Raw genomic sequence first — 70,459 nt, 5'->3', positions numbered from 1 at the left:
CATCCTCAGGTCTTGCTGCTAACTAAATCAGGGCTCGCACTGGAATTTCTGGAACACAGGAGCACTTAATTAGATTATTACAATGTTAGAGAGGAATTAATTCATTAGGCATTGCCGACATTGGTATGGCATTGCTGGCATGAATGGGGCATCGGGGCAAGAGTAGGGCATCGCTGCCAGGAGTAGGGCAGCAGCGACAAGAGTAGAGAGCAAAGCTGGTAATAGTAGGACATTGCTGGTGAGAGCAGGCCAGTATTGCAATGAATACAGCGTTACTGGCATCAGTGGCATCACTGGCAAGCATAGTATGGCAGTGCTGGCAAAGGAAATGGCATTACTGGTAAGCATAGTATCATAAGTATGGCAGTGCTGGTAAGAATATGGCATTACTGGCATGCATAGTGATAGTATGGCATTGCTGACAAGAAGATGGCATGACTAACATTCACAGTATCTTATTGCTGGCAGAAGAAGGGCATGCTGGCACTGGAGATTAGGATGCACTGAGGTTGCATGCTGTACCGGATGAAATTTACCGGTTCATCGTTTCCGGGACAAGGGCGGTATGCCGTCAGACGGCCGAACACATGAACCCTGCTGCCTCATGACCGTTGCCTGCACTACACACGACACTTGCTACGCCTGCAGCAGACGACACTTTCTACACCTGCAGCAGACGACACTTGCTACAACTGTAGCAGACGACATTTGCTGTAACTGCAGCAGACGACACTGGCTGCACCTGCAGCAGGTAACACTTACTACACAGTTCTGCAGTAGGCGGTACGTGCTACACATGCAGAAGACACTTGCTACACCTGCTGCAAGGGACACTTGCTAAACTAGCAACAGACACTCGCTGAGCCTGCAGCAGACGACACTTGCTGCCGCTGCTAGACAGACAACACTTGCTGCAACTGTTCAGCAGACGACACTTGCCGCGGCTGCTCAACATACGACACGTTCTGTAGGTGCACGCGCCGCCAAGTGTGCAATTTTGTACGTCCTGTTTAGAAGGAATGTTTCGCTTCCTGTCAAAGATATCGAGATGCTGCGCACGTACAATACCACGAAAAAATGTCATTGTTCCCGATAATCAATCTCGAGACACGTGAACTTATGTAACTCTTTGAGTACCACAGAAACTGTGAGCACTACCGTAGAAGTATTGATGAACTTACGATCTCTTAAATACATGATGCTGATGGTATGTAAGACGTCGACTGTAAAGGGGTGGCGTTTAATTCTTGCATCAACGCATATTTGATGTTCAAGTAATCAATTAATCATATCACTCGGCATGCATATTATGTTTCCAAAGCTGAAACCGAATTTCTAGCATTGCTTTGCCCCTTAATTTTTCCTGAGTTCGAAGTTCATTTGCAATGTCATACAATAAAATGGTAAATTGTTATACAGGCTGAACAGAAGCAAATTCTGACAATTATCCACTATAACATTGTATTTATCAGAAAAGCTAGCACTTTAAAAAACCAAATCTGCCTTGGCGCTCCCTCGCCACGGTATGCGGGTGGCGAGGTCACATGCTGACATGCACACTATTTTAGATTATCCATCACTGAACTAAAATGTACTTTTTCGTGACTTCCCGCAAAATAAAAATAAATAATGAAGATTTACAACACCGGTCAAGTGCTCATCCAAAAAAACCTGAAAGGACCAACTCGTTTTTCATAGTATCTCGTGTCATTTGACGACAGAAATCACAAGATTAGGCTTTTTAACACGCACCGCCAACCACTTCGTAACTCTAGCAATGCCGTAGCGCTACACACCTCACTCATGTCGTCGCACCCAAACGATGGTGCATACATAACTATGAGTCTATGAAATACGCATACCAATCACTATTCCCATGGTTTATTTCGATGATAACATAACATCACGTGGCACAAAATTATTATGCCCTGCACTTTTAGCACACCTAGCTAAAGCACAGCATAGAAACACAAAGAACCAGACAAATACGCGCACTCACGAGCGTCACAAACCTCCTACTACATGAGCGAGACGCTCTTTGCGTTGCCGAGTCTGTCAGTCTGCTTCCAGCAAACCAGCAACCACATCGCAACCCGGACAGGTATTTCGCATCAACAAATAATAAATTTTTTAACTTCTAAGCTCGATTGAGTTAGCTTTTAGCAGTCCTCGAACTGAATATGAAGTCTTCCGACTATTCTTCTTCATAAAGACGAAGTTACCAATGAAGTTTTGCAAAAATATTGCAAATACTATGAGATTTTTTGTCGGGATCATCTTCACCAGAGCATAGTATGAACCACAACGCGGTCGAGGAGAACACAGCCAATCACAAGTCGCGAAAATGATGACGTCCCCGCACCTGCTGTGGAAAGCTCTGCGTCACAAAACTTCAACCAATCCTGACGCCGGAACTTGGCTTAGTCGCTCTTACGGTATACTTTGCAGGGACTCCTAGCGCGCTTAGGTTCCAGTGACACTCAGCCGTATGTAAGGTGGGTTGGTGTTGTATTTGCTCTAGTTTCTTATCTGAAAAACGTTATTAAGTGAAGAAGAATGTGGTCTTGAATTTTTTTTTGATAATCGAATTCTCATCAAACATGTGAGTAAGAACGAACGTTTTCCCCATGTAGAAATTCATCTTAATTTTCAGTGGTCTGGAGGAGTTCCAGCCAACAACTTCGTAACGCTGAGGACACATCAGTACTGCCGCTGATGGCAGCTCGCATAATACTTCATACATTCTTCTCCGTATGATTGTATCCTGCAGACGTGACATGCCTTGCATTTATAGCTTCTCGTGCGCGGAACAGACAACCTCTTTTGCTCTGCCTAAATCATTAATTTCAAGAAATGACTTACGGAAACTTGTAAAATTAGTGAAAACCATTTTCAAAAATTTTATTATTATTCCAATCAAATAATATTCACTATTGTTAGCGCATTTTCTCATTTATGGAAAAAATGCACTATTGTGCTCGCCGTGTCCGTCTGTCTGTCCGTCCGTCCGTGACCTCGAGTTTTCGTCGACGAGAAAATGCGCTCTCTGTCACTCACTGCAGTGAGTACTGAGATATATTTTTTTCATTTCTGATAATCAGATTAGACCTGCGCGAGTGAAAATTTTAATTTGAATGGGCAGTGACCCCGGAACGTAATTGGTGTATCACGTACCTGGCATTTTGGCAGATTGACTAAACTAAATCAAAGATAAGGCTTCTCTACTCGTATGTTAATTTTTTACTGATTCACAACTCTGATGTAATATTAACTAGCACACGAATTTATTTGTGCATGAAAACCACTTATATAAAACCTCCCTTACATGATTGCGCCAAGTAGACCACGTTCTATCCTCAACCGAGCGACGTTATAACAATTATCGCACTATCTCCATTAATAGTTTAAAATTTTTCTGAAGTCGGCAGTGTTTTTTCCTCAACCGAGTGACGACATATGTTCTATAACAATTTTTTCACCTTTCGTATTTCCCCGCAATCGCGCATCCGCATTCCGCAATGTGAAGCAAAGAGACCCCGACGCCAGGCTAGCAGTGATCCTCACGCCCGCCTCTGCGATTCCGAGGAAGTCGTTTTTTCGCGTCCAAAGTGTTGCTGGAGATGCCAATGTTGCGTTGCAGTAGAAGGCAGAGAAAAGTATTCTGAACGGTTTCTTTGAACAATTAAGTTAACTCTTAACATTGATGTAGTAAAGAGCTAGATCTTTGTTGTTTTATACGATTACTTGTGAGGAGGATCTGTGATGTTTGCCAACGCGCTACAATGTTTTAGAAAATCAAATTAAGAAGTGCAGGGCGCTAGGACGATATGCACACTGAACGCGGATAAAAACGTGTCTACCTGAAATTTCGTTGTATAATATATGTAACTGCAATATAAATACATCTGCAGTATTACGCTATATTGGTAAATTAAAGCTTCAGCATTGCGCTAGGTATTCTGATTTTAACACAATATTCCAGTTTCAGCACTGCGTTTGAAATGAATGTAATACAGCAGTTAGCCTTTAACTGCATTTCATAATATTATTTAACGCTGCATTTAGCTTTCGTTCGTGCAATACTGTACAATATTTAGATAGTGGCCCTTTTTATGTCTTGCATCCAACACTTATATTTATCGTCTAAGAGTTATTAATATTTTTCAGTTAAGAAATAAAACTCGGCCAGAACGTTTCGCCGCCATGATGCCGCCCAGCGACTATACCCTCGAGCTCGCCAGCGTCTACCACACCGGCCCTGTCAGTGACAATTCAATAATTAATTGAAATAACAACTTTTCCATTGAATATCATTGTAATGTGAATATGATATATTTATAGCAAATACTTTGTGATGAGAAGTAAAAATATTAATTTGGAGCAAGCAAATTGACAGACAGAATGGTACGTGTGAATAATGATAATTATAAAATAAAAATGAAAAAAATTATAATGATAAAATAATGATAATGATAAAATGTATGTAATTTAATGAATGACATATGATAATGATAATAAACTGTTGTGATGTTGCCGCACGCACTGGTAACTTCTTGATCCTTGGTTCCTTATGTTTTTCCCCTCTATTTAGGCCCAGCAAATATCCTACTCGGTAACCTGCTTACGTGCTTGTGTTGGCAGGTGGAGCCTGGGTCGTGCGTGCAGAAGGTGCTGGGCAACGTGCCCACTGGCGTCATCCTGAAGGAGGTGTCGCTGCAGGTCCACTCTGGGGAGCTCATGGCCATCCTCGGGTCTAAAGGTGACGTGTTCCTAGGGACGTGTTCCTAGTGACGTGTTCCTAGTGACGTGTTCCTAGTGACGTGTTCCTAGTGACGTGTTCCTCGTGACGTGTTCCTAGTGAGGTGTTCCTAATGACGTGTTTTCCCCTGGCTCATTGGTAACCTACACATATAATTATATATATGTCTAATTTTATAAAATATTGTCTGAGTTTTTCTCTTATCTTCAATCAAATCTTTATTAAATAACAAATTCCGCCCTGCAATACCAATATTTAACAAAATATATTTGTACGTGCAATTATTTGAATGCATGGTCTTCGCAATGGTCTTCAATGAAACTTATATGAAGGACAATATTTTACCATACTGCTATTCAACGAAATATATACGTCGAATATTCAAGAAAATATATACGTCGAATATTCAACAAAATATACACGTCTAATATTCAAGAAAATATACACGTCTAATATTCAAGAAAATATGCACGTGCGTCAGGCAGCGGCAAGCGCGCGCTGCTGGAGGTGGTGTCGCGCAGGGCGCAGGGGCCCACGCGTGGCCAGATCCTCCTCAGGAAGCTGCCCATGTCGCTGCGCTTCTTCCAGGTAAACATTGCTCCTATGTTCTGCTCTATATTAATAATATATGTGATTTACTTGTGTATTCTAGCCATTAGGAGTTGTAAATGTATTTGCAATGAAGAAAAAAGTTGAATTGTTAGCTTATCAAATTATTTACGCCATGAAATTTTGCATGAAAATGAGTTTGACTGCAAAATTATGGAGACGAACCTTTGAGAGGTGTTCAGCACGTAAGTTTGTCTCACTCTGCATTTAAACTTGAGGCGTTCGTGTCAATAATTCCAAAATTTCCAGACTGGAAATCGACTGAAATTCCTTCAATTTAGTTCTTGAAAAGCTATCTCTCCAATAACAATACTACTTAGATAAATTCTTCATGGGATTAAAATTTCCTGGTTATGAAATCTTTATTTGCGACAAGAATGATTAGCAAGAAATAAATGTCGTGATGTCGCTGCTGCAGGAGTCGTGCGGGTACGTGAGCCACAGCACGCAGCTGCTCGAAGCCCTCACCGCCCGCCAGACCCTCACCTACGCTGCCAGACTCTCCCTCTCTTCTGACGTGAGATTACAGTTAGAGGGTACAGGCTACTGAGGGTAGGGTAGAGGCTACTGAAGGGAGGGTAGAGGCTACTGAGGGGAGGGTAGAGGCTACTGAGGGAAGGGTACAGGCTACTGAGGGGAGGTTGGAGGCTACTGAAAGGAGAGTAGAGGCTACTGAAGGGAAAGTAGAGGCTACTGAGGGAAGGGTAGAGGCTACTGAGGGGAGAGTAGAGGCTACTGAGGGGAGAGTTGAGGCTACTGAGGGGAGAGTAGAGGCTACTGAGGGGAGAGTAGAGGCTACTGAGGGGAGAGTAGAGGCTACTGAGGGGAGAGTAGAGGCTACTGAGGGGAGAGTAGTATTAAAGATATTGATAGGTAGAGGTGAAGTGAACGCAGTGCTGAGGTATGAGAGTACATGGCACTGAGGGTATTTACGAGATGAGGAGCTGGCACGAGTATATAGAGACTAAAAATTTGGGTACAGGGCGTCAAGGATAGAACAGCTAGTAAGAAAGTGAGAGCCGTTTCTCACTTGCATGAAACAAAGATAATCTGACCTTTAATATGATAAGAGTGTAGATAAGTGACCTAATTAGCAGAGCAGTACATTGTAAAAGATGCTTGACAATTGCATTAAGAGATATAAAGGAGTGGCAATACCTGAGGTTTACAGTTAACTTTACACTGTGTAAATCTTCGAATGCGGTGTTTAATTCATGACTAAGCCTGATTGATAGCTAAACAGGCATCAAGCCACAACCTCAGTCATGAGCCCAAAACCACAGCTACAGGTTGAAATTATTTTGTATCTAGGTCTGCAAAAGTTGAGGATACCATCCGTATGGTAATAAATTCTAGTACAATTTAAATCAGACCAGGTAGCTTAAGAATATGACAATAAATATGTCCAGCGCCCCCGCACCGTAAAGTAATGGACAACGTCGAGACCAAAAGTGACACGCAGTTTTGCAGCGATACTGAAAATTTCTCAGATGAACAAATGCGTCAAAGCTGCAGCAACAGTGGACCATCTCATGAGCACATTCCAGAATAGACAATCCTATATAGGGCGTCCACTATTTTCTCTGTCCCATCTTTATCTACAATAAAAATCACTATCATGATTGGCTTAGGTACACATTGCAGACTAAATGCATATAGCGGCCAATTTCTCATCTGTAATTGGTTTATTTTAAGAAGCCGTCAGTGATTGGCTAACGGAGTTATGAAATTACACCTTTTCTGATAGTACGGCACCTGGTTTGGTGAGCAGATCAGCAGGTCGATGTTGAACAGTCGCGTGGTGCAGGTGCTAGCAGACCTCGCACTCACGCAGGTCACCAACCACTTCGTCCACCAGCTCACTCCCTCCGAGTACCGTCGCCTCGTCATCGCCACGCAGATCATCAAAGATCCGCGTCAGTAATATTGATTATAATATTGATTATAATATTAAATTATAATATTAAATTATAATATTGATTTTTCATGTCCGATTGATATCAAATATATCCTATATTATATCGGTCGATGAACTTGGCTTTGTTAAGACAAATTGGTCCGTTGGCTACTAGGCTGTTCGATTGTGCACAAATAAAGCAGCAGTTACGGCATTCATTGCATTATATCGACCGCAATTATGTTGTATAGCATTACATTTCATTTACGTCTCAACAGTCTGATAAATTATCCTGTTTTACTAATCAACCACAACAAATGACGCTAAACACTCCACTTAATTATAATTATTTAATATGCACTATACTATATAAAGAACAATATCTACAAAATCATATTACTGACGCTCATGAAGTCTGGGCACCATGACTAACCGTGACATGTGTAGTGGTGCTGCTGCTGGACGAGCCCGCGTGGGGGCTGGACCCCCTCAACACGTACCTGCTCATCTCCATCCTGAGCAACCATGCCAAGAAGTACGGCAGGATTGTCGTCATTACCATGGAGAAGCCCAGGTAAAACTTTTAAACTACTTTTAGGTTAAGACAAGGCTACACTTTTCAAATATTTATAGATAAACCCGAGGTTAAACTACTTGTAGGTTAAGGCAAGGCTACACTTTTCAAATATGTATAGATTAACCCGAAGCAAAACCACTTTTAGGTTAAGCCGAGATTTAAAAATACTTCTAGTTTAGCCTAGGTTCAATTACTTCTAGGTTCAGCAGAGATTAAATTGCTTTTAGTTTACTTTGAGGTTAAACTTTCAAACTAACCTGGAACTATGTAAGCTTGTTATTAGCTCTATTAACCACTCACTAGTGGATAAATTTTATCATTGAATTTATAAGAAATGGAGAGAATCATTAACTATTGAATGACGATAAAAAATTACCTATGTTTATAAGCTGCCACAACTGTGTCCCCGTGTACAAGTTGTACTGGCCGCCACAACTGCCTTCGGTTACAATCAGTTATATTCGACCAATTCGGCTATGGAATATTATTTCCATGTATAGGTCATCCTGACTCAGTTTGGCTTGCTAAATGTACATATCATTGCTACATCCGCTCTCTTTTCGAGCTGCCTAACAGTGAGTGTGTTCCTACATGTACAATATGACAAATTAAATTTTCTGAGTGCTGATGGTGTCGTGTCGTGTGCTGATGGTGCCGTGTCGTGTGCAGGTCTGACATCTTCCCGTTCCTGGACCGTGTAACGTACCTGTGTCTGGGCGACGTCGTGTACACGGGCTCGACACGGCTCATGCTCGACTACTTCAGAGGAATAGGCTTCCCGTGTCCCGAGCTGGAGAACCCACTCATGTACTACCGTGAGTGTGCTGCCCCACTCATGTACTACCGTGAGTGTGCTGCCCCACTCATGTACTACCGTGAGTGTGCTGCCCCACTCATGTACTACCGTGAGTGTGCTGCCCCACTCATGTACTACCGTGAGTGTGCTGCCCCACTCATGTACTACCGTGAGTGTGCTGCCCCACTCATGTACTACCGTGAGTGTGCTGCCCCACTCATGTACTACCGTGAGTGTGCTGCCCCACTCATGTACTACCGTGAGTGTGCTGCCCCACTCATGTACTACCGTGAGTGTGCTGCCCCACTCATGTACTACCGTGAGTGTGCTGCCCCACTCATGTACTACCGTGAGTGTGCTGCCCCACTCATGTACTACCGTGAGTGTGCTGCCCCACTCATGTACTACCGTGAGTGTGCTGCCCCACTCATGTACTACCGTGAGTGTGCTGCCCCACTCATGTACTACCGTGAGTGTGCTGCCCCACTCATGTACTACCGTGAGTGTGCTGCCCCACTCATGTACTACCGTGAGTGTGCTGCCCCACTCATGTACTACCGTGAGTGTGCTGCCCCACTCATGTACTACCGTGAGTGTGCTGCCCCACTCATGTACTACCGTGAGTGTGCTGCCCCACTCATGTACTACCGTGAGTGTGCTGCCCCACTCATGTACTACCGTGAGTGTGCTGCCCCACTCATGTACTACCGTGAGTGTGCTGCCCCACTCATGTACTACCGTGAGTGTGCTGCCCCACTCATGTACTACCGTGAGTGTGCTGCCCCACTCATGTACTACCGTGAGTGTGCTGCCCCACTCATGTACTACCGTGAGTGTGCTGCCCCACTCATGTACTACCGTGAGTGTGCTGCCCCACTCATGTACTACCGTGAGTGTGCTGCCCCACTCATGTACTACCGTGAGTGTGCTGCCCCACTCATGTACTACCGTGAGTGTGCTGCCCCACTCATGTACTACCGTGAGTGTGCTGCCCCACTCATGTACTACCGTGAGTGTGCTGCCCCACTCATGTACTACCGTGAGTGTGCTGCCCCACTCATGTACTACCGTGAGTGTGCTGCCCCACTCATGTACTACCGTGAGTGTGCTGCCCCACTCATGTACTGTCCCTCACGCCCCTCCCCCCACAGTCTGCCTGTCCCTCACGCCCCTCCCCCCACAGTCTGCCTGTCCCTCACGCCCCTCCCCCCACAGTCTGCCTGTCCCTCACGTCCCTCCCCCCACAGTCCGCCTGTCCCTCACGCCCCCACAGTTTGCCTGTCCACGGTGGACCGCAGGTCGCGTGATCGCTTCATCGACTCCAACAACCAAATCGCGGCGCTGGTCGAGCGCTTCAAAGTCGAGGGCGGCCCCTTCAGGAAGTACGCGGGGCCCATCGAGGTGCGTGCGGATAATTAATATAATATAAGTAATTAATTATATATATTATTAGAAATATATATAAATAATTAAGTTCTCCACCAATTAGGGGAAAGTCTCGCTTTGTTATTGATTCTGTAGCTTGGCTGTCCCCTCGTGATATAACAGCAAGTTATTCCCATATGGTATAACTGTGCAGAGTTATATTCTTATGGTATAACATTACAGAATTATTCCCTTATGGTATAACAGCACAGAGTTAATCCCTTATGGTATAAGACTATAGAGTTATTTTGCCACGTTAGATTTACGACATAACAACCTACCAACAGAGCGACCCTCAGGACCACAAGGTGCCGCTCTTCTCCTACGGTCAGCCCGGCGTCATCAGCGTGATGCTCACGCTCTTCTGGTGAGTCCTTAGGCTTACCTGAAGAATACATAACACAATATAACATAACATAGTGATGTCGGCGCTGAAGAGTAGGCCTGATGTGGCATGTCGCCGATTCTTGTACTTTTCGTGACTTGTCCTTAGGAGATCTGAATACAGGTCCTGCGACGATAGTTTGAAGTAGCTACTAGACTTCCAACGGGTTCGATATGGTGCTAGGCATTTAAAGTCTGAACATATATTTTTCCATAGCTTTATCTAGTCTGTTCTTGAACGCGTTCATACTCGGATCGTCAACGATGTAATCGGGGAGGCTGTATACCTTAGTCCTACTTAGAAAATATATATTCTTATCCGGATACTTATACCTAGTATGAGCGTCAGCCACACATGCTCTTACTTAATAGCGGTTTCAGCGTTTATTAGGCCGTAGGCCTGTCGCCGATTCGTAACATTGCAGAACATTCACAGCATTATTGCGGTCTCAAACTCGCAATTCACTGCTACAATTCTGCTTTGCTTAACCGCCCGGCCTCCTTGCCGATTCTCACCAGAAACTGGCGCACAGAGCTGGGATCGAACCCGCGCCTCTCTGTGCCAATCTTGGTACTCTGAACTTTAACCGCTGGGCTGCCATGAGCATGTCTCGCGTCACACTCTTACTCTCTCCTACGTGCAGGCGATCCTACTCACTCATGCTACCCAACAACCGCGCAGGAGCGCAGGATTTCTTCTTACGTCTGCTGCTGCTGCCGTCCTACTTCTTCTTGCTCTGGAACTTCTACTTCCCGCTGCAGGTGAAGGCATCTGCCTTCTGCTTTCATATCTTATTAATTAAGATGATTGATATCATCTTATTAATTACGACGATTGAGATCATCTTATTAATTACGACGATTGATATCTTCTCTATTACGATGATCAATATCATTTTATTAATTACGATGATTAAAATCATATAAATTACGATGATCAATATCATATTAATTACGATGATTGAAATCTTACTAATTACTATGATTGATATAATCTTATTTATAACGATGATAATGAAAAGAGAAAAGATATTCGTACGATGATAACCCCATTTATTTTGTATTGACGATTTATTTCCATTAATAATAGGGCCTTGCTTTCCCCTCATGCAACTTGTTACCTGAGTTTACTTAAAATAAAATAAAGTTATCGCGATGTCTTAAGTACCACGGCATAAATTCTGCATATTTTAAATGTCATGACTCCTAAATTGTTCATAATATAATCGCTCATAATATAATGTACACAGAGCACACAGCGCAGCTTCCAGACACGAGGCGGTCTGGTGTTCAACTGCGTCGTGGGCACCGCCTTCCTCGCCGCCGCCGCCACCGCCACCACATGTGAGTCAAGCAAGTGGGTCAGACGTACGATCATGTGGGTCAGACATACGACCATGTGGGTCAGACGTACGATCATATGGGTCAGACGTACGATCATGTGGGTCAGACGTACGATCATGTGGGTCAGACGTACGATCACGTGGGTCAGACGTACGATCACGTGGGTCAGACGTACGATCATGTGGGTCAGACGTACGATCATGTGGGTCAGACGTACGATCATGTGGGTCAGACGTACGATCATGTGGGTCAGACGTACGATCAAGTGGGTCAGACGTACGATCATGTGGGTCAGACGTACGCTCACGTGGGTCAGACGTACGATCACGTGGGTCAGACGTACGGTCACGTGGGTCAGACGTACGATCATGAGGGTCTGACGTACGATCACGTGGGTCAGACATACGATCATGTGGGTCAGACGTACGGGCATGTGGGTCAGACGTACGATCATGTGGGTCAGACGTACGGGCATGTGGGTCAGACGTACGATCATGTGGTTCAAACGTACGATCATGAGGGTCAGACGTACGATCTCGTGGGTCAGACGTACGATCACTTGGGTCAGACGTACGATCACGTGGGTCAGACGTACGATCATCTGTTGGTGATGTATTTAGTATTTACTACTTAGAATTCTTGAATAAATATCGTGGACCTACAGGGCGAAGACTAACAGTTGAGCAAGGCGGATCTGGGCAGGCCGTGCACCGTTAGGACAACATTTTATTCAATTAATAACTGCTGCCAGAAGCCTTTTGCATGGATTCTTCTCCAGCTGATTAATTTCACTGATATACTGCCGGACTTCGACGTTCACTGATTTATGCACCGCACATCTCACTGGCAGACACTAGGGCTCACCTATTCACGTCGCTTAACCGTTATATTTTTTACCGTCATTGATGACCTTCATTATACATTTCACTTCTCTCAAAATACGTATCACTTACAAATATAATACGTAGAAAATACGTATTCACTTCAAATCATCACCTCTCCCTCAACGCCCTACCTTACTTTTGATTCCTACTATTACGTATCACCTATTATCACTTACGTACCTATTCTTACTATTACGTATTTTTGCTATTACGTGTTCATAAATTCATATAAAGTATTAATTTAAATTACTGACATTACCTCCATGTAAATCCTGTTGTATTGGTGCGTTTGTTGCAGTCTCGGGTCACCGCACGCGCTACTACCACGAGGCACGCAGCGGGCTGTACCGCGGTCCACTCTTCCTTGTCTCGTACTTCTGCTTCGCCGCCCCCATCGCCTTCCTCAGCGTCATGGCTGCCTCAGCCATCGTCTTCTTGTGAGCACTAGTTCAAATATCAACGAATATTTCCAATCATTGGTGAATAATTATGGTGTAAAATAATAGTAAAATCACTGGTGAATAGCGGTCGAAAACTTCGAAATTTCATATAATTCAAATTTAATATGATGTCTAAAATCAAAGAATAATTCAGAACGCGTCGTTAGAATTGTTAAATAAGGCAAGAAACAATGTTTGGAGGGGAGGTGTAAGCGACATGAGTTTTGGTAAGAATCTGTCTTCATACTTGACGAGAGACTCGATAGGAGACCTGATGCAGGTAGGAAAAAGGCTCGAGCAGGATGGTTATAAATCTTTCTTACGGCATCAAAGCTTTTTAGTTGATGTATTTCTACCTATTGCTCCGAGTTTAATGACGTAGTTCTTCCGTGCTATCACTGTTATTATTATTATTATTCTACGAAGCATTTAATGTGGCGTCTGGTGCTAACGTTCTCCTTCCATTAAACGAATTTAATCCAAATCATTCGTTGTCATTCGGCACCTCATTCACACAGCGGTCTAGGGCTGACGACTGAAGGAAGAGACCCTGGTGCAACAGACCCCGACTGGCTGGGCTGGCTGCTGTTTGGGTCTGTGTTGTGGGCTGCGTGGGGCTTCGTGGAGCAGCAGACCATCGCCCTCATGCTCATCGTCAGGTCGAGCTACTGCGCCGCGTCAGCGTCGGTCGCGCTCACCAGCGCATACCTGCTCGTCGGCGCAGCGACCCTCAGGTTAGGCGCTGCAACCCTCAGGTTAGGCGCTGCAACCCTCAGGTTAGGCGCTGCAACCCTCAGGTTAGGCGCTGCAACCCTCAGGTTAGGCGCTGCGACCCTTAGGTTAGGCGCTGTAACCCTCAGGTTAGGCGCAGCGACCCGCAGGTTAGGCAGTGCAACCCTCAGGTTAGGCGCAGCGACCCTCAGGTTAGGCGCTGCGACCCTCAGGTTAGGCGCTAGGTTAGGCGCTGCAACCCTCAGGTTAGGCGCTGCGACCCTCAGGTTAGGCGCTGCGACCCTCAGGCTAGGCGCTGCGACCCTCAGGCTAGGCGCTGCGACCCTCAGGTTAGGCGCTGCACACTTCGGTTTTTCGCGCATATTCATCTGCTCATTGATGCTCATTTGCATAATTATATTTATCACTTGCACTGATCTCATCAGAAATACTCATCACATCTGCTAACGATTAACCATCCACTTAGTGACGCTCACGTGCTAAGGCTTCAATAAAATAGAGTTGTCATAATTTATCGTGCATCATTGCTTTATTTTTATTGTTTTTCATGTCAGTTAATATTTGTTTGCATATTACGATGAATTGATAATCGTGCGCGTGTCTCTAGGTCGCTCGTGGGTATCCCCGACTGGTTGTACTACCTCAGCCACGTGAACGTCTTCAAGTTCGCGGCTGCGGCGCTGCAGCAGCAACTCCTGTGGCAGCAGCTGCCGTCCCTGCCCGTCAACGAGACCATCACGTGTCCCGACAACAACGCTGAGTTCGGTTGCAGGTCTGTCCCTAGCCATCACGTGTCCCGACAACAACGCTGAGTTCGGCTGCAGGTCTGTCCCTAGCCATCACGTGTCCCGACAACAACGCTGAGTTCGGCTGCAGGTCTGTCCCTAGCCACCACGTGTCCCGACAACAACGCTGAGTTTGGCTGCAGGTCTGTCCCTAGCCATCACGTGTCCCGACAACAACGCTGAGTTCGGCTGCAGGTCTGTCCCTAGCCATCACGTGTCCCGACAACAACGCTGAGTTCGGCTGCAGGTCTGTCCCTAGCCATCGCGTGCCCCGACAACAACGCTGAGTTCGGCTGCAGGTCTATACCTATTTCTCTGTCATTAAGCGAAGACACTTACTTAAGCCAACATTATGCTCATGGCTCCACCTTTTTAAACTTAAAATAAAAACATTTATTTAGTTTCTCATTTGAAATTCGTTTCCTTGAATATCGGCATTAAATCCCTAGCGCATTACATCTATTCAAATGGTCAGACAAGAATTGTAAAGTTGGTGCAAGTTGGTGCTCATCACAACCAAGCGTACCACTAATGTTTCTTATCCTTCTTATGGTAGTTTTATCAGATGTATAGGAGCTTCTTGTCCACCCTCCTTAAGAGATTCATGATTACATAATGCTTGTTTTAGAGGTTTGATGGTTAACGGACTTGTTTGAGGGTATACTTCATGCTGTTAAGATGATGAACTTGGATATTGACTTCATCTTTCTAAACATAAAACGTTGAACAAGAGTTTATTTCGTTTGGAAAACGTTGAAGTAACTTTATTTTAACTTCAGTTGTCTGGTGGGAGGCTGGACTGGTAATGTAAATGTTTGATTGCCAACATGGCGCTTGTTGTCCAGGTACCGCAACGGCACCTACTACCTGCTGGAGCGCTACCACGTCTTCCAGGGCGGAGTTGACCTGGACCGACAAGACCTGGACTTCTTCACGAACGTCGGCTTTTCGTTCATCTTTTACGCCGGGATGCTGATAGGCAATCTTGTTCTCTACCTCATCCCTCTTCCCGCCTTCATTAAAACCAAGTTCCGCGAGTAGACGACTTCCTATGAACAGTATACCTATATCATTAGTAATGTTTCTATATATTTATATTGTGCTTCTATATATATACATATATTGGTGTTATTCGGTAGAAGCCTTTCTTTTATGCAAGTTTGACTGAAGACCAGGGTATGCATTTTATTAACAATCTTCTTATTTGATTCATACACACTTGAAATTGAACTTGAGTTAAATTACAAGTGTTGCAAAACCCTTTCACCGGCTTGATAACGAATATTGTATATTCGAAACGTCGCATTCCATTAAAATGTCATTTGGTAACCTGCTTTTTGATCTCCCAGCGCCAGTAAGAAATTTTGCTCGACTCATTGAAAAAACAAGTAAGAAGATTGCTTATAAAAATCATGCTCTGGTCTTCAATCAAACTTGCATATGTGCATTCTATTCACTCATTTCTTCTATTTAGTAGTTAATATTTACAATCTTTAATTACTGAAGATTTCTTGCATATTTTGGAGACGGTGGATGTTTCTCAGATCAAATCTAATCTCACCAAATGTTCTGATCAAAAATTTTGTTACGACCTCGTAGATGACTCGTCCAAGGTTATCGAAAAATTTACGATCATTACGGTAGGTTCTTCAACAGCACCTGCAAGATCCTGTATTTTGTTTATAAACTTACCATAAGTTTAACAATGGTTGAGTTTAGCGTCCAAGTTAATTGTTGACACAATTTATTTATATTTTTGTTATGATTAACGGTTAATTATCACCTTTATTACAAGCTTGTGTTCATTTTTGCTTGTGTGCTATGGAGCATAAACGTTGTAGAGATGTTTGATGTATGCAGAAAACTAGCACTTGTATGCACTGAGTAACTGCGTTACCTACGTTATTTTTGAACTTCAATGTTCGCGCGGGGTAACTTACACAATCGAAAGTTATCCCGCGAAACTTACCAATCGTGCCCATCCTTTCAATAATGATCACATTTATGAGCAAGGCCTTAGAAAGTGAACATGTTGCATGCGTAGAATAACTACGACGTCTAATGAAGACAAATGTAGTGATGTCAAGTATTATCTTTTATCTCGGTTAATGTTGCAAAGTTAACATTTTATCATAATAAACAAAGAGATTACAGTACGAAAACTCCTATAAATAACATCCGTCACTTCCACGTTTGTCGTTAATGTTTGCAGTCATCACATTGCATTGCGTTCGAGACCAAAGAAAGACAGCGTCACTAAATTGCAAAATAGCGTATCCTGCGTAATAAATTATACGTCGAATTGTTTTTCAATATCCTTTTCGTATGTTATATATTTTGAAAGACCGTGAATGATTTAAGCACGTTCAACTCACATTTGCTCACCCTTGATAGCGTGGTGACCATAAAAATATTCTCACTATTCTTGCAGCGATTCTCAATTCTCGACATCTCATCCAGCTACTCTTTAATACTAGCTCATCACATCTAGGAGAATTCATCACTAGTTGCTTCTTCAGTTCACTTCACTTACAAAGCCTCACAAGTAATCGCACATCTCTACGACTACCACCTCATCCTCACACAAGAATTATGATAGAAATAAGTGCAGACGTGATTGCGGTTTACCAAGAGATATTTGGTTTCAACTTTGCTCCAAACGTTCCAACTTCTAACACTGAGCAAGTAATTCGATCTACTCGCTGTGTACCGAATAGTAGTTTTTTAGTCTTATCAATTTGATTTTCAATATGATTTGTAAACTTTAAAAACTTAGTGTGAATTACCGAATTTTTTTCGCTGTCATCTCATCAAGCTTCACTTCAGCTTTGCTTCCATGACTTCCACTAATTAATAAAAGATGAAGTCGCAATCAGGGAAATTCCGTCAAATTTTCGCTTTGACAGAAACTGCATTTTTTTCAACCCCAATTTTTATTATTTTTTATTATTACGTAATTGTTGTTTTCATATTTAAATAGAAGTAAGATGTTTCTTCTGGCAATCGCCGAAGCTCTGACAAATGACTCAGCAGTGGCAGTGCAGATTAGTCAATTGCTTAGTTGCCAGCTAAGTGTGGGTGTGTGTTGACAGTTGTCCTGCTCGGGAAGAATACTGTGAGAATTCAAATAAATTCTAAAGTAAGTCGACTGCATGTAAGTGAAGGAAGGCAGTAAAAAATGTATTGTCTATACTATAGTAAAAAGCGGATAATCTGCGTTTTTTCACGTTTCAAATAATACCGGTGTGCGAGTTTCATCTGTTTCTCAACTGATAAGCGTAGACGTACACCAATGGGTAATTGCCAAGGTGATAGTGGGCAGGGCTCTTGATTTGATGAATTTATAGTTTTTTCTTAACTGTATAGTTAGGTTATTGTTAAAGACAGATAAGTTTATGTAGCATAAATTTATATTATTATTCTTGTTTTTCTTGTTGATTGTTATCTGGTATCTATTGTTTTTTGCACCACTGTTGAAGTTACGTTTGCGCACTTTACCGTTGACCGGTTGACGCGAGTGATGTACGGTAGCTTACGTTCATAGTACCTACCTATTAAAGTAAACTTAAGTGAAGCTTATACCTACTATAGTTTCAACTTTCAAGTTTGCATTCAGAGTAGGATATATTCATATAGTGGTGGGTCTTATTTCAGAGATCGATCCAGCCATTCAGGCCAGTAAATTGAATTTGATTAATATACTGAAATTAGTGAGATATTATCCTTCCGGGCCTTCCAAGATTACATGGTAAATAATTAGGTATATCACTTGTTTTCCCGTGGACACAATTCAAGTATACTGTGTCTACGTCTACCCTAGAGCTAGAATGGCCTAGATTGGAAATTCATATTCATTATGAAAATCATTATCATGTTGCTCTAAAGTCTAAAAGTCTAAAGTAAGATTTTAATTAATTGGTTACCAAAGAGCAATGTTGCAGAATTTAAAAACCAGTTCATTTTTAGTTTAACCATGGCCATTTAATGCAAAGTTCTATTCATCAATATGTGTTATTTGGCATTTGGGTCAGGTGCAATAATATTGTATGGTTGGAGCTTTTCAGTCATTTTTGAAGCTGCAAGATTCCCACTAGCCTGCTAGACCAATTATCTCTTAAGTCTTAACTAATTGTTAACAAGCTTGAAGGAATATTTTATCTAAATAAAATTGTCTGATTGAACAAAATTTTTTTGTGAAAATTACAATCTATGAACTGTACTTAAAACTAAGCAATCCTAATAGTAGCCTAATCCCAGTTTAACATTGACTCATGAATATTGAATATTTTTATGTTGCTATTGTTTATAGTACTCGGTGTAATATCTCTTGAAATAAACTGTAAAGTACATTTCTGGGAGAATTTGCAAGCCTTGTAAATTGTAATTTCAATAAGTAATACAAAATAAGTATATGCATTTCTGTTCAATCTTATCATGTTTTTGTTGAGAAGTAAAAAATTACATGTAGATGGAAAGTGTCATTGACCTGCAATCTTGGTTCTGATTCAAGTCTTGGTTTTATCATGTTGGTATTAGATTAATTGTATTAATAAAAAATAATCTCATTACAAAAATTTAAACATTTCATGATTGAATAACTGTTTTGAGCTTCAAAAATGATCGTCACTCAGTATCTTGAAGTCAAATGTCAGTGTCAAATTCTTCACCTAGTGTAATGAGCTTGAAAATGACTTATCTCATGTTTCTGCATGAAATTGTTTAGGCTTTTGATTAGGGCTTGATTATATTTATTGGTCAAAGACAACAACACATTTTAAGGAAATTCATCAATTCATGATGTAAAATCTACTTGTATAGACAGTTTGCTTTAATTCAATTTCAGAAATAAGTGCTAGACACACATTATTTCAGGCTGGAGAATGTAATGTTCATTTCAGAAAATGAGCTATTTATCAACTAATAGCAACTGATAACCTCTTGTCAACATACCTTCCTGTTATGTTTCATTAAGTTTAATGGTTACAAGATTAACATTGATCTAATTCATTTTGCAGATGGCTGAAGAAGAAGTCATTTCAAGTCATGTGTCTGATGATGAGGGAGATGAGAAAATTCAGTACAAGGCCCCACCTGAGAAGTCCTTGTCTGATATAGTACAGCAAGATCAGGAGGACGAGAGCCTCAGAAAATACAAGGAGACTCTGTTAGGAGCATCTTCTTCTGCTGGTACTCCTATTATTATTGGTATGTCAGTGTTCATTGAAAATTATAAACATTCATAGAATAGTCAAAACTAACAGAATTGCTTCTGCAATCAGATTATTACATAATGTAGGTCTGTTAATGACAACGATTTTCTACCGATTTTTTTTTTTTCAGTCTAAATGTCTAATCGCTGAACATTTTGAGTGCAAATAAATTACAGTTAAGTTTTTTATTCTGTAAATGCCTTTTCAGAATGCTTGAACATGTGCCTCTTGTGCCTTGACACCATATCCAATTTTTGTACGTACTGATAGTTTCCCTTTAACTGCATTCAGACTCACCAGTTATTAAAGGCATCCACTCAGCTATTTGAGGTCTTCATTTCCATTTATTTTATTCCATAAATGTAAATTATGAACTTCCCTCTCTATAAGCAAACGTGTTAAATGAATTATTTTGTAAGGCATATACTGTGTTACCATTTCTTCTGCTAAAAATGACACTGCCTTTTGACTGCAGACCACAGTGACGACCGGCGGGTGCTGGTCAGACAGCTTGCTCTGGTGGTGGAAGGCCGGGATGACATCGTACTTGACCTGGCGCAGGGCGACCTCAACAAGCTTAAAGACTCGCCCTTCACCATCAAAGAAGGCATCACGTACAGAATAAGGATCGACTTCCAGGTGCAGCGAGAGATTGTTACCGGGCTAAAGTACATCCAGAGAACGCACAGGAAAGGCATTCAAGGTATGCTAGATACTGAGAATTAATTCTGTTTTACCATAATTTCTGTACTGGCGAATTTCAATAATTTCTTGTTTTTTATCACGGTAAAAAATGCGCAAAATTCGATTAAAATAGTAACTATTTTGTTGATTGTGGCAGTTGACAAGATGACGCACATGGTGGGATCGTATGCGCCCATGGAGGCCATGCAGAGCTACACAACACCACCAGAAGACGCGCCGTCAGGCATGCTGTCCAGGGGGCACTACACCGTCAAGTCTCTCTTCACTGATGATGACAACCATGAGCATCTCAAGTGGGACTGGTCTTTTGATATCAAGAAAGACTGGGATTAATGCTTCAAAACTGGGCATAATACTGGAGAAATTTTGGGGTCCAAAATTAAACTATAAAATCTGGATCCTATACAGAAGATAGACTAATACTGACTGAAATTATCTTGGGACTAATACTGAAATAAAACTTGACACACTAGGCTTATTTGTTAGATAGCCATATTAACTGAAGTAATATTGGGTCTTTTACTGCAGAAATAAATTCTATTAAAAGCAGGCAGATTGGGACTAATCGTTTCGATCTCTGTAAGCACTGACAAGAAGGACTGGGCATAGTACTTGATTACGAAGACAAATATACTAATTAAAGACTGGTGGATTATATATCTTCTTAAGACTTAAATACTCGAACTCACCGCACAATGACGTGTTAAATAAAAGCACTGAACAAAATTAATTGATGTGCCGATTTCACGTAGAAAATGAAATGGTTTTATCCAATTTTTTTCATGCAGGGTCAGGATCAGTAAAGAGTTACGAATCACTCCTAATTAGCTAACCTCATATCACGATGTTCGCTGCCAATAGGACTTTCTTACGCTATGTCCCTTGCGTTTATACTATTCACCTCAAGCCTTCGAAGTAGTCAAGTTATTTTTGTTTGAAGTCACTCATTCATGTGCTCTTTCTGTCATCAAGATTCTAAATTATTTTCTTAATTTTGGATTTGTATGGACGAAGATGATCACGTCTGTGATTTTGTTAGCTCCGCATGTCTTGTGATGGAAGCGCACCGCATGTATTATCAAGTCACTTGGACAGCGCTCAATCGACAAGATCATTAGTTACTCAGACATACACCACTACTGAACGTACGCTTGCATTAGCACAAGCTCACCAATTTTTTTAGACCATGAATAAAACGATGCCGCGCCATATAGAACAATAATTACTCTGCGCTCATGACTCGTCGATTTCAGCAATAATATTACTTGAGCCAACTTATAACTCTTGCTTCGGGAGAATTCCTAGGCGTTTCAGATACGTTGTTTACTTTCTAAGTTACGCTATTAAGTGTGCCGCTTCGAGATTGATTCATAAAATATTTTTGCTGCTTGATCGAAGATTCCTGTCTTCCTTAGCTGATAAGTGCCCTTATAGCTTCTCTTGTGTTCCCTTATAATTTTATTCTTATACTTACGACCTCGCGACGTCATGTGGCACCTACGGGATAATTTATTGAGAATTATTTTCTTCCACGGTACATCTGTTCAATAGCTGCAACATTTTGGTGTTGATTGTTCAGCCATCGTGCCTCATGGGTAGTAATGCGCCGCATAGAACACTTGTCAAGGCTTGAGACCTCTCTTGAGCCGGAAAGGAGTTGACCAGAAGTAAGGGATAATGCTACGACGGAAGACTACATCGTCTTTCGGAGTAGTCGTGTAATATCATACACAATATGATCTATAGCCATTTCGATTAGGCACAAGTTAACCTATTCTTAAATTCTGTATTGGCGCGTCTATTTACTCGTTATTATATCGCTCGATTAACATGCTAAAATAAATTCTAAGTTCTTGCAGTGAGCCATAATTCCCTGCAGTGATTATTTTAATGCTTATTAGGATTAATTTTGAATACAATATTACGAGCAATTAGTAGAGATGCCGAAATTGGAATGACAGTTTTCAAATAAATTCTCATTATGTGTGAGTTTACGTTCAATTTTCCCTAAAATGTCGCTTCAGAGCGTTTCAAGTTGTTACTAAGTGATCATCAGCGGGAGGTCGAATGCTCCGACTTGTTAAAAATCTACCGCCGCATGTCACTCTCCGGGGACATAACTTTCAACTTAAATTATACGTAAACTATTGAGTGTGGCAACCGCAGGACGTTCGTACACAACAGGAAACATTTTAAAGTTGTTGTACGTGGCGGCAACCATCAGTGCAAGTCACTAGAACGTATCCTTAATAGGATGTAGGCTCGAGACAATATTGCTCCGGTTAATCTTGTCATGCGGTAGAGGGTCAAGGATCAGGACACGATGAGGGTTAACTGGTGACTACACTAACAGCCCTGAGAATATGCTTTGCAACGAAATCTGGGCGCTGAAAAATTATTTTTATAATGTGTATGAAACGTAATTCAGGAGGATTAAAATTGTGTTACTCCTAACTTTCGAAAACTAATTTCATAGCTAATATTACTACAAGCTACTATTACGAAAGGAGATTCACGTTTCAATACAGTTGGAACGTTTATTCAAATAACACCAGTTTAATACAGAAGCCCGTTGTTGACAGAAATGTAATGTTATATCATCACGCGAATATGTAGGACCATTAGCAATACGACACTACTTGAAATTAGTAAATTCACTGTGGGAACAAAGATGCGACGGCAGCGTCATCAGCCACCTGACGCGGCGTCAGCTGATCAACGTCACGTATGGTGGAGTCCGCGCCTCGACTGAGCAGCAAGCAAACTAAGGCCTCGTAGCCGCACGACGCAGCGTAGTGCAGAGGTGTTTGGCCGCCTTCATCCTGGGCGTTGACATCAGCGCCACGGTCCAGCAGCAGCTCTGCCACATCTCTGTGTCCTCTGTCTGCCGCCCAGTGCAACCCTGTCATACCCTCGTCAAAGCGCTTTTGCACTTCCGTCGCAAGGTCAAGTTGTTTGAGCACATCTAATTGGTTTTCCTGTACGGCCTCGACAAATTTTGTGATGGTTGCATCTTCTGGTGCTGGCATGCGGCTTACCCGCGCCCATCCTGAGGTATTTGTGGCATCCTCTCTCCAGTCTGGGTCTAGCTCCTTTACACCACAGATGTATTCCTCCATGGCCTTTGCTTTACTTGTGCCCTGCAAACTCTTCCATGCCTCCCACTTACGACGGCCACTCTGATCCAGGAAGCCGGGCTTGGCCACATTGCAGTCGCCCTCCGTAGCTTGCTTGTAACGTGCGTAAAAGAAGAGGAGTCGTTCTTTTGGAAGTGTAGAAATAAGAGATGGGAAATGCTTTGCAGCTGCATTGAAAATATTCTCAACTGGGCTTTCATTTATTTCTGACATTTTTTTACAAGAGGTTATTTGCAATATATAATTACTAAATTTAATATCTCTCAGAATTGCTGGCCAAATCGACCTTCAACGTGTTTCCTTCCAATAAATGCTTCCGCTGGTTGGTAGCTGATTGGAGACCCTGCTCGTCCCTGAAATGTATGAAACCATACCCTTTGCTAAAACCAGTTTTCCTGTTAAAATTAACACGAGCACTTTTAATACGTCCAAACTGAGAAAAATACTCAGATAACTCTTTTCCAGCGACGGTCCATGGCAAGTTTCCAACATACAATCTTGTGGCAGCTCGGAAGGACATCTTCTGCGGTAAGGCTGGAGCGCAAGAGAAGATGGCAGCAGGTAAAATGCTCAAGTTGGTTCAGTTCTCACTGGGCTTCCCCCTGACACTTCTTTCTGATCTGAAACAAATGAATCTTATGTGAGCCTGGTAGACCAGATTGAGCCACGTTTTCATGATCTGCATCAAAGGACTCCAGAGGCACAGAAGTGCAGGACAACTGCCACTTTACAAGTTCTGGTTGAAAGGTCCAGTCGGGCTCACGCTCTTGATAGGTACAAATAAAGCAAGCTTCAGGGTTCCTTTCCAATAGCAATGAGACTGTCATAATTATATCTTCAAAAACATCTGGCTCATAGAAACAGTCAGATGCAATCACAAAATCCAATGGGGGTAGTTTTATAATAGAATCAAACGTGCCCCATTTTATTCCAATAACAGGCAATTCCAAGCCATTAGCAGCGCTGGACAGTGAACAGATTTCTAAGCAAGATGGCAGAACACTTGAATCTGACAATATGACATCAGCTCCACACTTGGCAGCCACCACTCCAGGCAGAGCCGTGCCAGCTCCTAACTCAAGCAGACGCTTGCCATGCAGTCTAGAACGATGGTACCAGAGATACTGAGCCAAAACAGGAGCACATGGCCACACATGAAGTCCGTAATTGCCACCAGTAATCTGCAATCAAACTCATATTCACATTTTCCAGCCAAACAAAATGACAACACAACATCAAAATTTTCATACCAGGGAGAATTTGGTCAAATTATTAGATTTTGCTCATGAATGATAGAAAACATAGAAATAAAGTGATAATAGATACATAGAAACAAGATATTAAAACTGTAATGCATTCATGGTAGTTTACATTTGTAAACTGTCCTCATTTGTTAGTAAAAAATGTACATGAAATACAATGTAAAGAAAGTTATTAGTATCATTATCATAGACATTTTTCCATTTACAAGAACTAGTATAACATATTTTTCAATAGAGAATCCTTGTAGAATATAGTAATCCAAATATAAAATGTGAGACTTGGGAACCACAATATTATAGTTTAAAATTTAACTTGTCCCATCCTGACTGAAGTTTGCTTCCATTTTTGAAGGAAAGAGAAAATCCTGCTTCATAATGAAATATTGATTATGTAATTTTGATTGATTTGAAATTTCACAGCCTAATCATGAAGTTTGATTGACTACCTATTATATGGAATCTTTGGGATTTAAAAACAACAGTAATGCTCTAGTTGTGGCTTGATAAGTAAATATTTCACAGTTCTCAATTTTTGGAACAAGCTTTTTGATAGATCATTTAGCAACATTCAGGAAATCTGGCAGAAGTCACCTCTGACTAAAATTTATATCAGTGCTTGCAGAAGCACTGTGGCAGTCTATTTTTAGCAGTCATTTTTCCTCTACAAAAATTAATTAAAAATTATATTTTTTCCAATGATCTTTAAAATGCAACATGTACCAACGATTATCAGAGAGTTGAGCACAATTTTCCAAATTGGCTTCTGAGCAAATTTTATCCTTTCATGTTGTTAATGAAATCTCAAATCAATGCCAATACATTCATATTTGAATATTGACCAAGTTACAGCTATAATTTCTTGTCATAAAGTTAAAGTTAAACTGTTCCAATTTTGTAGCAAATAATGAGTTGCTTATTATTTTTATCATCCGTTAAAGTTCATTTCAATTTAACAGTTTGGACTTAAGCCCCGTCCACACGCTCAAACTTATCGTTAGTCTTGCATGTCATGCCAGGTTTGACGACAAGACGGAGCGTGTGGACGCTCAAAGTTTGACGTCTTGCATGACGAGTGGGCGGAGTTTGAGGTTTGACAAACCTGGAAAAGACGGACGGGCGAAACCTTTGGGTTCATGCAAGACTGACAATAAGTTTGAGCGTGTGGACGGGCAACCAACTTATTGGTCAAACTTTTACTCCATCTCAGTCTATATTGATGATGGGAGCTGTGACATTGTACCTCGCTAGCTCTAGTTTTTCATATCCCAGGATATCTGACACTGATTTTACGATTCATTTTGGTGAGTTTATGGAGTTGTATCGTAGTTTCCCATGTTTATGGTAAATTCAATCAAAAAGCAACAGTGACACAAACAAGAGAGCACTGGCCTATGCGGCATTGATTGCTAAGTGCAGAGAAGTTGATCATACAGCAAACAGAGACTTAGTAGCGAAGAAAATAAACTCTTTATCAAAAAGAATGTGCCAAAATGAAGTCGTCAATGCTGTCTGGTGCTGGTAGGGATGCTGTCATCAACCCTCATTGTGGTATTTTTTAAAATCATTTTCGGGACCACCGCGTACGTTTGCATCGCTTTAACCTAATTATGGTGGCACAAACTGCGCTCACTGCACTGCCTCCTCCTTTGTCGTGAACGCACTAAAAACTGAAGGAAAGTTTGAGCATGTGGACGCTTTTCAGTCTTCCGTCAAAATCGCTCAAACCTGGCATGACATGCAAGACTGACGATAAGTTTGAACGTGTGGACGGGGCTTTAGTCCCTTAACTCCTTTGGACATTGAGTACTGTTAAGTTTAATAACACCCAATCTGGAATATTGAGACTCAAATTGAGTCAAATTACAAGGGGCATCCAGAAAGTAGTACCCCTTTGGGAATTGAACAAAAATAAGTAAATATTAACAAATTTAGACATTTTTATTGAAAAGAACATGCATTACCATACTTCTCTACATAATCTCCAGACAAATTTAAGCATTTGTCATATTGTATCATGAGTTTTTGTATACCAGTGTCACATTCCTCTGCTGCCAGTGTACTGAGATATGCAGTCTCGTGTTCTTTCAGTTCTTTGTCATATTGAAATTTTGTCCCTGCCACAAAGTCCTTGAGTTTCGTAAACAGATGAAAATCTGAAGGAGAAAAGTCCGGACTCTAGGGTGGATGGTTGAAAATTTCCCACTTGGATTTTTGGAGAAGTTGTGTTATCTGAGCCCGAGTGAGCCGTATGCAGTTGCAGCCTGGCATCATTGTGCAGAAAAATGATGCCAGTCAACAACAGACCACGCCATCAATTTTGAATTGCCCGCCGTAATTTTATTAATGTTGCACAACTGCATTGGACTTGATTTAGTCTCCATGGGTCTTGAAATTGATGAGCAGTACACCTTGCCGATCCCAGAAACCCTGGCACTGGCAGCAGAGGAATAAGAAAGGAGTGTGACACTGGTGGCAGAGGAATTGTCACAAAAACTTGTGACACAATACAACAAATGCTTAAATTTGTCCACAGATTATGTAGACAAGTAGTGTAATACATGTTCTATTCAATAAACATATTTACATTTGTAACTATTTACTTCCTTTTGTTCAATTACCAAACACTGAAACAGGTACTACTTTCCAGATGCCCCAGGTACATAACGTGCATGGGAAGAAAAAAATTTTCAGGTGATTTCCTGAAATTGTAAGCAAAATTGTTTGGTCTTCTCAATTTAAAGAAAAAATTAGTCAATGAGCATTAATTAAAATTCCTGTGTTGATGAATTAATTACAGGCAAAGGAATTTTTTACTCAATCATGCATGGATTTTGTCTTACTTTTACAGTTAGGAATAACATTAAGAAATGCTATTCATTGCTGAATTCTATATCATAATCATTGCTTCAGAGTTCAGGCTCATGGTACAAGTTGCATCAACTTGCATGAGCAGCATGACTAGGACTCTAGAGAGTCTAGGGCTAGGAGGGAGCAGTTTATCTTAGAACTTTTTCAAGTCCTAAGGGTTCATTTATATACAAATACAATGCAGCATAGCATTATTTGATCTCTGAATTCTAGGAAGGCAACTTTTATCGTGATGTAATTGCCATTTAAGTGTCTTTGATTTTTCAAGAGCAATCCATATCTAGCTATGCTGTATGAGGACTGAGGAGTGAGGAGTCCAATTATTGGACTCCTCAGTTATTATTGTTATCAGTTATTATATTGGACTCCTCAGTTATCAATTATTGGACTCCAATATCAAGCAAAAGGAGTCAGGAGTCAGGACTCAGGAGTCAGGACTATAGTGACAAATCAGAGATTTTTTAGAATCAGTTCATTTTTAATTTCCTCATATAGGTACTCAAGACTTAAACCAATTTCTTACGTATGATAATGCTGGTATCCATGATACTCTACTGGTCTACTTATAGGCCTAGGACTAAATAATGAACTTGAGGGAGTCTAAAAAACTCTCTGCTTTGCCACTAGGCTTCTCCGTTCTACCTACAGTCCTACACTATAGAGTATAGATAGACTATTATATTTATAGGCATACTAAATTACTGATAGAGTCATAGGGACAAAGCCACAAAGGGTCATAAAACATTAACAGAGCAATGCATGCAGCATGATCATGATGGCGGCAAAGCCGGCGATCAGTGTCCACTATCCAGTGAGGTCCTACCTAGCCCTAGTGATTATTTTTAGTATTTAGGAGTGAACATAAAACTATTGGGAATTTTAAATGCTGATCTGCATTCATACAATAATACGATTATTCATACCTCAGGTATGGTTACTGACAGGCTGGAATTCCCGCTGCGGAAAACTAAGTTACGGTCGGACTTCTTTAGTTCACGGAGTTCAGCCATGCGACCGGAGCATCAGTAGATAAAAGTACAAATGTATAATGTAACTAAAAGCCAGTGTTGCCAGGTTTTTTCTTGGCGAGAATACCAGATTGCCTAGCTCAAAATACCAGAAATATACCAGAAATTATATCGTTCAAAAACAGACTAATAACTCCAAATTTAATAAAACTATTCGTCAGAAACCTTGGTTAAAAAAAAATTATCTTATGTACTGTGCAGCTATCTGGCTTGACGATAATTAGCCAAATTGAACACGTTATATTTTTTCCCCTCTGTTTGGAACATTTTGACACTTTTCTTTTCCTGTGTTTGATTACATTGACACTTTTTCCTTTTTTTATCAGTGTCATTGTGGCACTTTTTCCTCTTCGCTCAACATGAGCAAGCCACGGAAACAGGTCATCTTCATTTTGCTTATTTTCGTACATGCTTGCATATTGCATTAATTTAAGATTTCGGGTGTGATCACTTGTTGCGGTTGAGCAGATAGCTTTTGGTCAGAATAAGGGACTCCATTATCGTAGTTGAAATTTTATTCCGTTGCTTGTTTTTCACATAGGTGACTTGTGAAAACACTTGCACCACGAATGCTTTGGAGACAGGTCAAAGTAGACAAGTGATGCAGTAGGCAGCCAGTTCCCTGAATGGATGATAATTGTCAAGATCAGTGAAATATTGAATGGCACCCCAGAATTCAAGTGCACCCCAATAAGTGGCACTCTAGAATTCAAAACCACCAAACAAAAATGGTGGAGCTTGCGTCGCAGAGATCGGTTCGACAACCTCACTCGTCCAAGGCCATATCATCAGTTCATCACTGATCAGTAATTAATCGAGGATCATCACTCTCTTGCTCATATTGCACTAAGTACTTTTGTTAAATGATAACAATTAAATTGGGGTTATTTTATCAAGCGGTAAACTTGCGGTTCCAACAATGGCGGGAAACCTCTAGTCGCGCCACTCTTATGGTAATCTATATAATCCATGCCTACGTTGGAGGAAATTCAAACTTCAGAGGTGGAACTTAATGCAGTAAATCTTGCAGTAAGTCAGAAAATACCAGAAAAATACCAGATTTAGGCAAATATACCAGATCTAAAATGTTCATACCAGACACCTCCTGAAAATACCAGATTTGTGAAATCTGGTATAGAAATATACCATCTGGCAACGCTGCTAAAAGCAACGAATAACCACAGTTTTGGAAAGCTGTGATGAAGTTCGCAGCTCGCGTCTAAAATTCAATAATAGGGATTATGTTTCATTCTGAAGGAAAAATTCTATTGATAATTTAAAAAATCTCGATTGGTGTTGTCCGAAAACTGTTCTCTTCATTAAACTAGGATTACGATATCGTAATTGGCTAATATAATATCAGATGATAAGAGAGTATGTTGCAAACTGTTTTTTCATCTTCGTCAAAATTAAAATATAGAAAAATGAATTACTAATAGGAACTCGAAGTTTAACCCACTTATTCTGATTTGATTTGCTTTCACAAATCGAATGATATGTCTCCTGATGTTGTAGCACGTAAATTGAAGGATTTATAAAGAACCCTCATTTTAACATAACATAACATAGTGATGTCGGCTCTGAAGCGTAGGCCTGATGTGGCCTGTCGCCGATTCTTTTCCATTTCGTGCCTTGTTCATAGATCTAAACTCGTGTCATTTGACCGGATCTTTTCATGACTGGCGATAGTTTGAAGAAGCTACTAGACTTTCACCGGATTCGATAAGGAGCTAGGCATTTCAAATCTGAACATATATTTTTCCATAGCTTTATCTAGTCTGTTCTTGAACGCGTTCATACTTGGAGCGCCAACGATGTCATCGGGGAGGCTGTTCCACATGTCGGTGATTCGAAGCGAGAAGAAACATTTCGCGTTTTCTTTAATTTTTTTTTCAAAAATTCATTGCATCAAATGTTTTTATTTTATTGATTTACAAAGGAATGCAAAGTTTCAAAACGATTGGCCATTTAGTTTAGCAGATAATTTTGAGGGTAGACGCTTCCCGTAGGCCGTACGCCTCACAGACATGACGTCTGTGTCTCCATATTCTTTAACCCCCCTGTTCAACCCCATCCCGCCTAAAAAGGAAGCGGAGCAATGGTGTCACACAAGTCTACCCCAAAAGAGGGTACGTCGCTAGGGAGCACAAAATGACTTGCACTGATGGTTGCCGCTACGTACGACAACTTTAAAATGTTCTCTATTGCGTACAATTAAACGTCCTCGTGTTACTTCAGTCAAATATATATGTTCCCGAAGAGTGACACACGGCGGTAGAGGGTTAAACAACGCTATCGCCAGGACTGTGCGTCTTCGCTATTTCCTCTCCAATTGCGAGAATTCTTGTTTTTAACAAGTTTTGGTGACAGATATCTACAACAATATGAGGTTGATCAAGAAAGTCCGGGTATAACAAGCAGTGGAGAGTAAAAACTATCACCCATTGACATTTGAAACAAGTGTAGAAGTCGCACAATTCATGAGCATTTATATGCAGAGTTTGTTTGTTTTTTCCTTCGTCATAACTTTTAATACAAAGTTTGTATATTTTTTACTGTCCACCGTTTGCAAATGAATAGCTGGATAAACATGGGAAAATTCAGCATGTTCTCTCATTTAGGAGTAGAGTAAAGGTAACCAACTTAGCGAGGAAACTCATAGGACCCTGCCAAACCTATATGCGAGGTCTCGCCGCTCTCAGCACGCGCCTTAATGGATAAAACACGACTGGCATTGAGGTGGGAATATGTAGAATAACTGCTGTAAGCAGTCCTGCTCAGAGCGCCAGCTCATTTTTCATGACAAAAGCCTATATACACTGAAGCGCCCAGGCGATGACATCAAAACTTGACCATGACACCTCGCACAGATGATAGCATATAAAATGCCAGTTCCACCCGGATTGCTTTAGCCTACTGCTCGCGGCACTAGTGGCCCCCCAATAGAGGCCTCCATTCAAGGTAGATATTTACCGCTACTCATTTTTCCGGTAAGGGACAAGAAGACGGTGGAATTCCCTGACTCGCGATGATTTCACCGCCGTTACCCTCTCTACCTTCGGAACATCAACGAAGGCCTGACTACGACTGCTGTAGAGGCCGCGCTGTATGTTTTATTTAGAACTTAGATTTAGGTTTTATGTATAATTTTGGGTGAAACGCTTCCCTCAAGTCACCGGGGTATCAGCATCACCATGAAGCAGTTTTTAACTGTTGAATGCTACCAGTAAAACGAATAATTTATACATTCACTTTTTCACACTCACATCACGATAGGTAGTCACCTATGACGCATTCAGGTTTCAAACTGCGAAAAAATTGTGTGTTTCATATGTATCATATGCGTACGATTAATGACCGGAGAATGCATTACAATTTTCAAGGAATCGAACTATTTGTTAGATGACGTTGGTGCATCAAAAGGCAGATTCAGTAAGTAATAATATTTTTAAGTAATAATAATATATTAACGACGTTTCGATTGTAACAACAATCATTTTCAAGTTAATTGAAGCATTGAATAATGAAATCTTGTCGAAAATAAGTAAATAATACCCGTAAATAGGATACAACACAAATATTTCGAGCCTGGAATTCCTTACGCGAACAATCTCAAATTTTAGACAAATCCGGTAGTTTGGAAATACAGGGTGTTTCAGAATTAAGTAACCCTTTTAATTTGTTAATAAATAAAAAACTAAGAACGTTATGAAGTTGAAACTTGTTTTATTTAAAAGAAGAACATTTTTATGGTAATATTGTATCCTAGTTTTTAAATATAATATCTTTTAAATGCCCACCACAATTGTTTTGACAAAATAGGGCTCTTCTCTTCGTTGCTCTCATAACCTTCATTAGTGTTTCTGACGAGAGTGCAAATTTTTTATATCCGCAAATTTTCGATAAAGATATTTAAATGTGTTTTTTGAAGGATCCTTGTTTTGAAATGGATCCTGTAATCACGTTGAACTTCTGTTATTGACATCGTTATTGACTGTAGCGATAATTTTTGTTCTTTCTTCTTTGCTGTAGCGAATCATGATGAAAATTTAAGGCTTGATAATTAAACACAAATTTAGCAAGCTATACAGGATAATGACGTAACTATGATACAATATTACCATGAAAATGTTCTTCTTTTAAATAAAACAAGTTTCAACTTCATAACGTTCTTAGTTTTTTATTTATTAACAAATTAAAAGGGTTACTTAATTCTGAAACACCTTGTATATAGCTGGGGTCCAATCCAAAGAGACGAGGGTTCCAGCAGGCAGCGCAGCTGTGCACCACCAATTTTGTGCACCAATAAGCCCTGAATCAAACGCCTTGGATCTCTCCGGACATCCACCAATCAGCCGTGAACCACTCGTCTTTGTCCTCCTCCGGCCTTGCATAAAACCTGCGCCGTGCACCACCAGGCCGCTGATCGAATATGACTTCCGGGCATTGTTAAATTACGTGATTTTACGTTCACCGCATCTGAGGTTAGGTTTCAGATAGCATAGCTCTGTTCAAAAATTATAGTCCTTCGACGAGTGGCCGTTCGACCGAGGGCTGGTTCGACCCACGGCATAGATATGATTGTCCAGAAGTGTTGTAGGCTACGTTCCGGAAGACAGGAATCATGATGGTCCATTACATCCAGGGCAGTGGTGTTCTTCGGCAGGCTACCATTCCAGAATCGTTGGTCGGTTAACGTTATGCACCTCTGCATGATGACGATGTCGGTGGGTTCCACTAGCACGGTGCCAGCGACGGTCTTGTGAGTTTGTCTCAGAGGGTTTCTCTGCCCTCCAGACTGAAGGTGGCAGGTGAAGCAGTCTCGATATCGTGGTTGTTAGTCCAATTACTCAAATCTGTTCTAAATGATGAAGAAGTCTACAACCTTCTTTGAAGACAAATTTATAGACTACACCGGCCTCAAGGAGAAATGCTGCTTTTTACTCGCCATCCATCTTTATTTTAACTTTTTACTCATTTTGATTCCCTGTCTTTAATCATACGCATATAAACAGGAGAATTCTGCCTCTTAATACTAATATATACACTACAAAACACTTAAGCATTATACTCGTACGCCTCTCGATTAGGTCATTGCTACCCTTTATGACAAGAAATCAGGAGTTTTTCATCCTTTTGCTTCTAGTGATTACGCAACTGATAGTTGAGCTCAAATGTGTAGGAAAGCGAGCAGTGAAATGCAGGGAGGAAAAAAAAACGTTGCACGGGCAGTGCTTCGTTTTGAGAAACGGTGACTTCGTGAATGACATAGCAAATCGGCATTAAATCGCGCAGCATTTTTATTACTATTCCGAGATCCGGAATAGATCTCAGCTAGTATAGCGCAGTATCCCAACAGATTAACCTCTGAAACTGGCTTTCAACTGTGTATTGAAAGAATTTTTAATTGGGGTAATTTTTACTACATGAAAAAAGTTCAAAGCCAAAAAATATAACTCAGTACTCAATGCAGTGAGTGACAGAGGGCGCATTTTCTCGTCGACGAAAACTTGAGGTCACGGACAGACGGACAGACAGACAGACGGACATGGCGAGCACAATAGTGCATTTTTTCCATAAATGAGAAAATGCGCTAAAAATAGTACGTGTTCTCCATGCACGTAAAATTGAATTTTAACCAGTCACAGGACATTATACATCGTCAATGACTCATGTTAATACGTTAATACGCTGACCATATAACTCAGCAAGAGACCAATACTGTGGTGGATTTACGCATATAAATTTTGACTCAGTACTCGCAAATAAGGCTGCGTAAACATCGATTGATTTTGAGCGAGTTCATCATTTTTAAAATGTTTTATTCATGTTACAAACGCCGCTCCCCACATTGAGATGCAATTTCATTTCATCTGCCGTAATTTTCAAGATACGCATTTCAAGGCCTAAATTAAAGGTAAAAAGTGGAACACACAATGGATTCCGTCGCGTGTAATCGTATTGGTACAGCAAATTAATTGCTTGTTCGAGGATCGATTCAATAACGATCATAGTGACAGCAATCGATAAGACGTTTGAGTGCATATGATCAAACATATGTTCTACTGCTGCTTGATCGATCATGCGATCTCATTACCACCGCATGGTAATGATCTACTAACCGTTCGTTGGAACTTCCTTTTTAGCGATCAAAACTCACAGCAGTTAATTCAACACTACACATGAAAAATACTTCAGTATGTTTGTGGGCATGTTTAGATGGGAAACTTGCCAGAGTATCTCAACTGTTTAAATTAATATACTCATATATGAAGATGAAAGTTGCAAGTTGATAATTTTTGAGTTCAGATAGTGAATATTAGTTTAGTTAGTTGAAGATACTAAAATTTAACTTATTTGATATAATAAATCCGAATTTTAATGATATCAAAGAGAGTGTGATAGTCAATTAAGACTTGCATGAGTCGTCGGAAACATTTATGATTTACATCTGCATGTGCGGTCGATTATTTAATGTTGACAAAAGAGATGTGTACGGAATTACTTATTACAATGAACCACAGCACCAACATGGACAACAGGATAAATTTGTGCGTGAAATATGCGCATATCCTAAGCCTGAACTGCAAACACTCTTGCTTAGCATCAGAATCTCCTGAGGAATAATTATTATATGGATGGCGAGTATGATCGATGATATTTCCGTGAATTAAAGTCATACTTTTGAAAGTTATTCCGGAGATTTCCTAATTCATCTAGACATAAGTGCAGTAAAGGGAGGAATTAATATCACACCTCAAATGGGACAAATTATCCGTGGACTGTGGATATAAATGGGTATTGGAATCTATTGAATTTTGATGCAGGTGATCGGTCTGAAAAAATAATTTCAACGATCAGTAATTATGTGTGGAAGTAAAAACGGCCACTTAACCGTTCAAAAGTCAGATTTAAATCATCAAGCCTCTGAATTTCACCAGCTAGTTTCGAAACAACGGTTGTTTACAGGAATCTTTCTAAATGTAAAAGCGAGAAAGAACAAAATGTAATATTGTGTTTACATGTTGTTACAGCACCTGAACATGTAATAATCTGCTGCAAGTTTTTGACGAGTGTAATTAAGCTTAGCAGTCTTTGTTGCTGGAGCTTGTGTGCTTAAAAGCAAGTGGAGTCGTAGTATAGATAAGACATCCCGTGTTAGTAGATTAGATATGCCAGCGCTAGGCAGAGAAGCAGTAGTCAGTCTTGAGATCGTAGACGGTGATAGAAGCGTCGCTGCGCCTTTCACGTTTTAGAGACTTTTTAGAAGAGAATATTACTAAAAATGCTGTACGAGTTATTTTTTCGCTATAAAATACAATGAATTTTAGAATCGACTAAGTGATGGTTTTACATTGAACTAGACAACAATTAATTTGTTCGTGTTAGTGTTGGCAGCGAGTGGAACATGTCGCGATACGGTGGTCAACCGCCACCAGCCCATTCGCGGCACAATATCGGTATTATTCCCCCCTCTCCCCTGGCAGAGGACGTAAGTGAAGGATTTGACTATCCTCCACCTCCTGAAGACTTTCCTATACCTGAAGATCACGAGTACAGCGGCGACGCACGACAATCTTATGTCTATCCTCCACCTCCCTACTTGACGAGCCAGGCCCTAGACCCAGACTCAACTTATTCTCGTCTGGACCACTACCAGTCGAGAAAGAGAAGCATTGACTCCGGAGACTACCATTTCACTGAGCCAAGTCAGGATGCCTATAGAACGTCTGCTTATAGTTCAGATTTCCCGGCTCCCCCACCCCCGCACGAATATCCTAATCGTTATTCGGGATCTTCTTCAGTGTCGGCAAACAGCCACCGACAGCGTGCTAGCCGATATGATCATGATGCTGTCCAGGACAGGTACTCTAGCGACCACCGAATCAGTTCTTCATCGTCTGTAGGGGCATGGGTCATGGGTCAAGGTGAGTCATGAATAAAGAATCATATTCACAGATGATCGAATTCATTCACGATTTGAGTGCATCATGGGAAGTGATTCCTTTATTATACTTTTAACCAAGTCGAAATGCCCATAGAACGATGTTCTCGCGTGCTCAGAATAGAAGAGTTCGAACGGTGGAAATCCTGGATTTGAACACTGAGAAATAAGTTGTCATTATCACTAACATTTATTTGCTTCAATAAGCATTTTATTTCCTTGCATAAATTTTCGCGTGAATAAGTTTTTAATTTTACGACGTTAAATAAGTTTACCGATTGAGTGATGAGTGAACTAACATTGATACTCCATGTCCTTATTATGTTGGTACGCTTGCTGTAACTCGTAATTAATGTTTGGCCTGATTTTAATTAGTAGTTTGGGAGTGGCAGTTCTTAATATTCGACTGTATTCGTAAAGTTTTTAAGCTTATTGAACAACCTCATAATAATCGGAATTAAAGATGCAACTGTGCATTACGATGGCATCATTGGACGGAAACAAATGTGACGTAATGCAACGTGAAAATTTTTCCTTTTAGGACGCTAAACTCGCCTTTAGTTTAGGACGCTAATGTCGCCTTCGTGATGTCACTGCACTCACTCGCCGCCCTCAAATGAGAGAAATAAGACACCAAAAATAATTGATTTTAATTGGTGCATAATGTTTCCAATACTGTTTAAATATATCTAGAGCAAAGTTATTTAGTCATGAGTTAAATAATTTTTATCGTGAAGCGCGGCGACTTTACGAAAATTCCGCTCAAGTCTCAATGACATTTAAACAATCATCGAGTTCCCTTAAAATATATTAACAGACTTTCAAAGCCCAATATTTGTTATTCATTGACTTCGGGACTTCAACAAACTTATTATTAGTGCTTTATAATCCGGCAATGATTTTAATAAGATTCTGAGAACATCACTTATTTCAACTAAGTACGATGAAAGAATGTACTTTACTTAACTTAATTTAGGCGCCTGTTCTGTCAGGCCAGCGCAGATTATAGCCAGAAAACTGACGCTCCACATCAGACTACATACAATTGTATTTGGCTCAGTAAAAATATTTTATTTGTTTATGACGCAGCAGCGTGCCCTGAGTTAACCCAATAACTGACGTACCAACTCCTATATGACACCAGGGTTCTCCATCTTATCACCTTATCTTAATCTATGATAGCGGGATTAGAGTTCAATATCCAATACAATAATCACGGGAAAAAATAAGATAAAAGTTTACACTAACTATTGATATAAATTAGAAAACTAATAATAACAAATTCTTACGAAAACAGAAGACGATTGTTTGGTTTCCAGAAATGCCTCCGGGGCAGCACCCGAGCGCGAGACGGCCGAGCGAGTACGAGCTCAGGAAGCAGAGCAGCCTGGCCACCTCCACCTACTCCGTGGACCGAAAACAGTTCACCGACTCCAGAACATATTCAAAAATTAACATGGAGGAAAAACTTCTGACTAATAGTCAGCCCAGTTTGATGAGGCGGTTAGTTTATAAACGCATTCTCTTTTCCACATTGTTTAACTTCTGCATGCATATCTTATATTTATTTGTCACTGTTTGCTTGTTTGTGTGTGTGTTTGAAGCCTGGCTCTAGAAATATGTAGGGGCTGTTTGGGTGCGTAGGTGTTACTTATAGTGCGGTATATTATGTGGGGCTTAAAATTTATTATGCGTAGTATTATACTCGCAGTAAGCCACTGCCAAACGAGGATGAAAAAGTAGCAAGAAATTGAAATTCAATTATAAATTGATATATTTTAATAAAATGTATTACTAAGGAAATAATTTTTTTAGAATTTCAAGAAGGGAATCAAACAGGAGTTTTATGTTAAACTGATAATTTAAACGTGTTGACTGGGATTAAATAATCCCTGCAGTTTTGGAATCCCGTTGCCTCGAATTCCGTCGATGAAAATAAAATTTACATACGCTAATTGAAGAAGAGTTTGCCTTGATTTTACATTAAATATAGAACTGCAATTAGACTACCAATCCTACTGGAAAAATTTTGCTGGGAAAGACAAACTGGACGTGATTTGTGATAACAAGATTCCCAAATCCCGGGCTCCGATGTGATAAGCTGTTTAGTGACCATAAATCACATTTCTTCGTGCATTTCTTCAAACCTCATCCGATAACAAGGATATAAATCAGGGTTTGCCTCACTTGTTCAAGTCTCCCTGGCAGATCATCTGAGGCTGCGGTGCTGGCGCGCCTGTCCATGAGCGGCGACAACCTACCCTCCCACATGGCAACGCTACCACGCCTTAGTGGTGTCGGTATACCACCATCACCCGACCCTCGCGACCACGACCAACGCTCGTTCCACCAAATGGCCAACCACTACGGAACTTTGTCCCGCAACACTCGTCGACCCTCGCAACCAACATCCAGAATGCAAGATTTGGCTGTCATCGAGAAGTATGGCACTGTTCGGAAAGGTTTTCATTTCAAGCTCGACCCCTCCGAAATGGTTGAAGAGTAAGCATCCCTGCAGAGGTTTTGATGCTCATGATGATAAATTACATTATTATTTCTCACCCTGACGCATTCACATACACTGTTACAAAAATGTCACCTTATTACATAGCTCTGAGAAAACTTTCTGAATATTTCAAGCTTTGAATAATTTTTTGGTCATTTGCTATATGTTATATTGTCATTTTTCCTTAGTTCAGCGCATTCATGGAACTTTTTGTCCATTTAATTGTCACTTATTTATTCTCCAGCATTTCGCCAATTAAAATGACGCCCACTGAGAACATCTTGGACAAGCAGATTCTGAAGAAGAACGTTGCTGTGAAGACTCCGTCACTCATCACCGGGGAAGGCAATGCGTATGTATGATACTCTATCTAAATCTAATCAAGCACAGTTATTTGTATATTTAGTGGGAGTCTCCAAAGGTCTATAAGTAAACCAACAAACAAACCACGGATTTGCTTGTGGCATATAATAATGATATTGAGAACACATTTTTGAAGTAAGATTACATGTTCGAAAAACATTGTTGTGCGTTTATCAAGACTCTCCAATTCTCAAATTTTAACCCTCATCACTCGCATCGAAATATGTACCATATTTTCCATTGAACTCGATCCCGCCCATATGCTGGGTTACATATGTCCATTCATGTAAAAGGCCTAAAAACTCGATAGTAGTAGAACTCTGGAGTGATAGAACCGATAAGTAAGGAACAAATAGGAACAAACGAGAAAAATTTAGTCGAGAGCGTTCAAAGACGTGCAACAAGGATAATTCCGGAATTAATAGGCAAGCCTTATGAAGAACTATTAAAAATTATGAAGCTTCCAAGCCTCCGTAATATCGACGTCTGCGTGGTGCCCGCATTGAAGCATACAACTTGATACAAGTATACCCACGGTTTATACAAGGTCCCAGAAGGATTACTAGAATTTGAAACAAGAACCAACACGAGGGGCCACGGCTATAAACGAAAAAAAAAAAACTACGTTGCAACACATCCCTGCGACAACATTTCTTCTCGCTTCTAGTCACCGACATGTGGAACAGCCTCCCTGATAGCATTGTTGACGCTCCGAGTATGAACATCTTCAAAAACAGACAAGGCGAAGCTATGCAGGAGCATATGTTCAGTCTTAAAATGCTAGCACGTTACAAGCCTTGCAATAAATCCAGCAGCTTTCTCAATAAATTCGTCAGTTATGGAAAAATCGGTTTCATAAGGCCGGATCCCTTGTGGGATCAAATCACGAAAAGTACAAGAATCGGCAACAGGCCATGGGCCTTTTTCTTGAGTGCCGACATTTCTATTCTAAAAGGAACAAACATTTCATGTACGTGGAGTCTGTAAGAGACTGCATTTAAATGTTTTCTAACAGAGTAAATCATGGTGAGAAAAAAACAAAAATCAATTACAAGTATCATATTAGATCATTTTCCTTCTGTTTTGGTTTTTGCATTCATTTGTGTTTTCAGACTGTTTGCTAAACTAATCAGTAACGTATAACGGTATAAAATAACATAACATAGTGATGTTGGCGCTGAAGAGTAGAGTAGGCCTGATGTGGCCTGTCGCCGATTCTTGAACTTTTCGTGACTTGTTCACAGAAGATCCAAAAGCATGTCCTTTGACCGAATTTTTTTCGAGACTGACGATAGTTTGAAATAGCTGCTAGACTTCCACCGGGTTCGACATGGTGCTAGGCATTTCAAGTCTGAGCATATATTTTTACATAGCTTTATCTAGTATGTTCTTGAACGCGTTCATACTCGGAGTGCCAACGATGTAATACGTTTGCTTGAGTAAAAGGCATTATTTTGAAAAATTTATTACAGCGCACAGAGTAACGTGTGTTTGCATTTTTCGTGTTGCGAGAAATATTGACCATAAACTTGATTGTGGAGCAACAATATAACGGATGTAGAAAAGCTTATAGTTCATGCTCGTGAAATAAATACATTTTGTTGGCTAGCAATGCATAAGATGTAACTCATCGAATGATACAAAATTTTCATTGCTACATTGCTAAAAATTTTGCTTTTTTACAATGTATGGAACGATTGAAAGCGAAGCTTTAAACTTGAACTCAAATTACGTATTCGCCTACGCGTAAATAAAAGCGGAAGAGTCCAATGTTGTCTTGTCAGATCAGGGCGTTGGTTGAAAATTGTATTGCGACCTTGATGCCGGGGGCATTGGATTATTTTGTTAGTTAAAGTACGCTCACTGCGCACTGAGTGAGGTAGTAACATTTGTATATATTGTTCTGTTGTAATATTATGTTCTTAAATGATTCGGTATGAATAGCATCTATTGTGAGAATGTCTGCGTGAACTTGGGACTGGAGTGGGGTCGGGGACTCTGTTAGTCTGTATCACTCTTTTGACACTATATAATTATTGTTACTTCCTAATCTGCTAATGGTAAACTTGTACCTACCAGCTGAAAGTTGAAAATGATCATTGACTGGGTCAAATTGTATTATTATTGCATCATAAAAGGACAGTTGCAACTAATTTAACCACTAATTAATAACCACTGGGCTGGGTGGCCCAGTGGTTAAAGTTCAGAGTAGTGAGAGTACCAAGATTGGCGCAGGCCACAGAGAGGCGCGGGTTTGATCCCAGCTCTGTGCGCCAGTTTCTGGTCAGAATCGGCAAGGAGGCCAGGTGGTTTAGCGGTTAAGCATAGCAGAATTGTAGCAGTGAGTTGCGAGTTCGAGACCGCAAAATGCTGTGAATGTTCTGCGATGTTAAGAATCGGCGACAGGCCTACGGCCTAATAATGCTGAAACCGCTATTATTATTATTATTATTTATTATTAATTTGAAATATCAGGCAGATGATTCCTTAAATCGTGGTTAAAAATGAATCAAATGATTGTTTCACACTTCACAGGTAATTTTTGACAATAGCAGTTGTGGGTGAAAATAGGCCATTTTATCATTCTTTGGTAGAATAGAAATGCATCAAAAAATTATCACTCTAGGCTCTAGGGTTGCAAGATTTCTATGATAAACAAGTAGGAAAAATTCAATCCTGCTTTATTGTCTTGCAACTCCAAAGTTACAAATTTTTTCAGTACATTTGCAGCCTGTCAATAGACTTGGAAGTTGGAACAATAGAACAATTAGATAGAAGGTATGTAATTAATTATTAATCTAGCAGGAATCTCATGGTTCCAAAAATGGCTGGAAAGCTCTGGTTGTGGCTCAAAAGGTAGATATATTCTACACCAGGACTGCCAGGTTATTAGGCACAGCCACACAGGCTGCAATCCTGCAAAAACACAAGTCTGTAGTCTCACTGTCATTTGTCTATAGGCATGGGCTGTTTAGTCTCAGTCAGTACTAAGACTGACTGATTTACTACTCCAGTCTCCAGACATGAAATGGGAAAAATTGTACACAAGCCACCCATAAATAAGACAAAAGCACCTATGCTTGCAGTCATCTTCATTCATTCCCATGGCATAAGACTGATTTATACAAAGAAAATTATTGATTTAATAATTAATTTCCCAAATAAATTCACTGTTTTAAAAATGTCTTAAAAGGCCTATTGGAGATTAGACGTTATTAGTTTGGACTTTGGATAATGATAATCTCTAATCAGCCTGAGGCAGGTCTGTGAAATATGCTCTTTATTGAGCTATGACTTGGATTTGGTTAAATCATTTAGTCACACCCCTGCTAAGTATTAGTATTTAGTACATGTATGATTTTGTGCTCACCAGTTTTTCTGATCAACAGAGTGTGTGTCAAGATGGCTGGCGAACGCGTCTCCCTTGATGACGCTCTCAGTAATGTGGACGTGCTGGATGACTTGCCATTATCTGACCAGCAGCCAATGGTTGAAGCTCAGTCCTGCTCTGTGGTCTACACTGCCAACTTTGACACTAATTTCGAAGACAGAAATGCATATGTCACTGGCATTGCCAAGTATATGGAAGAAGCAGCTACTCATGCTGAACTGGTGTGTATAGAATTTGTTTAAAAATTGATAAGTTCAATATTTATAATAATATACTCTTGTTGTTTACATGGAATGGTTTTCAGGAATTTTGTTGCAACTTAGGTGTGAATTAGGGCATTTGAGAGGCTACTGTGTGGGTAGCATATTACCTAATAAATGGTTTGTATAAGCCTATGTACTGAATGAAGATATTGTGGACCCATTTATTATTCCTATTACTGTAGAGTTAAATCTAAATGGCTTCTTGCTCCTGCAGAACAAGCTGCTTGAGGAAGGAGAGCAGCACGCTGTTATGCTGTACACCTGGCGCTGTTGCAGTCGTGCCATCCCTCAGCCTAAGAGCAATGAACAGCCCAACAGGGTCGAGATATATGAGAAAACTGTCAAGGTGCTCTCTGAAGAAGTCAAGAAGCTCACAAAGTTTATGAAATTCCAGGTTTGTACACAACAGCTAAGAATTTAGTTGTTTGCATGTGAATGGTGCTCTGACACCACCAGTTTTGCTATTTATTAACATTTTAGGATTCAACATATCGACATTGAATTTGTTCAGCATCTACATTCATGTAGAAAACTATAATTGTTGCACCATGTTTTCATTTCATTATTTGTGATAATGCTGTTGTAAATTTTGCATTTGTGATTTTAGTCATAAATTTTACTTTTCTAATTTTTGTTATCCCTCTGAAAATGACAGTTAGTAGAGTTGTTTTATTGTTCATTTTATATTTTCAAAAAATTTACTGCCTTCTCCCTTCTAGCACAAAGCCATTGAAGTGTTCTGCAACCAAGTCAAACGTTTGTGTCATCAAGAAAAGCGGAAAGATTTTGTCTCTGAAGCCTACCTCTTGACTCTGGGCAAGTTCATCAACATGTTTGCTGTTCTTGATGAACTGAAGAACATGAAATCCAGTGTTAAAAATGACTACTCAACCTATCGAAGGTGGAACATTTGTTGATTTAGCAATTAGTTTAGTTTCACTGAATGTGTAAAAAATTCTTAAATGAATATAAATCAAATCAATAGTTTTAAGTGCTTCAAGTAATATATTAATGAAAATTTCCTCATAATATTTGGAAGTATAATTCTAGATTTTGCTGTTTGTTCAAAAGGCCGTTTGACCATTGAAATCTTGATGTTTGTCTGTTAATTTCAGAGCTGCTCAGTTTCTGAAGGTTCTGAGTGACACGCAGAGCTTACAGGAGAGCCAGAACCTGAGCATGTTCCTAGCCACGCAGAACAAAGTTCGCGACTCGCTGAAAGAAAAGCTGCAGACAATAGGGGCCCATGAAGAACTACTCTGTGAGTTTCAGTTGCCATCTGAAGATCGTAATTGATCAATAGTTGAAGAAATTACAAGATGTACCTGATATAAATGTAAAAATTAGCCTATAACTGGTATAAACTTCAAAGGGACGTTCTTTTCATGGAAAGTTTAATTAATGCTTCCTAAATGGCAATGTTTCACGATTGAATTCCTCTATAACATTTTTTTTATGTGTGCCAGGCGAGGTGGTGAATATCTCGGTGCACATGTTTGAGAACAAGATGTACCTGACGCCAAAAGAGAAGCAGATGCTCGTGAAGGTTATGGGATTTGGACTCTTCCTGATCGACTCGGACGGCTGCAACATCAACAAACTTGATCAGAAGAAAAAGATTCGTATTGATAAAATCGATAAGATCTTCAAGGTATGACTCTTGGCCTTACTCATTCTGTGACTAACTAGAAGTCTGTGTTAGACAGATATGTAAATTAGTTGATCTTACATGCCCTTAAAGTCTCTCTTGAAATTCTTTAGGCCTTAATGCTTACCTAGTTCCAAAATGTAAATGAAAAGTTCTTTGTGATCAACATGCTGGTTGTTCTACATTTTATTATTCAATATAATGTTGTGGTAACAATTTTTTTATTAATAAAAATCGGTCATTTTTTCTCGAAAACTTGCAGGAAAACTGATTTGATCTTTATTTGAAGAATAAAACTTTTTGAAGTTACATTTATGAGGCTCAACAGAAATTACTTCACCTGAATTTCTTCAAGCCTAACTTAATTATATACAGAACCTGGAGGTGGTGCCCCTGTTTGGGGACATGCAGATCGCTCCCTTCAACTACATAAAGCGCAGCAAGAACTTTGATGCAAAGCTGTGGCCGCTGTGCAGCGCCTCGACCATCAGCCCTCAGGCTAGCCTCATGTGCCACCTGCCACGCATCAGAGAGGAGCACATCAAGTACATCTCTGACCTTGCCCGCTACAGCAATGAGGTCAGTCTCAGCACATCAAGTACATCTCTGACCTTGCCCGCTACAGCAATGAGGTCAGTCTCAGCACATCAAGTACATCTCTGACCTTGCCCGCTACAGCAATGAGGTCAATCTCAGCGCATCAAGTACATCTCTGACCTTGCCCGCTACAGCAATGAGGTCAATCTCAGCACATGAGTTCCATAGATTTGAATTTGTAACTCCAAATATATACATTTGCAACTTCACAGTTTTACGTACATTAACATTTCCAGAAATGTGCATGTGTTACTCCATAGGCATACATTTGTAACTCCATTGACATACATTAGTAACTTCATAGGCATGCATTTGCTACTCCATAAATATACATTTGTAGCCTGGTGTGGTTGTTTGTCTCTTCATCATCTGCGTGTCCATGTTCTGTCATTATTATTTCAATGGCAAATAATATGGCTACTTAGAGATGGAAGCAAGAAAGCTTGACTGCTTCAATCAGTGTTTAATTTCAGTCCAGTGCTTGCCTGGTAAATAGTATAAGTCTTTTGAATCGCTCTGAAATGTGTACCTAATCATGTGCATATGGCTTTTAGCAACGATATTATAATTGCACCGAACCGAAGTAATTAATTGCTATTCAGAAGCAACATACAGAATAGAAATTATTCACCTTCATTTATGTTCAGTTGAATATAGTTTTAGCATAAAGTAAGTATGCCATTTGCCATGTAACGTCACTGAGAGCCTCATGCCTGCAGGTAATCACAACGTACAAAGAGACGGCGCGCACGGACGCGGAGAACAGAGACATCAGCGACCTGGCGCAGCGCGGCCTCATGCTGCTCAGCGACTGGACCAGCGTTGTCACCGAGGTCTACTCCTGGAAGCTCCTGCACCCCACCGACCATCATGCCAACAAAACCTGTCCTATTGATGCAGAGGAGTATGAACGGGTTAGTTCGCTCACAGTCACATTAAAACATTCAAATAATATATTTATTCATATCTACGCCTGTTACCTTAGATAGGAGAGTGTGCGTCTAGAGTTTAATTTTAACTTATACAGTATTATGTTTAGTCAATATTGTCGTGTGCGATTTCAAGTAGGACGATTCGACCAGTCCCGGTGTTCCTTCTTACTCGGATTTTTATTAGCGGTTTCAATTTGTTGTTTTTTTTAAATGTGTAGCACCCCATATATTTTGTTGTTTCAAAAGTATATTATGGAGTAATTTTCGATGGCACTAAAATGTTGGTTTGCAATAAGAATGCATCTATCAGCCTAGTGCGCTTCAACCATCTATCTATTCATTTTATAATCTCATCAGAGAGGTAACGTGAGGGCTGCTGCTTCTTTAGTGATGGTTTGGAGTGAACAGTCATTAGTATAGTTACAGAAACATTGATGTTTCGTTCACCATTTTTATATTTGATTTCTCTTAATAGACAAGCAGTATCAGCTTATGATTATAAAGCCTGGCACAGTTATGGACCGCTTGGTAGTTATAATTTATATGGTTAAATGATGAAATTTTCTTTTATACTCAATTACTCTCCATCATATTTCGACCTTCATTACCCATCTTCGGGACGTAGAGGTAGGAATTTCTCTCTGAGTGATAACGTCAATGTATGAGTTATTTTTCTTTTCCATGTGCAGGCTACGCGCTACAACTACAGTCCTGACGAGAAGTTTGGTCTCATCGAAGTGATCGCCATGATCAAAGGGCTTCAGGTGCTCATGGCTCGCATGGAGATCGTCTTCCTAGACTCCATCAGGAAGAACATTTACCAGGAACTGCAGGACTTCGTGCAGCTCACGCTCAGAGATCCGCTGCGCAAGGCAGTCAAGAACAAGAAGGAGCTGCTCAGGAGGTAAACTTTCATGTGACGCAGATAATCTATAACCCTGGTTTAGGGCTATATTTCTGAAAACATGATTATTTTTCTCACCCTTCATATTCCACTAAATCTGAAGAGTATCTTCTTTATGTTCTACTTAGTTTACGTAGATTCCTCTCCATTTGCTTAATCGTTTTTTAAAGTTGTTGTATACGCATCTTAGTGTATTTAGACCACATATTTCTATTCTGCCCGTGCTGTATTTTATAGTTGACGCTGCCTACACAATGTCTCACTTGCAGCATCCTGGTGTCGGTGAGGGAGACAAGCGCGGACTGGATCAAGGGCTACGAGCCCAGCGAGGACCCCGCACTCAAGGGCAAGAAGGATCCCGACCAAGGAGGCTTCGAGATCAAAGTTCGGCGTCGTAACGTCGGTAGGTTGTGAATATTTGCTGCTCGTTCCATGTTGAAACCTTTCATCATCAAGTGCCGTACGTATAACTAACCTCTATTATTGAATATTATCTTGCTTCTAATTGGGGGGAAATCAATGGTGATTAACGAATTCAAGAATGCAATTGATTAGTCAGCTGCCTTAAGAGAGCTGACAATAATTAGAAGGAGACCCGGCTAAACCAACATCCAGCTGTGAAATTCAAATGTAGCTCTCCTCACAATTCTTTCACTGTCGCATATTTTCATCATAAAAGAATTCCAAGGTATATATATCCTGACGCGATAAGTTAAGCGGATACGTGCGCGAACTGCTCCTATTCATTATATTTACAGTGTTAGGCTTGGAACACACATACTTAGACATGATAATATGATATTGCTAGACATTGCTTAGACATGATAATATGATATGATATTTCTTTTATTATTTGAGAATTTATTAGCGTTTTTTTTATTGTATTTACTTAAATTTGTACTTCTTGGACATCTAAGAAATGTTATCATTTTCATCGTAAATGCACTTGCTTTGAATATTTTTTACCCATTTCAATTATCCGATTGGTTATTGTTAATCATATACATATACTTGACAAATGTAAATAGTAAGGATATTTCAGTTGCTTGTGTCATCTTTTTCGAGCACATTTCAGTGAGGAGTTAGAGCTAAGTTTGTATGTACCGCCAGGCCCGTCGTCGACGCAGCTGTACATGGTGCGCACTATGCTTGAGTCGCTCATCTCGGACAAGTCTGGCGGCAAGAAGACTCTACGCAAGGAGATGGACGGGCAACACCTGGTCCTTATAGACGAGTTCCACAAGACTTCTTTCATCTGGAGCTACCTGCTCAACTTCAGCGGTAGGTTACGTCGCTGTGTTCCAAATAATGCTTGTCTGACAATGTTTCAAATCAAAAGCTCGCACAAAGATTTATCGAAAATTGGGTACATACTGCGAATGCCGTTGTGAAGATGGATTTGATTGGCCGATTTCTGAAGTAAAGAAAATTCAGAATAGCAGTGAATGTTTGATAAAAGAAAAGCTTAGCGACGCGAGGTAAATGTCGGTCACTTGCTCAACCGTGCCATCAGTTAACACGTAAACTCGGGGGAAAAAATTGAATTCAGGATAGTCATAGTAGGGAAATTAATATATTTACCATGATCTTTTCCTCTGCTTACCTTGAAAAGTATTTCATAGGTTCTTCCATGAGATCAAGGGACTAATATATATTTTTTTAAACCAGAAACGCTGCAACAGTGCTGTGACCTGAGCCAGCTGTGGTACCGTGAATTTTACCTGGAAATGACCATGGGGCGACGCATCCAGGTACGTGATGTCTTCTTATTATTGGCCTACTGAGAACTCTAAACTAAAATATCATGTGCCTCAAAACTTGTTTCGTGTTGTAGGGGTTGAGAAATTACCCGAGGTTATTTCTTAGAAATGAGCTATCGCTGTAAACCCTCTTCTCTTAGTATGAGTATTAAATGTACGTATGTGATGACCTAATGGTTATGCCATTGGTGTGGAGAACTTTCATTTAGTGTCGAAAAAAGAAAACGCACATTATAAATATATTTTATGAATGTGGCTGCAACTGTATAAATACCTCACTAACCGAGCTATGAAGAGATCGTTCTCTGTCCAGTTCTCAACCCCGCACCTCTGGATGCGTTCGGTGGTTCATTTTTGGGACCTGAGGTCAATCTTCGAGTTGTATTCACGATAATACTTACGATATCGGATAGGCGGTCGTTCATCACAAAATATTTCTACAACTATTTGATACTATTAAAGCTTCAATTCTTTAATCATGTAGCAAGCTCGTCTGAATCACGCCTTACCATCAATTTGCTTCGAGTTCAATTTTTTCGGCCGCGATGTGATCCCTGATCGTGACACTAGATCACTGTTCTTCTATTTGCATTTTGATAGCAGTAACAGTCACGCAAGTTTAATGTATGCTCGTTTCGTCTCCCTTGACATTGTCAGTGTTCTCAGCTTAGACGGAATGTGTCGCATTATCTTCAAAATTCGAAATAAATTCCTTGCTATGAATGGTTCAACCTCGATTCTCGTGCTTGCTGTCCATGGGCCCTGAGCGACCAATCCCGGTATTGTATTTTGTTTCCTCAGTTCGAATTTAGTTTTGAATGGAGTTGATGCTACTTGGATTCCAGTGCTGGAATAACGTCTTGATTGCCTGGCCGGATTGCAATTCTGTTACTTTTTCTCTGTTAGACTTCGCGAAATTAGCAACCAAATTAACTCGAGAATATAGGTTTCATTATGCGTAAAGCGCGCCCTGTTTCCTCAATTCGGTAACTAGAGAATATATTCAAGTTGCATTCAAAACTTAGGTGGCCTTGATTCTATGTCGGCGAGTGGTTATTTCTGTGTGAACAAGAGTGTGTTCTATTCTGAACATGTTCATAGAACATGAAACGCGGTGTTGCTGAGTGGTTAAGAACACCATGATTCTGGCAGCGAGTTCGAAACCCGCAACTAGTCGTTAATATTTGGTTCGTAATCGGCAAGGAGGCCAGTGGTAGAGAATCTTCCACAGACCAACATCGCCTTTCTGAATGTCTGCCAGACTGACACAACTATTCATGTAATTATTTTTATGATATCTTATGAATACTTTCATTATGTGGGGATGATTGCAAGGATGTCTGCAATGTTGTGAGGCATGATGGTGATGGTGCTCGTGCTCGTCTGTTTTGCCGTAATGATGATTGTTAGCGAATATTTCTCACCCTATTTTGACTTGAGATGTTAGGAATGTTGGAAGGCATGCCCCTTGCCCCTGCAATTTCCCTAACTGGCACGGGCATGTGCGACGTACCACGTGCCTGTACCCTAACCGGCATGGGCACGTGCGACGTACCACGTGCGACGTACCACGTGCCTGTACCCTAACCGGCACGGGCATGTGCGACGTACCACGTACCTGTACCCTAACCGGCACGGGCATGTGCGACGTACCACGTACCTGTACCCTAACCGGCATGGGCACGTGCGACGTACCACGTACCTGTACCCTGACCGGCACGGGCATGTGCGACGTACCCGTGCCTGTACCCTAAATCGCCCGGGCACGTACTACGTACCCCGACGTACCCGTATTTGTACCCTGCTCTCTCTGCCCTTTACGCTGCCGCTGCAGAAATGTACCGTGGACCACCAGCACAATGAAGAGTGCAGGGATATTGAAGTCATGGAGAAGCGAACTCAGGTATACTCTTCACTCCACCTCACGCTGCGTGGTCTCTAGCTACGTGGAGTGATGCTCACGCTTTTTATGAGACTTAAGAGTGATCCTCACACTTCCTAAGAGACTAAGAGTGATGGTTACACTTGTTATTTATGAGACTAAGAGTGATCCTCACGCTTCCTAAGAGACTAAGAGTGACTCTCACACTTCGTATGAGACTAAGAGTGATGCTTACACTTATTATGAGACTAAGACTAATCCTCACACTTCGTATGAGGCTAGAAGTGCTTCTCACACTTATTATAAGACTGAGAGTGACACTCACACTTTATATGGGACTAAGAGTGACACCCACACTCCTCACGAGACTTGCTATCATCCTCACACTCCTCACAAGACTTGCTATCATCCTCACACGCCTCACAAGACTTGCTATCATCCTCACACTCCTCACGAGACTTGCTATCATCCTCACACTCCTCACAAGACTTGCTATCATCCTCACACGCCTCACAAGACTTGCTATCATCCTCACACTCCTCACGAGACTTGCTATCATCCTCACACTCCTCATAAGACTTGCTATCATCCTCACACTCCTCACGAGACTTGCTATCATCCTCACACTCCCTAAGCCATCATTTGCGATGGTCTTCAGCATGACACATATGATGGTCATAATGATATGTCATATCATATGATCATATCATATGATCATATCATATGATCATATCATATGATCATATCATATGATCATATCATATGATCATATGTCATAATGACATAAGATGGTCATAAGCTCCTAGTCTCACTAGACCAACTACTGCGTACACAATCGTATGTTCATTGACTTGAATATTGATGATTATCACTGTAGCGGTCGGAATCGTACGCAATAAGATACAGTGCGGTAATTTAGTGTAGCAGAGGGGATTGTTACGAGATTGCGGTGGTGAATGTTGCATGAAGTTTAGTATAGTAGTGTTTTGTTCATGGGGATCAATGCCATCAATATCATAGCATTCATCACCGAACTGTCAACGGATAAATCTTACTGTGCGTTCTGTCTTTTAGGATGCATCGCACTGGAAGTTAGTCGTGAAAAAATTATCTTACAGATGTAAATCATCTTGCCGGCATGACGAAATAAAAATATATTTTTTGATTCATTTAACATGGTTGTTACGTTCGCAGTAGCTCGCTTGTGTACCAATCAGATTTTTATTATCTCAGCAATCAATGACTTGGTTTGTCGGCACCAATATTATAACATTACAAGCAACACATCGCAAGTAATATATATGTGAGATTGAAATTCATAATGCCTGTTCGACATAAAATCTTGCGATCTTCTCCATTGGTTTCTCATTGACGTATATTTGCCAGATTTTGAACTGGAGCTGAACGTTGTTTGCTGTGCATGAATAAAGCATGGAGGAATCTTCACGTTTATGCAATAATTTTCATAAATGGTACGGCGGCCGTTATTGTTCATGAGGGAACCGAGATCCAATTGCTTGGTTCTTAAATATTTCACTTCTTGGTGACAGTTGAGAGTTCGCTCAAGTCACCATTTGGCAAGAAATTTATTAGTTTAGGGACAGAAATGCATGCGTTGAATGTGCATTTGCTGCTTCACGCATTGAATTTTCATGCATATAACTACTACCAGCTGGCATTTACATTTACCGATATTTTGTCGTGACAACCTGTGTCTGCAAACCTTAGTTGGTAAACTCGCGTTGTGAATGTTTTTCCCCATTCCTACTTTTTAATGTTACTTAGTCTACATTTGCTTCCAGTTTGAAGCCTCCTTTGTTATTAGAAATTAAACGTCCTTTTATTCCTCTAGCGGTGATGTCAGAAGTTTTTGTCTTGTAAATGTTTTTGATACAACTATGTTGTTTATTGTGTTTGTTGCAAGTTCTGGTTTGTTGTAATTACCTTTGTTGCATAATTTTGATCTTCACAATTAGCCCTGTTGCCGCTTGTGCTACAAATTGTTACCGCTATTGTTTCCACCCTCCCAGTACCCTATAAATGAACATTCTCCCAAGTATGACACGTGGTGCAATCACTGCTATGTATATTAGAGTTATCCCTCCTACCTCTACCAGCAACTGAAGCCTCAGCATGACTTCTGCCGTACATCTCAAGATCTCAATGCTTCCCGATAATCATTTAATTACAAAGAACTGCATGAACCGTGCTGATTAGTTTCATAGGTGAATAGTGTCTACAATACACATATGGTCATTTGCTTTTTTGAACAGAAATCATAGAATTTTATCATTCATTTCTAATTTGTAATAAAAATGTTTTATTTATGATGGGGATCAATTTTGTAGTGTAGACGATAAGCTAAAGCTATGGCCATCATCCAGACATCCTTCTTCCAAAGACAAAAAATGCTCTCTGCAGGCACTTCCATGCGCTTCTTTTAGTCTTTTCGAGGGTCACGTTAGAAAATGTTCAGAAATGTGTGAAAAAAAATTCTAGCGCGTTTCTCGAACTCATTTCCCGCTGTGCAGTTCCCCATCGAGATGTCCATGCCATGGATCCTCACTGACCACATCCTGCGCACCAAAGATGCCTCCATGATGGAGTGAGTTTCATGATACAATTCAAATAAAATAGATTGTTTCTATGTACCACTATAAATAGTGAAGTTGATCTTAAATTATGCGCAAAATTTGCGCTGAGGTTACGTAATTCCTTATACGTTTATAAAAATTTCAACCGAGGAAGAAATCTTAAATCTTAGATCAAGAAATATAGTTATTTTTATGCCAAAAAATTGAAGGTTTTTGTAATGAACTGCGACCAGATGCGTGCTGTACCCCCTGGACCTCTACAATGACTCTGCTTACTACGCACTCACGCACTTCCGTAAGCAGTTCCTCTACGACGAAATCGAGGCCGAAGTTAACCTTTGTTTTGATCAGTTCGTCTTCAAACTCAGCGAACAGATCTTCACGTATTACAAGCAGCAGGCTGGCAGGTCAGTACATCAGAAACAGGCTGTACTCCAACTAATGAACTATAATCCAAGAATTTTCCATTCAGCTTACTTATTTTTGATGCTATTGCAGCAATTTAAAGATGCCTTCTTGATTAAATCTGTAAAATGGTTTATTGTAATATATTTAAAATGATATAAATAACCAATTACCTGACATATTGTCACTAGCGAGTGCATAATTTTCTATGAAATATAACGTACCACTTCGTCATGTGAAGTATTATTTTCGTCGCCAGTATTCTGCTGGACAAGCGCTTCCGCACCGAGTATTGCCTCCACACGCCCAAAATGCCGAACCCGACAACTAACAGGTAACTCAGCATAGCTTTCTTCTCCTTCCTTTGTGCAGGCGTGATCAATTGTCTATTTATGATGTCATAAATCTTATAGAGAGAAGAATTGTGTTCTCCTCTAGTTCTTCAAGTATTTAAAAATAATTGCCAAGTTTTCCTTAAATTCTTTCCCAATGTTCATCCAATAATCCGGCCGTTGATGTGCGATTCTCCTCATTGAAACATTGCAAAGCATACAGCAAGCCCCATGCATTAGAAGACTTCATAAAGTGAGTGCGAATGGCTGCTGTTCTCGAAGACATTTTAGTCGTAGAGAAAATGAAAGTTGTTATGACTTGAAGGTACGAGTCTCTGCTGAAGCAGCGTCACGTGCAGCTGTTGGGGCGCAGCATCGACCTCAACAAGCTCATGTGTCAGCGCATCAACGTGGCCCTCCTCACCTCCCTGCAGACCGCCATCGCGCGCTTCGAGGCCGCCGACATCACCTCCATCGTGGTGCGTGCCCAGAACAATCCTGTGATGCCTTCTATTATATAAACTATTAAAAAGTTCGGACTCTGATTTTTTGTCTCATTCTTTTCCTCTATTGCCAAATACTTGCAAATATATTTCAATTATCAGTTTCAATATTGGGGTATTTTTGTTTTAAATCGTTTTTATTTCAAAACGTGAATAAAAAGCTTTTATTCACGTTTGAACCCTGTGATACCTTCTATTATTGTGTATAGTGTCATTAATATCTTTTATATCTTACCTTCTATTGAGTGTCCTTCGCTTGCACATATGATGTCTTATCTTCTATTGAGTGTTCCATTGTTCTATTTGATCTCTGTTCGAAGTTCATTGACCACTTTTTATTCAGTCCAAATAACGTGACTCAAGACAAATGAAGAAATAAGCTTATTTATTTTTATGTACCGGTAATCTAAAATGATCGCCGCTGTTGAATACAAAAGTTGTTTTTATCACAGCTGTGTGATGGTACAATTTTCTTGCGCCTGCGAACTGATTTTCGTATCTCAATGGCGTATTGCGCTCACATTGTTGCTGAATTTATCATTCACAACCATACAATCATTTGCAGAACTGGAATGCTCGTTAATGAAACGCGTTCCGCATTCTCATTTGCATGTCAATCTCCATTAGAAAATATTATCATTACCTGAATATTTATTTCAGGAACTGGAAGGCCTGCTCGAAGTAAATCGCTTGTGCCACAAACTGCTGCGCCAGCACCTCGCCCTCGACGACTTTGATGCTCAACTACGAGAGGCGAACCACAGCGTGCTAGCGCCCTACGGCCGCACTACGCTGCACATCTTCTGGGAACTCAACTACGACTTCCTGCCCAACTACTGCTACAACGCTGCCACTAACAGGTTAGTTCTCTACCACCTTCTCTTCAACTAATTTCGCAGTGCTGCCAAGGACGATGCTTACTTTCGGAAGTCGTAATAAAACTTTCGCATTATCCCTAATATATTTTTAGTGGACGTTATTGAAAAAACGCGCAGATACCTGTACTATGTTTCAAATAAACAGCTATGAATAAACAAAATGCTAATCTACATTGAAGGTTCGTGCGCACCGTCGTGCCGTTCGGGGACTCTGCCCAGAGGGAGAAGGCGCCCAACGCCCCCGCCTACCTGGTGTGGGGCAGCAAGACTCTCAACAACTTCTACTCTGCCATCTACTCCCAGTACTCAGGTCAGTCACTGCGCACAAGACGTCTCGATTACTCGTTATGTCAAATCTTTAATTGAATCCTCCTTGTCTAATTTACTGAACTGTACTGTATTAACCTTCTTGTAATGTGACTGCACTCTGGATATTATTTCTGGATTCATCATGAAGTGACATAGACGATTTTTTTTACGCGAAGACGATGACTGGGTTCATGGCTTATATGGGCTTTTAGTGTGTCAATTTCTGACGAGATTGCCTGTTTGTGTTTTAGCAATAGTTTGTAATTCACAGGGATTGTGTAGATGTGAAGCTGATGATGACTTATCGAGCAGGATTCCTGGGTCCGCCTCACCTGCGGGCGATGGTGCGAGTTCTTGGCTACCAGGGCATCGCGGTGGTCATGCAGGAGCTGCTGGAAATAATCCGGTCGCTCATACAAGGCAGCATATTTCAGTACATCCAAACACTGCAGGACGTCATGCCTAAAGAAATGAAACTTCCGCGATACGACTACGGCTCCGTTGGTGAGCCATTATTTCATTGAGAGCTTAGAAGGAAATCGATGATGAAAAGCCTTTGAATGCTGGGCATCTTAGTATTTGAGCATAGGTAGTTCTCTTCATGCAGCTTTTGGTTAATAAATTATTTATATTCAATAGCAAAGATCAAGTGCTTTTGTGATCGGAGTAGCTAGGCCATACTTAATTCTCTTCGAAAATCTTTTTGTGCTGGTCGTGTATCGTAGAATAATGGCTTTTATGAATACTATTTTGTTATATTTTTCTTATTTGTTGTGGGAGCGAAACCTTGATGCGATCGCCAGGTAATAAATTATTTATTTATTTTTCGCGTGCTATTAAACTTATGTCTTACATGCCCTCGAAGTTCGTTTGAACTAGACGCCGCGAAAACTTTCGTAGAATTATAGTAATAATAATAATGATAATAATAATAATAATAATAATGCGCGGATCAGCTGAGAATTGGAATATTTGTGCGCAGGCGTGCTTGGATTTTACCAGGCTCATCTACAAGACATCATCAGCTATGCAGATGCGCGCACTGAACTCTTCCACCAGTTCAGGGAGATGGGAAACGCCCTTCTCTTCTGTCTGCTGATCGAGCAGAGCCTCACGCAGGAGGAAGTGTGCGACCTGCTGCAGGCGGCGCCGTTCCAGAACATTTTGCCCAGGCCTTTCTGCAAAGGTGGGTGTACATTCTGCTTGTAAATTGATTCGTCCTCTTTTGTGTTGAAGAGGAGCTAGAAGGTTAGCAATGGTCTTGCTTCAAAAAGGTCGTCGTGTTCTTAAAGGCATAAAATATTGATGAGTTACTAAGTTATAATTCGTTACAATATTTCTCTGATCTATTCAATTTCTATTACGTGAACTAAATTCAAAATTAAACTGTTTAAATTTCAAACTAAATTGCAGTTTATGAGGAAAATACTCGGCTCTCTAGCAAGTTATTAAATGTCGCGTGAGAAAAAAAAATTTTTCCCTTCTACTACAGAGGGAGAGAAACCTGAGACCAAACAGAAGCGGTTGGAGGCCAAATACGCTCCTCTGCAGGTGGTCACCAACATCGAACGACTTGGCAGCACAAAGGTGAGGCTATATTACAAGCTTTGTTACGTAGGTTTGATACCACCATTCGAGTCGAATCACAGCGTGGTTGTTTCTTGCGCCGACGTCTCGCTCGCGGAGGTGGAGGCACTGGAGGAGGGGTGCGATGGCCAAAGGCAGGGACGGTGGCCACGGCTTTAGAAGTTGGTAGCTCACATGGAACTTAGCTGTTGCGTCAGCAACTGTTGAGTGAGACTCGTCAAGATGCTTTGGGTGCAATGGTTCACTTCAATACCGCAACACAAGATATTTTGTTGTTTGGTAACATCTCTTGGTTATTTCTGACATGAAAAAGTGGTCTGTGAAGGCAGAAGCTAGAAGCTCTTTCGTTTAGTGTGGAACTTATTTATGGATTGATGGTAAAGCTTGGGAATGCCGTTTGTGTTGTTGATATCTCCGTACCTTGTCTGGTAAAATTAATTCCATCTACGACTTTGAATGGCATCAAGAATAGCTGTGAACAATTACCGTATTATAAATTTTTCTATAATTTTACCACTTCAATAGTTGTTTCACTTTGTATATTATGCAATCTTGTCCAATCATCTCTCTCGCGCCCATCAAACCTCGTATTTTAATACGCGAACTTTTATTTGCAGCAAGCAATGATTGCTCGTGAAGGAGACCTGCTGACCAGAGAACGCCTGTGCTGTGGCCTCTCCATCTTTGAGGTGAGTCTTGATTTTCATCTCTCGAAATATTTTTGTTTTACGTTCTGCGCTTTTTCGGTTTCATAATTTTTTCCGAGTGATTAGCAATAAATGTAAAATTAATCCGCGATGTAAATTTTCTAGTGCCAATAAACATAATATTTAATCGCACACTAAACTAAAATAATTTTTGGTGCTTTTCTACCACATTATAGAGCCAGCTTCCCATCTGTTATGCCTGGTAGGCGAATTCATAAGAATTTATTAAAGGGTTTAGATAAAATTGTAGTATCGATTATGGATTTTTTGAAATTGTAAAAAATTAATGTTTAATAATAAATTTCCCGCCTCCAACCTAATCAAGAAAATATCAAACTTGTGAAGCTTTTGATAATTGCGCCGTGTGGTTTCAGATGATCCTTAACAGGATCCAGCCGTACCTTGAGGATCGTATCTGGCACGGCGAACCTCCAACAAACGGCGTCATGAACGTTGTTGACTGCACAGAGTTCCATAGGCTGTGGTCTGCCTTACAGTTCATCATGTGCATTCCTCTCGCCCAGAACAATTATACAGTCGAGTACGCAGTGTCCTAGTGTTAATTGAGCAGTATTATTTAAAGATATTCAACTCAGCTACTAGCTCATTTCATCTGCTCTGTATTAATCGTATTTAAGATGTCTTCTTGGTTCGTCAAAATATTAGGTTTCTTGTACCTGAGAGGAGTTCTCACTACTTACATCTGCTCGACATGCATTATTAGTAATTAAATGCGCACAGTTGAATGCAGGAATGAGGCATTGTCATCTCGTTGCAATGACAGGGAAATGTTTGGCGAGGGTCTGAACTGGGCTGGTTGCTGCATGGTGCTGCTACTGGGCCAGCAGCGCAGGTTTGAGGCGCTCGATTTCTGCTACCATCTCGTGCGCGTTCAGAAGGTCGATGGTAAAGACGACAACGTTAAAGGAATTGTAAGTGCTCGTGATAGTAAAGCTTGTGATGTTATAATCATTTTATCTTTTTCTTTAAGTAGTACCGACATGGTTTAACAATTAATGAGTTTGAAGTGAATTCGATTGCTATGAATGATTATTTCGGTGTGATGTGATTATTATAAATTGTACCGTCTTTTCAATCTCAATCATCTCTGATTTCTTCGAAGACTGAGAATTCTGGGTTCTTTATCCGGTTTTAAAACGCTGTCTTAATACATTTCGATAATTTTCCAGCATCTCGTTCGCATGTGCGACCGCATTCGCCGCTTCCAAGTGCTCAACTCTCAAATTTTTGCCATCTTGAACAAATATTTGAAGACGAGCGATCCTGACATGCTGCCCGTAGAGCACGTGCGCTGCTTCCAGCCTCCCATGCATCAGAGTCTCGCTGCTCAGGTCTCCCAGCGGCCTGATCAGGCCCACTAAAAGGCTGCTGGCATCGCCCAGCACCACCTGCTGCTTAACTCGTGTAGCCCTGTGTAGGTACTGACCTGCCCATGTGTACTTGGTCGCAATCTGACCAATCACGGTGTTTTGAGTGGTGAAACCTGTAAATATCTTTGTGCATTTGACCCGTTAGGAAACCTTTGTACGAGATTCCGCCTTCACTTGTGTCTGTTCAAGAATAGTTGAAATGCATGCATGTCTTATATTGGTTCAGCTGTGGAAAGAGATGGGGCGTGGATCCTAAACTATATTTATGTGAAAAGTAGAAATAACCTATGGAAAATTTTATCGCGGCATTTTATTTTTTTCCTAAATACTTCTTTCTTCTAGATCCTGTTTAGCTCTTGCATAGCTATTAAAACTTTTCACCCGTCGAGAAAAATCCCTTCCATTGTGTGACTTGAATAAATTCAGAGATGAGGTTGTCAACTTGATTACGATGACGAATATGTTTTGTGCAAGACACTTGCTGTAATTTGCAAGACACTTGCTGTAATTTGCAAGACACTTGCTGTAATTTGCAAGACACTTGCTGTAATTTGCAAGACACTTGCTGTAAAGAATTCAGGACCGACGAGACATATTACTTAGTAGTAAGAAGTCATAGATGACTATCTCAAGTGGAGTTCGATTTGTTTTCTTGACCGTATATTTTCTAGACTTGTATCTTGAATGTTATGTAGCAAAGAGCTGCTGTACTCAGTTGCAATAAGTGGCGGAATAAATCCCAACTGGGGCCGAAAATGAATCCAAACTGGTGTTTGTGCCATCTGTGCCAAGACACATTTCCGCAAATTCCGGCCACAGTTTGTTCTTCATCGATGGCTTAACCATCCTTTCACTAATACGAGATTTTTTACTTAGTCGTTGAATAAATGCATTGTTCATGTTTTAGTTCAATCATCTAAGTTCAGCATTCACACCATTAGCTCATTCTTATATTAGATGTATAACGTGAGCGTGAAGCCATAGTAGATAGAAGAGCTTGTATCAACTGAAAACAAAGGGCGCAAAAATGAGGCACCTTACGCCGTTAGAGCAACATGTCTGCCTCTTCAATTATTATGACTTCATTGACTCGATAACCAAAGTATGTTATAGATTTAATTTACTTTCATTTGTATTGTTCATTGCACTTCTGTAATTAAACTATTGAAAAGTTCGGACTTTGACTTTTTGTCTCATTCTTTTTCTCAATTGCAAATAGTAAATATATTTCAATTACTATTCAATTTCAATATTGGGGCATTTTTGTTGCTTTCAATTGTTTTTATTTCAAAACGTGAATAAAAACCTTTTTGGTCGTCATTTATTTGGGAAGAACTCGTGTCTATGTACACAATATGAGCCATACTTCTTACACGGCAGAAGCGGTTTCTTTTTTAATTTCTCGTTCTTCTTCGGTGAAAGGCTCGGCTTCCTCCAATGGTTCCCGCACCGTACGAATACCTGCCGGTCTCTTCGGCAGCCAATCTGAAATTGAGCGTTACATTATTTCTGTGATTTTTAAATACTTAATGTCAGAATATATTGTTGGCAAGTCTCCTTACGTGTATTTTGTAATTTCAGTCTATATCCATAAACAAGTTATTCCAACTAGACAGCATCCAACTCTACATGCATTTCACTCACCAGGAATGATCTTATCGTGCATTCGCCACGTGCCGTTTGTATTGGAAATATGTTTCTCGAAGACTACGTACTCCAGCACGTCTTTGGCTATCACTTCCGAGCCGTGCATGAGGCGGCCAAATCTGTCGTACACGGCCAGCGTCTGTTGCAGGGCAAACGGCGAATAAAAACAGATTTCCGTGTTCAATCAAATTTTAATTCACAGGAACACAATGGACAATAGATTATGGCTTAGCAATGAATGAGCGAATGGGGCATTAATAGCAAACGAAACGTGGTGGCAGAGAGAATGCAATTCAGAAATGACAGGTGAGCGCGTTGGGTAAATATTTGAGTTTAAACAATATGGAGCTGTCGAGTTATACTCATTGCTCGCTAAATTGTTTGATAGTTCATTTTAACAATCAATCCATACATATGTTTTTTTATACAAATAAGGGGAGGTAGAGGATGGAGTACTTGGGGGTGGTACGGCCGACGCTACAAACCGTGAACAGCGTAACCTGCTTTATGGATGCGCATTACCTGCTTGGTGTGCATCCTGACAGTTATTTGAGCGAAGAGGTTGTCCTTGTCAATGACTTCTGTGACGCGAGCGTGCACCGCCCTAGGCTTCTCAATCGTCTCGATGAACTCCCACCTGAGAAGGCAATAAGCTAATCTCAGAAGTTGCTTTACGTTTCTGAGTAGATTAATAACGAAACTTGTCCATATATATCTTCCACAAATGGGAGTTACATACTATGCTATTTTATAGAATGCAATGCAAACAGATTGGGAGCTATACATCTATGTCTAGTTGACAATATTGCAGTTGTATATTGATTGTAATGCAGATGCTTAAATAAGATATATTCCTATATCTTTAATTCGTTTAGCTTATATAATAATGTACCCTATTTTCGAGGAGTTAGGCAAAGAAATGCATGCTCACCTGATGGTCTTGTTTTTGGTCTCGTGAGTGACGAGAGGAAAAGCTCGCTCCGTCACCAGGTCGTGCAACAGATCCTCGTCTTCACTGTCAGGAAAATGATTTCATCGAATATTTATAGGAACACGATAATTAAATTCCCACACACTATTGGAAATTAATTCTCATTGAATTGTCACAACACAGTTGCAGCAAATATTTACCCATAAAAAACAATACGAGAAATCATTTCTTGTAGTAAACTTGTAATAATCTTGTATAATTATATTACGGGAAAATTAACGCCTCTCTCGCCTAACACAAACTTAAGTTTATAATACACAGGCCTCACATCTGTCGAATACTACTTACTCGGCGATGGCTTTGTGCGCTTTAATATAAATATCCTGAGCTTCATCCACAAACATTTTTATGTCGAAATCTTCGTCATAATTGCCTACTTTACGTATGGCTATGTAGGTCTTGCTTTTCTTCTCCATGAATTCAAACTTCTGCTTGGCGCCCTGGGTAAATACGTAATGATTGAATTAATCTCAAGTCTCACCTTATACAGTGAGCAGCGTGCAACATCTTCATAAACAAATCGTACATAGAAAATTGATTAGCAATTGCTGCAAACGAGCAGTAATACATATGTACCGGTAGTGCGGTATATATGTTGTGGAGGTATTTGGCGATCTCAAGCGAAGGTTGCAAGAATGACAATTGTTCGAGAAAAATAATTCTGCAAATTTTCAGAACAGCTAATAAATGAGTAGATATTTAACATACAATTCTGCTAAAATATTTCAATCTTGACATACGAATCTTAACGTTTTGACCGTCAAAGCTACCAAAAGTTCCTTGCGAAAAATGTAGGAGTATATTGTGAATTTTTCAGATATGTGTTCAGTATCAACGTTTTCAATGCGACCTGTTTAATTTTCACTTTTCCCTCACGTCATGTTAATTCAGGATTTTCATGGCCAGTTCTGTCATGATGCAGAGGACAGATAAGACGGCACATGAATGGACAGACGCACTCGTAATACGCACGTCTTTAGATGCGATGGAGAGTTTGCCGTCATACTCAGGGGGAACGTAAGGCTCGAACACACTGGGCGTGCAGCTGATGTTGATGGGGCGCTCGTTCCACGGTCGGAATGGGTGAAGGCCGCGCTGCTTCATCTGAAGCCAGGAAAAATATTAAACTTTATCATTGATCTTTTGACTCATGTAATTACTGATTGCCTTCATAGATAGCAAAAGCTTTGTATTGATAATAAAACAGCATTTCCTCAGCTAAATGCAAACTGTAATATCGAAAATGATACAAGTTTGGCAAATTATCAATTACCATAAAATTCAAGCAAATTTAATTGAGGAGTACTCCAATTAAACGGTACTCGTGCAACAACAAAATTGAATAGGATACATGCAAACAACTGAAAGACAAATGAAAGGTTTATTTATGGATAAAAAAGCTCTTCTGTAGCTCTGGTATTGATTTAAACACTAGTACACCAATGAAGCTAACATTTATTGATTCCTTAAAAGATAAACTAATATAGATTTAATGTACCTTCATTCTGATCTCCTGTGGGGTGAGCTCATCATTTTTCTCATGATAGTCGATGAGGTCCACCTTCATAATCTGTACACAAATGACACTAAAAAGTAACATGTTGCTGAAATTAAATTCCATGTAAATCAAGTTATAATGTAAGTGCCTTCTTGTAAGATCCTTCATTTGTGTTGAAAGAACAAAAATAGTCACTTTGAGCCCATACAAATTTTCAGATAACACTTGCCAAAGTGCAAGGAAATAGTGGAATGAAAGAAATAATGTAGAGCACAGTAACAACCATCCTTAACAGCAGTAACTAGAGCACAGTAACAATCATCCTCAACAGCAGTAATAGTGTAGATTTTGTAGAACATTTCTCTTTAATTAGTCTTTGTACTATATTCCATCTATATTACCACATAACAAACATATTTTAAATAAATCGAATGGTAGAAATATATTGATATGCATACCCGGTCAGCTCTCTCTTTTCTGTAGAGAGGATTCCAATGTTTCCTCTTGAAATGCTGGGTTTTTCTGTGAGCCGTGCCAGGCTTCACGTAAATATCCTTTGTGTAAAATGACATGACTTGTTGGGTGGGCCTCACAAGTGACACATCAGTGCAACTACGTAGAGCTGATGCAGCAGCTAACAGACCTTGCACACCTCTTGATGGTAACATTCTGTTCTGAGGCTATATATCAACTGACCTACTGCTCAAAAATAAAAATTAAAGAAATAAATTATACTACATAAATGAAGATTTTCAATACTGTATACTTAAAGTATATCAAATATTGATAGATAGCAAGATCTTTTCTCAACAAAAAATTTTTACACTTTTTTTACAATGGTGTAAAGTGTATGAAAATTCAATAATATAGGTAATGTAACATCATATTAGCAGCAATAAAAATTTTACTAGATGACAGTTGATGATTGAAATTTTCATGTGGACAGATTTTAGTAGAAATAATTGGATTTACAAAAGACATTATTCCTGCAGGGAACTAAAAGTAAGCCATGCACAATAAGCAGACAGCTAACACTCTAGTGGAAACAAATGATTTCAATATCTCAAGCATCTAGTAGGGATTAAAAAACACCTCTATTAGCTCTTCACAACAGTTTTAAATCATGAAAATTTTGAAAGAAAACTTAGACTGTCAAATGGGGTAATAAGAGATGGTTTTGAGCATTTTTCATCAATACCTTCTTATCATGAAACATTTCAGAAACGAGTTTGGGCACATTTCAAAGCTCTTTGCAAGAGCTATAATATGCTATCATATGACATCTTCAAAAAATTCCTATATGCCAAGATGTCAGATGCAAAATAAAAGTGTCCCGAATTACCCCTTGGAACAGGGTAATAAGGGACACTTCAAATAAAACTTGATTTTAAAATGTTCGAAGGAAGCAGAGTGTACTCATTCATTACTAACAGTACTCTGAAGTCCTTCTCTTCCTTTGTAAATGATGTAGATGTAGAATGAATGAAATTTTCTGTGATTTTTAAACGTTTTTTCCTTTATTGCTATGATATATTACTGTATTCTTGATGTGATATTACCGCATCCATGGACATGCCATTGAGCATTTACAATAACCTTGTCCACTGCAAGCTTCATATCAGCAGCCATAAAACATTTCTTCTGTATATATATGTAGCTTACAGGATGGCTGGTAATTTTGCACCATTTTCATTGGGTCAAGTGAATTCACTAACAAAAAAGATTATAAGAAACATACCTGAAACAGAAAGGAATATTTTAGTGACAACCATCATATTTTTTGGAGAAATAAATCATAGTTTAGATTAATAACTTCCCATTTTATGTTGTCCATTGCACAATTCTACCTGTGACATACTATGCACAATTTTGTGATGACCGATGATGCATTAATTTTTTGTCAAGTGAAAATTTTTTGCTGAGCAAGGTAAATGTACAGTAATCAAGATTCTTTGATGATAATTGATTTTTCTCATTAACTGAAGCCTTTTCTAAACAAGGTTCTACAGTAATTGCGTTTTTAGAGGTGTCGCTTGTTACTCAGGGGGGTGTCCCTTATAGCCGTCATGCAGAAATGGCCACAATTTTTTTTAATGAGCTACACAAATTCCATCAATCATGTTTTTAAGACAACACTTGTGTGCAACTTTTATGTGAGTAAAATTTTATCAATATGGCAAATATTTTATTTGCTACAGACCTTAGCTGAGATGTACTTTTCCAAAATCTCACTTTTAACACTTTTTCAGGGATTCTTTAGAAGTAATAATAATTTCTTAACTTGCTTTGTGCTACAAAGATGGGAAAAATGTTGAACTTTATGCTACTATTTCTAGTTTTGCAATTGTAAAATTAGTTAGGTTGCTACAAAATTTTTACAAAATGTGGGACTATCCCCAATTTACCCCACCCGTCCTGTATTACCCATATAGTCAAATGGGGTAAGACAGGATCGCAGCCTTCATGGGGTAAGAAAGGACCAGCCCATATCATGCATTCTAATTGCACTGAATTTAATTTGAAAGAAGAATATGTTAGAGCAATCATTGCATGTCATTTCAGTGCTTGTTTCAACCCTCTTCTGTAAATAATGAATTTCTGGCTAATTTTTAAAGAAAACCTATGTAAAGAAATGTCACAAAATAGTTAACCCTGTTTGGGAAATAAGCTCTGTCTAATGACAAAAATTTTTTTGGCCAAGTTTGTAGATGTAGGCATGTAACCTCAAGTAATAAGCAACTTTTGAGACATACTAGGCATTCCCACCTGCTACCATCACTGCCTGACATGTATTCCAAAATGGGGTAAAAAAGGACCGGACATGGGGTAAGACAGGACCACTAGATGATCCTGCTTTACCCCACAAGTGGTCCTATCTTACCCCATAAATGGTCCTATCTTACCCCACAAATGGTCCTCTGTTACCCCATAGATTATCAAAAATAGCTTTTAAACAAATATATTATGGTGCATTTGTACTGGAGTATTTTGGTCAAATGGAACATACAATTTTTGCTCAAAATAACCATTCTAACTTGTCAGCTTTTTAAGGGGAGTGTCTGCCCCAAAATCAAAAATTTTGACTTTCGGTTTATATACTCATCTTATCTTAAAGCTTACATTCTGACGCATCTAATGGCAGCAAAAAAAAATTCACATAAAAATTCACACTCTTTCTATTTTAAATAAGTGTACCCATTTTCAGAGAGCTCCATCTGTAAATAACCGAGATAAATTTTGGGGCAGATGCTCTCCTTAGAGAAATTTAGCGTACTATGGTAAATTGCATTAAGGGGATGGAGAAAATAGGGATGTCTCTTCCCATTAGTGAGCTGCAAAACTATGTGCAAGAGTTGTTGGGGGAAAATCATTGTGTGAAAAATAAAAAATAATTAATATCACAACTTTGTGAGAGAGCATGGGCTAGGTATGTTTTGAGAAGTGCACCACAAATGCAGTTAGCAAGAAAATACATGATGTCCGACACTTAAATTATTATCCATTGGTTTTATTATCAATTTGATAAATTTTCAGACAATGACACTAATGGAATATACATGTAGCATTTAGCAGTGCTCTATAATGAATCAAAGCCAACCTACTATTACTATGCTTAACCCTTTAACAACCAGGTGAACCATACGGTTGCCTTTCAAACATGCTGTGTAATATTACTGTCATGATAAGGAATATGCAATAGTTGTTTTGAGTGTGTTCAGTAAGCATCCATGCTTTGTTTCGGTGGTGCAGCTCTACTCTTTGCCGCCAACTACGTCGTACAGCGCTGGTCTTGTTGGGAATCCGTGGGGCCATTCATTCGTTGAACTTTCCCAATCTTTATTGGACTATGGTGGGAATAGCAGAAAAGTTGCAGCATTGGAATAATTCTAGACAGTTTCTAGTACAATAGTGGGTGCACATGCAAAATTTGAACATAAAATAAAAATTACATGCATATCTGGACCCTGGCCTCTCAGTCAGGACCCTGGCCTCTCAGTCTGGACCCTGGCCTCTCAGTCTGGACCCTGGCCTCTCAACCTTGACCCTGGCCTCTCAACCTGGACCTTGGCCTCTCAGTCTGGACCCTGGCCTCTCAACCTGGACCCTGGCCTCTCAACCTTGACCCTGGCCTCTCAACCTTGACCCTGGCCTCTCAACCTTGACCTAGGCCTCTCAACCTTGACCTTGGCCTCTCAACCTGGACTCAGGCCTCTCAACCTGGACTCAGGCCTCTCAACCTGGACTCGGGCCTCTCAACCTGGACTCGGGCCTCTCAACCTGGACTCGGGCCTCTCAACCTGGACTCAGGCTTCTCAGCCTTAACGCTGGCCTCTCAACCTAGACACTGTCCTCTCTGCCTAGACATTGGCCTCACAACCATGGCCCTGGCGTCTTTGGCACAACATCCTTGATGTTTTTCCAACATCAAGGATGTCAGAAAAACAAAAATTTTCTTTTAAATTTCAATCTCAAATAAGGCATTTTTGCTAAAATACTAGAGTTTATTGGAAGTTTCTTGACCAGACTTCTTAAGCCTATTGTTGCTAGCAAAAGTAATATATAAAATGATAATTAACTATGCCAGCTACATAATATCATCCATATTTTGTGCTCAGAAGACTAAAGGGATCAATCATACTGTCGCGTTTAATGTTAGGATCTCGTAAGACCAAGTGGACTGAAATGTTGCCTTTCAATTTTTCAATATACAATTTTCAATGTTCCATACACATCTATACACTACTTAGTGACTGGAAACACTAGAAATAAAAAAAAATTTATGCGCTTAGAAAAAATTTGGTCATTAAAGAGTTAACAAAGTTTTATTGTGACAAAAACTCCTATGTGACTGATAAATATCAATACCTAGAGTTGACATCCTGCAACACAAAACAGTAACAAGTGGTTGTGTAATCAAATAATGTGTTTCTAGATTGATGATATTGAATACCCGGTATCAGGTTTGTTCTTTTATTAAAAGCCTTGTAACACAAGAATTACCTGTTGGTCCTGTCTTACCCCAGCCCCGGTCCCATCTTACCCCAGTGGGGTAAGATGGGACCAGCTCACTTTTTTTAATCTGTACAGAAAACTGTGTTGTATGCAGCAAGTCTGAGTTGTAGCTTAGAAGCCCATTGCATAACTACACCTTATGGTAGGTTTAGGGTTTTTTATTTATTCATGGTATAGATGCTACATGCTTGTTAGTGATTTCGGTCCTGTCTTACCCCATCTGACTATACCCCCTTTGATGTAACTTGCCAACACATACCAACTTTCACATTGAAGTGCCAGAGTAGTTGAAAAATTACATACTAAAACCTGATAATAAACTACATCCCTTTATTTGTTGAAGACTTATAACATTCTGCTTTACCCTCAATATAGCACTGACCCTAAGGCCCAAGGGGCAGGTAGGGAAAGGGAATACATCTCCTTTCCAAGCCACAACTTGAGCTTTCCTATCTTCTTGGAGCTGCAAGATTTAAATGAAGGAAGCCTTTTTATACTTTAAATAAATCTTTATACGCATCCATATAAGAGTTTTTCCATGATTTTGCATGTTATGTCAATTTTGTCTCACTGACCTTACTTCACATCCAGGATGATTTTGTCTCTCATTATCAGTTTTTGAACGGGTCATGTTGTTTAGAATTTTGAGAACTTGGGCTGTTGGCCTGTTGGGCATGCACATTGCACTATAAAATTATTAATAACAATTACTGAATTAGATATTATTAAAATTTAGGTGTTTGAGAAATTCTAAACAAAAAATTGAATAAAAATATTTATAATTCCTAATTTAGTTTTAGAAGGCAGATTTGTGGATTTATACATGTGCGATTAGTGACCAGAGATTTAAATTATTTAATTAAGTTGATTTAAATTATCAGTCTTATAGGAACAGAACCTACAAGGCTACCTGGCTACAAGCTACAACCTAGGCAAGTAAACATAACCTGAGGTATATGTGAATTAGATGACCAAAGCCCAATGTTCTAATAACAGATAACTTAATAAGTTCTATCTATGAGGGGGTCAGTGGGAGTGGGGACATCAATCAAATCAATCATTTGTAGATTTTCATTGTTGTCCATTCCATTGATTCCAAATTAAATAAAAATAAATGGATTTGGTAAGTAATTTATAAATTTATATTATATTCCTAATTTCCTACAAATGCAAAAACTGGCGATGCATTTACCAAACTCTGTAGTTGCCAGTCTCAGCCTGCACCCTGATTGCCACTTTGACTTTGACTTTGAAGGGTTGAGGTGTTGAAGGCCTTATTAGAGGCCTGTTCACCAATCATGGTGATACGTCGTATTAAGCAACGTGCGTGGGGGGCTCCATGTACGAGTTTAGTGATAGCAGTCCGGGTCGTACTTGGTGGCTAGGTTAGACCAGTGAGCGTCCAGGCAAGACTTGAATGAGTTGACACTGGGGTCTGGGGGCGTTAACCACCAGCTCAGGAAGGCTATTCCACACGTTCACCACTCTGACGGAGAAGAAATTCAAGCGTACCCGGCGATTGCACTGCTCTTTAACAAGTTTCAAACTATGGCCTCTGGTTTTGTCACTGG

At 40.1% G+C, this 70,459-nt stretch overlaps 7 protein-coding genes across 13 annotated transcripts in view; 3 read left to right on the top strand and 4 right to left on the bottom strand.

The window, feature by feature from the left end:
- The window catches only part of LOC108672708, a 77,642-nt gene extending 77,583 nt beyond the window's left edge, over positions 1–59 (bottom strand). The window contains exon 1 of the mRNA XM_047885814.1: positions 1–59. This exon is cut by the window's left edge and continues 389 nt beyond it. The gene's annotated coding sequence lies outside the window, so the exon portion shown is untranslated.
- A 2,389-nt stretch (positions 60–2,448) lies between these two features.
- Positions 2,449–15,763, top strand: LOC108672721 (ATP-binding cassette sub-family G member 5). 3 transcript variants are annotated; one of them, XM_047885776.1, is made up of 16 exons: positions 2,449–2,495; positions 4,168–4,260; positions 4,642–4,759; positions 5,241–5,347; positions 5,787–5,885; positions 7,140–7,284; positions 7,713–7,839; positions 8,512–8,657; positions 9,912–10,039; positions 10,351–10,430; positions 11,092–11,209; positions 11,698–11,791; positions 12,974–13,112; positions 13,634–13,849; positions 14,455–14,619; positions 15,478–15,763. In XM_047885776.1, the coding sequence occupies exons 2-16, from the start codon at positions 4,204–4,206 to the stop codon at positions 15,671–15,673; spliced, it is 1,935 nt and encodes a 644-aa protein (XP_047741732.1). In that variant the 5' UTR covers positions 2,449–2,495; positions 4,168–4,203; the 3' UTR covers positions 15,674–15,763. The 3 variants fall into 3 exon arrangements, with proteins under 3 accessions (XP_047741732.1, XP_018015932.1, XP_018015931.1); XM_018160443.2 differs by having other exon boundaries at positions 2,486–2,602; XM_018160442.2 differs by lacking the exons at positions 2,449–2,495; positions 4,168–4,260; positions 4,642–4,759; ... (3 more) ...; positions 7,713–7,839; positions 8,512–8,657 and adding an exon at positions 8,668–9,527.
- Positions 15,764–17,667: 1,904 nt separating this feature from the next.
- LOC108672718 (rho GDP-dissociation inhibitor 2) lies at positions 17,668–22,536 on the top strand. 3 transcript variants are annotated; one of them, XM_018160441.2, is made up of 4 exons: positions 17,668–17,786; positions 19,648–19,837; positions 20,318–20,545; positions 20,684–22,536. In XM_018160441.2, exons 2-4 carry the CDS (start codon positions 19,648–19,650, stop codon positions 20,878–20,880), a joined length of 615 nt encoding a protein of 204 aa, XP_018015930.1. In that variant the 5' UTR covers positions 17,668–17,786; the 3' UTR covers positions 20,881–22,536. The 3 variants fall into 3 exon arrangements, with proteins under 3 accessions (XP_018015930.1, XP_018015929.1, XP_018015928.1); XM_018160440.2 differs by having other exon boundaries at positions 17,670–17,771; XM_018160439.2 differs by lacking the exon at positions 17,668–17,786 and adding an exon at positions 18,292–18,380.
- Positions 22,537–23,070: 534 nt separating this feature from the next.
- LOC108672723 (acyl-CoA-binding domain-containing protein 6) lies at positions 23,071–23,950 on the bottom strand. The gene has a single exon (XM_018160446.2). The coding sequence runs from the start codon at positions 23,895–23,897 to the stop codon at positions 23,202–23,204; it is 696 nt and encodes a 231-aa protein (XP_018015935.1). The 5' UTR covers positions 23,898–23,950; the 3' UTR covers positions 23,071–23,201.
- Positions 23,951–24,271: 321 nt separating this feature from the next.
- Positions 24,272–28,870, bottom strand: LOC108672707 (probable methyltransferase-like protein 23). Its single transcript, XM_018160424.1, has 2 exons — positions 28,738–28,870; positions 24,272–24,865 (listed from the first exon to the last, which is right to left on the bottom strand). Exons 1-2 carry the CDS (start codon positions 28,822–28,824, stop codon positions 24,272–24,274), a joined length of 681 nt encoding a protein of 226 aa, XP_018015913.1. The 5' UTR covers positions 28,825–28,870.
- Positions 28,871–36,056: 7,186 nt separating this feature from the next.
- LOC108672713 (cytoplasmic FMR1-interacting protein) lies at positions 36,057–60,914 on the top strand. Of its 3 annotated transcripts, XM_047885760.1 has the most exons (30): positions 36,057–36,770; positions 38,107–38,290; positions 38,996–39,289; positions 39,538–39,645; positions 43,046–43,268; positions 43,525–43,704; positions 44,030–44,211; positions 44,426–44,571; positions 44,777–44,961; positions 45,334–45,498; positions 45,552–45,590; positions 46,275–46,469; positions 47,177–47,391; positions 47,661–47,794; positions 48,502–48,672; positions 49,060–49,142; positions 50,986–51,054; positions 53,565–53,638; positions 53,861–54,034; positions 54,292–54,366; positions 54,690–54,843; positions 55,528–55,727; positions 55,925–56,055; positions 56,367–56,558; positions 57,037–57,240; positions 57,547–57,641; positions 58,259–58,330; positions 58,723–58,889; positions 59,133–59,280; positions 59,539–60,914. In XM_047885760.1, the coding sequence occupies exons 1-30, from the start codon at positions 36,251–36,253 to the stop codon at positions 59,728–59,730; spliced, it is 4,971 nt and encodes a 1,656-aa protein (XP_047741716.1). In that variant the 5' UTR covers positions 36,057–36,250; the 3' UTR covers positions 59,731–60,914. The 3 variants fall into 3 exon arrangements, with proteins under 3 accessions (XP_047741716.1, XP_047741717.1, XP_018015920.1); XM_047885761.1 differs by lacking the exon at positions 50,986–51,054; XM_018160431.2 differs by lacking the exon at positions 45,552–45,590 and having other exon boundaries at positions 45,334–45,537.
- Positions 60,915–61,040: 126 nt separating this feature from the next.
- Positions 61,041–64,598, bottom strand: LOC108672710 (probable 39S ribosomal protein L45, mitochondrial). Its single transcript, XM_018160428.1, has 8 exons — positions 64,334–64,598; positions 63,876–63,947; positions 63,350–63,481; positions 62,666–62,817; positions 62,318–62,401; positions 61,909–62,023; positions 61,384–61,525; positions 61,041–61,224 (listed from the first exon to the last, which is right to left on the bottom strand). The coding sequence occupies exons 1-8, from the start codon at positions 64,541–64,543 to the stop codon at positions 61,109–61,111; spliced, it is 1,023 nt and encodes a 340-aa protein (XP_018015917.1). The 5' UTR covers positions 64,544–64,598; the 3' UTR covers positions 61,041–61,108.
- Between the last annotated feature and the right edge of the window lie 5,861 nt (positions 64,599–70,459).

The sequence above is a fragment of the Hyalella azteca genome, unplaced genomic scaffold (assembly GCF_000764305.2).
Source record: "Hyalella azteca isolate HAZT.00-mixed unplaced genomic scaffold, Hazt_2.0.2 contig336, whole genome shotgun sequence".
In the NCBI taxonomy this organism is placed as follows: domain Eukaryota; kingdom Metazoa; phylum Arthropoda; class Malacostraca; order Amphipoda; family Hyalellidae; genus Hyalella; species Hyalella azteca.
Note: the sequence above shows the minus strand (reverse complement) of the source record. Positions and strands in the feature narration are given on the sequence as shown.

Coding starts and splice junctions, on each gene's coding strand:
- LOC108672721 (XM_018160442.2), top strand. CDS start 8,678: ATGTACTACCGTGAGTGTGCTGCCCCACTCATGTACTACCGTGAGTGT. Junction 10,040..10,350: donor AGTACGCGGGGCCCATCGAG/GTGCGTGCGGAT, acceptor ACCTACCAACAG/AGCGACCCTCAGGACCACAA. Junction 13,850..14,454: donor GTCGGCGCAGCGACCCTCAG/GTTAGGCGCTGC, acceptor GCGTGTCTCTAG/GTCGCTCGTGGGTATCCCCG.
- LOC108672718 (XM_018160439.2), top strand. Junction 19,838..20,317: donor TGGTACTCCTATTATTATTG/GTATGTCAGTGT, acceptor TTTTGACTGCAG/ACCACAGTGACGACCGGCGG. Junction 20,546..20,683: donor GCACAGGAAAGGCATTCAAG/GTATGCTAGATA, acceptor TGATTGTGGCAG/TTGACAAGATGACGCACATG.
- LOC108672723 (XM_018160446.2), bottom strand. CDS start 23,897: ATGTCAGAAATAAATGAAAGCCCAGTTGAGAATATTTTCAATGCAGCT.
- LOC108672707 (XM_018160424.1), bottom strand. CDS start 28,824: ATGGCTGAACTCCGTGAACTAAAGAAGTCCGACCGTAACTTAGTTTTC. Junction 24,866..28,737: donor TGTCAGTAACCATACCTGAG/GTATGAATAATC, acceptor GTTTGATTGCAG/ATTACTGGTGGCAATTACGG.
- LOC108672713 (XM_047885760.1), top strand. CDS start 36,251: ATGTCGCGATACGGTGGTCAACCGCCACCAGCCCATTCGCGGCACAAT. Junction 44,212..44,425: donor GACTACTCAACCTATCGAAG/GTGGAACATTTG, acceptor TGTTAATTTCAG/AGCTGCTCAGTTTCTGAAGG. Junction 48,673..49,059: donor CTACCTGCTCAACTTCAGCG/GTAGGTTACGTC, acceptor TTTTTAAACCAG/AAACGCTGCAACAGTGCTGT.
- LOC108672710 (XM_018160428.1), bottom strand. CDS start 64,543: ATGTTACCATCAAGAGGTGTGCAAGGTCTGTTAGCTGCTGCATCAGCT. Junction 63,482..63,875: donor CACAGGAGATCAGAATGAAG/GTACATTAAATC, acceptor TCCTGGCTTCAG/ATGAAGCAGCGCGGCCTTCA. Junction 62,818..63,349: donor TCTCCATCGCATCTAAAGAC/GTGCGTATTACG, acceptor GTATTTACCCAG/GGCGCCAAGCAGAAGTTTGA.